The following is a 72,089-nucleotide window of genomic DNA, read 5'->3' on the forward strand; positions in this document are numbered from 1 at the left end:
CCTAAGCCCTCTTTCCAATTTTCACTACTTAGCAAATTTTGAGTTGTTCTGCCAGAGTCAGTCCAAGTCCTGATTATCTCTCTTTCCTTTTCTAACTCAGTTTTTAGAGATTCATTCATTTTTAGCACTTCATCCCTAACATAAAGAGCATCATCTCTATCCTTCTGAGTTTGATGGAACATAACTAACTCTTTTTCTAAGAAATCATTTCTTTTCTTAAAAGCAAGATTTTCAGAAGTTAATCTTTCACATGTTAAAGTTTGATCTCTATAACTAACAAACATGGTTTTAAGATATCTTCTCAACTCATTAATATCATTAGTATGAAAAGCATAAGTAGTCTGAGGTACCTTTGTTTCAGCAGCTTCAGAACTGCTCTCAGCACTTTCTTTATCAGCATTTGCCATCAACGTATAGTTCTCCTCACTTTCAGAGTCTGAGGTGTCTGTCCAGCTTTTCTGCTTTGTGACAAGAGCCTTGCCTTTGTCACCCTTTACCTTTTTGCAATCAGGAGATATGTGGCCTTTCTCACCACAGTTATAGCATTTGACATTGGTATAATCTCCTCTATCAGACTTTCCTCCTCTGCCTTCAGATCTTATGAAATTCTTCTTATCAGAACTTATGCCATTCCTGGAAAACTTCTTTCCCTTCCTGAACTTCCTGTATGCAATCTTTGTGATCCCTTTCACCATAAGAGCACACAGCTTCATCATCTCCTCATCAGCATCAGTCTCAGGCAAGCTTTCAGAATCTGAGTCATCATCACTTCCAGAACTTGATGACTCAGTATCAGACTTTGTGAAAAGAGCTTTACCCTTGTCTTTCCTTGAGGTAGCTGCCTTGGGGGATTCTTCTTCAGCCTTAAGAGCAACTGTCCTTGACTTTCCTCCTTTCCTCTTGCTTCTTTGTTCCATCTCAAGTTCATGAGTCTTGAGCATTCCATAAATTTCATCAAGAGTTGTTTCATCAAGATTGTAATTATCTCTTATTGTTGTTGCCTTCAAATCCCAACAATCAGGAAGAGCTAACAGGAATTTAAGGTTTGAATCTTCAAGATCATACTCCTTATTAACCAGTGACAGATCATTCAAGAGTTTGACAAATCTATCATATAAATCAGTCAATGATTCATTAGCCTTTGAGTCAAAGTGTTCATACTCTTGAGTGAGTATTGTCTTCTTGTTCTTTTTAATCGTATCAGTTCCCTGACACCTTGTTTCCAGAGCATCCCATATCTCTTTAGCAGTCTTGCAGTTAATTACCCTGTTTGAGATTACATTATCAATGGCACTATGCAGTAAGTGTCGTACCTTAGCATCCTTAGCAATTGATGCGATATCTTCAGCAGTATAATCACTCTTTTCCTTTGGTACGGTTTTTGCTGCTTCACCTGCAACTACAACAGCGAGCTTGGTTGGTTTGTGAGGTCCTTCCTTGATTCTATCAAGATATTCTAGATCTGTAGCTTCCAAAAACATGGTCATCCTCACCTTCCATATGGCATATTCAGATGGTCTCAGTATGGGAACTCTGATGGTTTCATACCGACTTTGGATTTGTGTCTTTGGAGGTTCTTCAGTTTTGGTAGGCTTAGTTGGAGTTTCTGTGTCATACATGATTGTGTTTGGATCTTTAACTGTATGTGTGTTAACAGATATGCTCTGATACCACTTGTTAGGTCACACACACCGTAGAGGGGGTGAATACAGTGTAAAATACAATCAAATCGAACTTTAATATCTTAAGTAACAGAAAACAAACTTTATTGAAATAATAAACTCTGTTACAGTATGGAACTGTTACCTCTCAGTGATGAACAAATATCACGAGAGCTGCTAGGGTTACAATAAATAATTTTCTCGAATATGATAAAACTTATAGTGTAAACCCTATGTCTGTGTTTATATACTACACAGTTACAAGATAATCGCTAATTGATATGGAATATAATTCTGCTTCCTAAAATATATCAATCAGATATCTTTTCTTCCAAGTATTCCATTCTTTACGGAACTCCTTCTTCATGCATATCTCTTCTTATGTTTATCTCGATCTTCTTTCCTTTAATCAGCTACTGTTCTTATCTGATCGTCCTTCAGCACTTAAGTTCTGATATCCAACTTCTGATGATTATCTCCCGATAATATAAGTATTGATATCCTTAAGTCCTGACTTCCAGTATAAATACTGATTCCCAGTTAAGTACTGATTTGACCTATTAAGTAAGATCTGAAAACTAAACATAAATCATATCAGCCATGACATTATCAAATATATCTGACATTTTTGGATGCAGAAAATTAATAAAAAACAAAGTGAAAGAGTTCGTAAGCGGAAGTATCCCCACAAACTGTCAAAAAAAGGATATATTGGTCTAGAAGAAGAAGAAGTAAGATTTTATTAGGCCCCCACTGAACTTCTATTTTTTTGCTTATTTTACAATTACCAGTGTACTTAACCTGAAAATTAAGTTAGTTATACTGATATTTAGGTTTCAAAATAAATAAATAAAATTTGCAAAACATCTCATTCATTTGTTTTTAATCAGGTGAAAGCAGGGCGGATGAAGCCGGGGAAAAAAACTAATCGGCCAATATTCTGGAAAAAAGCTCGTATGCCAAAGGACCCGTCGGTTGTGATTGATGAGTAGCTTGAGAAGAAATTTGAAAAAATTGTAAGGCCATCAATATTTCTTGTACTCTTTGGACTGTAGTCACAAATATACATGAAATTTTGCACATAATTTTTGCGTGTTAACAGGATTCTTTACTCGAGATGCAAGAAAAAGGTGAATTCAAACCATCCGGGAGCTGTGATGTTCTCTCTGCCGTACTAGAAACCCCTGAGCATTCGAGTAGGGTTCATGGAGTTGGAAGTTTTGTAATCCCGACAACGTATTTCAATTTTCTGAGAGGGGAAAAGAATCGAATCAGTAGATAAAACTGTAAAGTGCTGCAACTAACAAAATGTACAAAGATTTGCTCACAGTCATTTTCAAGGTGCTCCTCTAGCCTGAGCAGATTGATCTATTTCCTTAATGATTTGAATCTCTTTCCAAGCTTTCTGTTAATTTCTTCTATCTGATTTTGGAGCTGTCTGTGGAATTCCAGTTCATCAGATTCTGAGAGATTTAGCATTCCTTGCATTTCCAAAAGAGTCTCATTGCTAGAGATGTTCAACTGGTCTTCTAATCTGAAGAATCTTCTAACTCCCTTATCATCCATGAATTCCATCTGCCAGTAGGGCCTTAGATGCACTCTACTTCCAGTATAAAGAATAGTTAGAGTCTTTGGGAGTGCATCTTTGGCTCTAATATCATTAAATCCAAAGTTCTTCTTAAATGATGAATAAACCTTTATCAACACAGATTGGCTTTCTTGAAGGATCCTGTGAAGTGGCCATTGTATCTATTTTCCTCCCTTGTACTTGAATACTAACCTTTCAGGTAGATTCCTGTAAGCATCAATCCCCCTGATTTCTTCCATTTCATCTAGATAGAGGTTTAGATCTGAGAATTCCTTGATGTCACAGATGTACATGATGTTTCCCTTGTTGACTTTGGTTTGAGCTTTGATTAGGGACTTGGATCTGAGAGTTGAGGGCTTCACTTTCTTGACTGCTCTGGTCTTTGTCTTCTTTGGCTTCATGAAGTGGGGTAGATTGAGTTCAGGTATTGGTAGACTATCCCAGTCTATTGGCTCATCCTTTCGAATGATAGGTTCACCATGAAAATTCTTGGATGGATCTATCTTGAATTCTTCATGTGTCATAGAGGGCATGGATGTTTGAGTTGTTGTAGATGTAGACTTTTTGGGAAACTAATCTTCCAATTCCTTTTTTATCAAAGTCCACTTTTCTCTTTGCATAAAGTTTGTATCTAAAACATTTTCTCTGCTGTGATTCTTCTTGCATTTTCAGTTCCTTAGATTCAGTGGTTTCGGATGATTGTTCAGGAATTTGTTGTGTAGGTTTCACAGCTTGCAGCTTGGCCAAGATAGTAGCTTGCTCCTTCTTTTGTTTAACCTTTTTAGCATCTAGAGCAGCTTGCTTCTTTTCTTGCTTCAATCTTGCCTTTTCTTCTCTTTTTGCTTCAGCAAATTGAGGGTGTCCAGCCACCACACAAATTTCCTTACCATTCCTGAAAACTTTGGAAATTCTTCTTTTCAATGCTGAATCAGCTGGATCCTTGTAGAATGAAATAGATCTTGATAGCAGTTTCTTTTCATCAGGCTTTGGTGTCTCATACACTGTATCCAAAGGGTTCTTTAGAGAAGGTTTAGGATAGTTCACCTTTGGCTTCAAAATTAGCCCAGCCTTTGGAGATTTGATGCAGGATGGTTGTCCTCTTTCCAGATTATTCATGCTCATATCATTTACAGAGATTTTCCTGACTTGAGAGTGATGAATGGCTGATTTTTTTGGCTTCTTTGCTAGCCCAAACCTCTTTTAAATATCCTCATCAATTTTCTCCCAGTTGATTGGGCTCAACTGCTTCTCTTTAGCTGCTCTCAATGTGGTTTTGCTTCATTAATCAGATCAATGATGTCTTTAGTCGGTGGCTTAGTGAAAGCAATTGTAGGCATAATTACTTTGCTAACTTGAATGTTGAGTTGTTTCTCCCCCTCACTTGAGCCTTTCTCCCCCTTTTTATTATCATCAAGTTGTGTGGGAGGGAGTTGAGCAGCCACCAACTGTTGGAGTAGTGCAGTCTGAGCTTCTTGATTGTGAAGTATCTTGGCCATTGACCTCTCTACAGCAGATAATCTTGAGTCCATGGCCTCAACTTTTCTATTGAGATCAGCCTCCTTCCTTAGCTTTTGAACAATTTCAGTCATGGTGGTTGCAGGGAGTCTAGCATCCATCATTTCTATAACATCTTACTTGACTTCAGAAATTTCTTGCTTGATTGCATCCACACTCTGATTGTGTTGGAGGGCTTGAATTTTATGCAGCTGGAGTGCTTCAAGATGTGTTGTGAGTAGCTTCTTTGTGCTGGCATTGGAAGATGCCTGAATGGCTTCTTGGGTGTCATGAATTAGCTTGAATAGTGTTGATTGGAGATGTGAGTAGGAGCATTCTTTTGTTAGCATCTAGGCAGGAACATCTGCATCTCCCCCTATGTCCATGCTATCTTCCTCATCATCCCCATCAGCATCCCCAAAAGAAGTTTCATCCAGTTCAAAATCACTGCCAATGTTGGAAGGCATAGCAATGATTGCATCATTTGCTCTCTGTAAAGATTGTGTAGTATGCACCAAGTTCAGCAATCTTTCAGCCTCCTCAATGCCCTGTACAGCTAGGGTTTGGTAAGCTATCACAGGGTGAGTAAATGTCTCAATATCCAGGGAAATAGAATCTATAACAACTTGATATTCTTGCTGAAATAGCCTTTTCCTTTCTGCATCATTGACATTCATTGACTCACTTGTAATGGTTTCCATCCTTATCACTCCTGTACCTGCATTTCTCTCATGATCTCTCTTTTGTTGCATCAAGGTCTCACCTTGGCTCCCCACCCTCACACCTTCACCTTCACCATCTAAGGTGGGACTCCTCACACTCACTTTTTCCAGTCCTGAAGAAATGGACTGCATTGGTTCACTCTTTTCCTCTCCTTTTTCCTGGGAGCAACCCAGATTCTCACTCATTTCACTCCCTTCCCTCAGTCCTAGGAGTGATTGCACTACTACTAAGTCTTCTGCACTTGTAATAATTGATGAAATTTGAAGCTGTGCAGAGACACTCGACGGATAAGGAATATCCGTCGGGTTAGCAGTTTGACTATCCGACGGATAACTGCTGTTAAGCTTATCCATCGGGATACAATCACTACTCGACGGATGAACAATATCCATCAAGTGAATAGAAATGAATGAGTTTGGAGTGGAAACTATTGTGGACTCTGTGCAGATTGATGTAAATTTTGGCACAGATGTCTCAACAGTTTCAGAAAGAAATGGCAAGTGAGCCAACAAATCATCTAGAAGATGATGCTCACTTGCTTGGATTTTTGGCTTCTCCAAGAGAGTTAAAGATGGAGAATTTGGAAGTGATGTGTTTATCATGTCAACATCCAAAGAGTGTGTGGGAGAATTTGGTGTTTCAGGTGCTTCAATTATTAGAGATCTTGGCTGTGACTCCACATTTATTGGAGCCACATCAACCTGACTTTGAGAAGGTGTGGTGACTGTGTCTTTAGCACCGGTTTGCACAGTGTGTGAACCCAGTTGAATAGGCTGCCACATTCTTTTCGCAAACACTCGACGCATATGACTGTGTTGTCACTATCAACAGATGTTTGAATTGATCATCCATCGGGTACATGATCATCCGTCGGGTTTCCTTGTTGATCATCCATCGGGTAGCTTTGTTGATCATCCGTCGGGTAGCTATTTGGCATTTGACTTTATTTCATTTATGCAGAATTATAAGACATCATCTATTTACAATTAATCAACCTATTATGCATATCTAATTAAAGTCAACATGACTTATATTCTACTACAGAATCTATACAAAGGTGTTTGCAGAAAAGTGCTACATGACTTATTGTTACATAAGCTACTCACTCGATGTATGTCAAATCATCATCCGTCGGGACTATATTGAGTCATCCGTCGGGACTATATTTGATTATCCGTCGAGTGCTACATAATTCACTAAGTTGAATCTACTAAGGTATTTTGTTAATGAAATCATCAAGTTCACAACATATTCTTAACAGGAGCCTCTATTCAAATTCCTTGTGATTTTGAAGTATTTGGAGTAGAAAGAACCATATTCTTATTGCATGAAAATATAATTGCAATCTCGGAATTTGAAATGTTAGGACAAGCTGTTATATCAACATATATGGCGTAAGTTTCTTTTGTTTTTTATTTTCAATCTTGTCTCATTTTATATTTTTAAGGATAAATATATAAATTATAAATGTATAAAACTTTTTTAGCGGGTTCCTCTGTACCAAGGTTCATGACAGGAAGAGCGCGGACATGTACGCATTTGTTGATCCATCGCGATATAAGTTTAATGCTGAGTTTGAAACTTATATCAATAATAGACTGAATGATGGCGTTCTGCACTTCATGCCTTTTAATCCGAAGTATGTCAAGCGTTTCAATACATTTGTTTACTTTTTTTATATAAAATTTTAATCCTCATATTTACCTTGATCTAATGATAACATTATGCACTGGATGTTGGTTGTAATTTGGGAATCAGAAATTTATTTCCTAAATCCATTATCACATCCGACCCATTTTCCAGAACTAGAAAATGCATTAATGAGGTAATTAATTTTTTTATCATAGGTATTTGATATTATTCCATCTCTACATCTATTTAGTTTTTAGGTTTTACAATATTCTTATGTTCGGTCAACAGAGCCGTTAGATCTTACAATGCTCAAAAGGGAAGGGTGATAAAAAATCCCAAAATTGTAAATCTCGTTGTAAGTAATTATGAACTTTAATTTTAACAGGTTCTATGTATTTTAATTTTTTTACTTTGGTGATTGATTGTATATTTGGTTGTATCGGAATAGGGCTGCCCTAAACAGCCGGGAGGGACGGAGTGTGGATACTGTGTTATGCGGTATATGAAAGATATAATTGAAGACAAAGAAATGAATTTCTTTAAATTGGTAAGTACCTATTATTTTGGTTGATTTTACAAAATTGTTAAGTACCTGTTCATTTTTACTAGAACAATTTGTTTACTGTTGTTTTTTTTCTTTTTGTTAAATGCGCACAGTGGTCCAACAAGAATCGAAAATCCTACAGCTGGAAGGATCTTGATGTTGTTCGTATGGAGACTCTTGGCTACATCGAAGAGTTCATGTAGCGAGCCGCCTTTCTTTCTCTAACTTTCCTGATATGAACTTTTGCTTATTGATTGTCAAAAATTTATAAACTTACCATAACGTGGTCGTGGTACTTTAAGTTGTTGATATTTGATGATACTTTAAGTTGGTAATGAAACAGAATTGGATTAGTTCTTCTGTTGTTATTATTGTTTTTTTGTTTGTTATTATTGTTGGTTTCATTGGATTAGTTATGTTGGTTTGCTGGTTGCTTGTTGGCTGTATAATTGTTGGCATTTGGTATTTTTGCCATTTGTGGGTGCATAGGAAACAATTAGAACCTGTCTAGTTTTTAGTAATCTAGACATCAGTTTTTACACACCAATTCTAAAAAACTGTTGTTAAAAGGTTACCTAGACATCAGTTCTTAAAAAAATCTGCAAAGCAATCGATGTTAACTTCAAACAAATACATCGACCAAATATGAAAAACTGATGTAAAAGAAGGAAAACTTTCATTACCTTTGACATCGGCTAAAGCATGATGAGTCAGGTGAAGAGAGACTATAGTTTCTATAAAGAAACCAATGTTAAAACGAACAAACACATTGGTTCTAAAACTAAAACCGATGTCAAAAGAAGGCATTAACATCGGTTTCTTTCCAAAAGCGATGTTATAGATAGCTTTGACATCGGTTTGTGCTGATTTATACTTTGTTAATTACTAGTTTAGACTGATAATTACATCATATTTAAGCTATTAAAAAAGATTGTTCTGCAGTTTTTTGGTTAAAAAAAGACAATATACATCGGGTTTCATCCTGGAACCGATGTTAAAGTTAGTCTTAGACATCGAACTACAACCGATGTTAAATGGGGGTACCTTTCTCTACACCTGCATATATATCAGTCGGGAAAACCATTAACATCGGTTTTTATCCGATGTCTATTGAAGGTTTTCTAGTAGTGTTTTCACGTTTTTAATTACTGTTTCCGTTGCGTTTATGTGCTCGAAACTCTTCAATGGTATCAGAGCTACTTGCGAAAAGTGTTTAATTTGTTTATGTGTTTACTGGTTTTATGATGATAACATGTATACAATATTCCATGATAGTTATGTTAGATGTATTTATGATGTCATGTCTAATAATGATTTGTGTTTAGTTTTTTCAGATCTTAACTAACATGACAAATCAGGACTTAACTGGAAATCAGTACTTATACTGAAGTCAGGACTTAAGATATCAGAACTTAAGTTATAGGAAGATATTTATCAGGAGATAATATCAGGACTTAAGGAGACTTTCAGATAAGCAAGGCGGCTGATTGAAAGGAAAGAAGATTGAGACTAAAACAAGAAGAGATATGCATGAAGAAGAATTCTATGAAGAATAGAATACTTGGAAGAAAATATAACTAGTTGATATATTTTAGGATGCAGACTTATGTTCGATATCAATTAGAAGATTATCTTGTAACTGTTTGTCTAGATAAACACAACATAGTATAAACACAGCATAGGGTTTACACTATATGTGTTATCTTACTCGAGAATATTATTCATTGTAACCCTAGCAGCTCTCGTGATATTTGTTCATCACTGAGAGAGGATGGTTCCATTGTAATACTGTTTTATTAATAAGATTATTTTGTATTTCATACTTGTGTTCTTAATTCGATTTGATTGTGCTAGACAATGTATTCAACCCCCTTCTACAGTGTGTGTGACCTAACAAGTGGTATCAGAGCCATCTGTTAACATACATACAGTAAAGATCCAAAAACAATCATGTCTGAAGAAGCACAAATTCCAACCAAGCCCACCAAAACTGAATAAACTCCAAATACTCAAATCCATAATCGATATGAGACTATTAGGGTTCCCATACTGAAATCTTCTGAGTATCCCATATGGAAGGTGAGGATGTCTATGTTTCTGGAAGGTACAGATCCAGAATACCTTGACATAATTAATGAAGGACCACATAATCCAACCAAGCTCTCTGTTGTAGTTGCAGATCATCCAGCACAGACTGTACCAAAGAAGAAAAGTGAATATACAGCTGAAGTTATCTCATCTATTGCCAAGGATGCAAAGGTAAGACATTTACTGCATAGTGCCATTGATAATGTCATGTCAAACAGGGTAATTAACTGCAATACTGCAAAGGATATATGGGATGCCTTGGAGACTAGATGCAAAGGAACTGATTCAATTAAGAAGAACATGAGGACTATACTCACTCAAGAGTATGAGCACTTTGACTCAAAACCTGATGAGTCATTAACTGGTTTATATGATAGATTTTTCAAACTCTTGAATGATCTGTCACTGGTGGATAAGGAATATGATCTTGAAGATACTAATCTTAAATTCTTTTTAGCTCTTCCTGAAAGTTGGGATTTGAAGGAAACTACTATAAGAGACAACTATGCTCTTGATGAAACAACTCTTGATGAAATTTATGGTATGCTCAAAACTCATGAACTTGAGATGGATCAAAGAAGCAAAAGGCATGGGAGAAAGTCAAGGATAGTTGCTCTTAAGACTGAGGAGGAATCCCCTAAAGTGGTTGTCTCAAATAAAGGCAAAGGAAAGGCTCTCATCACAAAGTCTGATATTGAGTCATCAAGTTCTGATAGTGATGAGGATTCAGAAACTGAAAGTCTATCTGAGATGGATGCTGATGAAGAGATGATGAAATTGTGTGCTCTTATGGTGAACACTATTACAAAGATAGCTTACAGGAAATTCAGAAGGGGAAAGAAGTTTTCCAGGAAAAGTGGAAGTTCTGATAAGAAGAGATTCGGAAAATCTGAAGGCAAAGCTGGAAAGTCTGACAGAGGAGATTACTCAAATGTTAAATGCTACAATTGTGGTGAGAAAGGCCACATGTCTCCTGACTGCAAGAAAGGAAAAGGTGATAAAGGCAAGGCACTTGTCACAAAGAAGAAAAGCTGGACATACACTTCAGATTCTGAAAGTGAGGTGAACTATGCTTTGATAGCAAATGCTGATAGCAGTTCTGAAGCTGCTGAGTGAAAGGTACCTCAAAAAACTTATGCTTTTCATACTAATGATATTACTGAGTTGAGAAAATATCTTAAAACCATGTTCATTAGTTATAGAGATCAAACTTTAACATGTGAAAGGTTAACTTCTGAAAATTTGGCTTTTAAGAAAAGGAATGACTATTTAGAAAAGGAGTTAGTTATGTTCCATCAAACTCAGAAAGAAAGAGATGATGCTTTTTATGTTAGAGATGAAGTGTTAACATTGAATCAATCTCTAAAAACTGAGTTAGAAAAGGAAAGAGAGATTATCAGGACTTGGACTAACTCTGGAAGAACAACTCAGAATTTGTTAAGTAGTGGAAATTGGAAAGAGGGTTTAGGTTATGGAGATGATAAGAATAATAAAGGAACTGTAGAAATTGAGCCTATAGTTGTTAAACAAAAGCCAAAGGTAAATCATGTTAAGTTTGTAGCTGTAAAGTCTGATATTGATAAATCAGAAGTTAAAGAGAAATTAAATTCTGACAAACCAAAACAGGATAAGCCAACTGAAGTTAACTTACGCTTAATGACAAAGAAGCAGCTTACGCATAAGCTGAAAGATGTTAAGAATGCAAACAAGGTAAAGCCACCTAGAAAAAATAGGAATGGAAAGGAAGGTGTGAATAAAAGAAATGATTATAAGCCTGTTCCTAATGCTCCTAGAAAGAAATGTTATAACTGTGGAACTTCTAACCATCTGGCTTCTTTTTGCAGGAAGTATAAAAATATCAACTCCTTACCTTCAAAATCAGGAGTTAAGAGTCAGTCTGTTAGATATAGGCCACAAAATCCTTGTTTTCATTGTGGTAGTTTATGGCATTCCATTTATACTTGTAAGGAATATCATAGTTTGTACTATGATTATTATCAAATAAAACCTTCTTTAAAGAAAGTTAACATTATTCCTTCTAGTGCAAGTTCTGATGCAAAGTCTGATACTGTAAATTCTGATAAGAAAAATGTTAACATAAACTCTGATGTTAAATCCGCTGTAAATGTTAACAAACTTAATAAGGCCAAAGGATCCAAGCAAGTTTGGGTCCTTAAAACTAATCATTAGTGGTCTTTGTGATTGCAAGGCAACAGGAAAAACATCCTAGTTCTGGACAGTGGATGTTCAGGACATATGACTGGAAATAAAGCCCTGTTATCAGACTTTGTGGAGAAAGCTGGCCCAAGTGTTTCTTATGGAGATGGTAATATGGGAAAAACTCTGGGATATGGAAATATCAATCTTGGGAATGTCATCATTGAAAAAGTAGCTCTAGTCTCAGGACTTAAACACAATTTGCTGAGTGTTAGTCAAATCTGTGACAGAGGTTATCATGTGGATTTCTTTGAAGAACACTGTGAAGTTGTAAGCAAATCTACATGCAAAGTTGTTCTGAAAGGATACAGGCATGGTAACATTTATGAAGCCAAGTTTTCAACAAGTTCTGATGGTTCTACAATCTGTCTGTTAAGTAGAGCATCAATTGAAGAAAGCTGGGATTGGCACAAGAAACTCTCTCATTTAAATTTCAGTAATATAAATGAACTAGTCAAGAAAGATCTTGTGAGAGGACTGTCAAAATCAGTATTTGCTCCTAATGGCCTTTGTGATTCATGTCAAAAGGCAAAACAAATAAAATCTTCATTCAAGAGCAAGACTGAATCTTCAATTCTTGAGCCTTATCACCTATTACATGTTGATCTATTTGGTCCAGTGAATGTCATGTCTATTGCGAAGAAGAAATATGCTATGATCATAGTAGATGAGTTTACCAGATACATATGGGTGTATTTCTTGCACACAATAAGTGAAACTTCATCTATTTTGATTGATCATGTCAAACAACTGGATAAATTGGTTAAAGACTCTGTGAAAATCATAAGAAGTGATAATGGCACTGAGTTCAAGAATTTGATTATGGAAGAGTTCTGCAAATATAATGGAATCAAGTAGGAATTTTCTGCTCCTGGAACTCCACAGCAAAATGGAGTTGTTGAAAGAAAGAATAGAACTCTTATTGAAGCTACACGAACTATGCTTGATGAAGCAAAGTTACCAACCTATTTTTGGGCTGAAGCTGTGCAGACTGCTTGTTTTACTCAGAATGAAACACTTATCAACAAGCATGGAAAGAAACCATATGAGATGGTGAAGAAAAAAAAAGCCAAATCTGAAGTATTTTCATGTATTTGGATGCAAGTGTTTTGTTCTTAAGACTCATCCTGAACAACTATCCAAATTTGATCTAAAAGTTGATGAAGGAATTTTTGTTGGATATCCACTTTCCACAAAAGCCTTCAGAGTCTACAATTTAAGAACAAGGGTTGTCATGGAATCTATCAATGTCTCTTTTGATTAGAAGATTACTGGACTTGAAGATTTCAATGATCATGATCAGCTGAGATTTTAGAATGAAGATTTAAATTCTGATTCTGTAAATCCTGACAGTCTAAATCCTATGCAGGGGGAACATATTGAAGATACAACCACATCTCAAGAAGCATCAGAACCTAGAACAGGCTCTTCAAGTTCTCATTTATCAAGTTCTGATGGGCCAAGTTCTGATAATTCTGGAAACTCAAATTTTGAAGGATCCAACTCAGAGAGCATAATTTCAGGGGAATCATCAGAATATGTTGATGGAGACAACATGGATCATGGGGGAGCATCCAGTTCTAGAGATAATCTTTCATCTGCAAAAAAGTGGACTAAAGCACATACACCTGACTTGATTATTGGAGATCCTGAAGCAAGTATAAGAACTAGAACAACAATATCAAATGAATGTCTCTATCACTCTTTTCTTTCTCAGACTGAACCAAAAAAAATGGAAGTCAAGATGCTGATTGGGCGCAAGGAATGCAGGAAGAGTTAAATGAATTTGAAAGAAATAAAGTCTGGACCCTAGTGCCAAGACCAAAGAACAGATCTATTGTTGGTACAAAATAGGTGTTCAGAAACAAAACTGATAGTGATGGCATAATTACAAGGAATAAAGCGAGGCTGGTTGCAAAAGGATACTCTCAACATGAGGGAATTGATTATGATGAAACATTTGCACCAGTTGCTAGATTGGAAGCCATAAGGATATTTTTGGCTTATGCTGCTCACAAAAAGTTTAAAGTCTTTCAAATGGATGTGAAAAGTGATTTTCTTAATGGAGAATTGGAAGAAGAAGTATATGTTGAACAACCTCTATGTTTTGTAGATTCAAAATTTCCTCATCATGTCTACAGACTTGATAAAGCACTTTATGGCCTTAAGCAAGCTCCAAGAGCATGGTATGAGACATTAGCTCAGTTTCTTTTGGAAAGTGGATTTAACATAGGGACAATTGACAAAACTTTATTCTATCTCAACCATGGAAATGACTTACTTTTGGTGCAGATATATGTTGATGATATCATTTTTGGTTCTACAAATGACAGACTGTGTAAAAGGTTTGCCAAACTAATGCAGTCAAGATATCAAATGAGTATGATGGGAGAATTGAGCTATTTTCTGGGCCTTTAAGTCAAGCAGAATGAAGAAGGAACTTTTATTTGTCAATCTAAGTACACCAAAAATTTGTTGAAGAAATTTGGAATGCAAGACTGTTCAAGTGCATCCACTCCTATGGCCACTGCAACAAAATTGGATAAGGATACTGGTATATCAGTAGATATTACTGATTACAGAGGTATGATTGGCTCACTACTTTATCTAACTGCAAGTAGACCTGATATCATGTATGCTACCTGTCTTTGTGCAAGATTTCAAGTAGATCCAAGAGAACCTCAATTAACAGCTATGAAAAGAATTTTCAAGTACCTTAAGGGTACAGCTGATCTGGGATTGTGGTATCCTAGAGAATCAGACTTTAAGCTAATAGGTTACTCAGATGCAGATTTTGCAGGATGCAAAATTGACAGGAAAAGCACAAATGGAAGCTGCCAATTTCTTGGAGGCAGATTGGTTTCTTGGTTTAGCAAGAAACAAAAGTCAATTTCCACATCAACTGCAGAAGCAGAATATATTGCTGCAGGAAGCTGTTGTGCACAAATTCGGATGAAGAATCAGCTACTGGATTATGGGTTAGAATTTTCTAAAATCCCTATTTACTGTGATAACCAAAGTGCTATTGCTATGACAGGTAATCCAGTTCAACACTCAATGACAAAGCACATCAGCATAAGGTACCACTTCATAAGGGAACATGTGATGGAAGGTACAGTGGAATTTCATTTTGTTCCAACAGATCAACAACTAACAGATATCTTCACAAAACCACTATGTGAAGCTACTTTTACAAGATTGGTAAATGAACTTGGAATGGTTTCAGGTTCTTTCTCTAAATCTGCTTAGTTTATGTTTTGATACAGCAGACTTTATGATCAGTATTTACAGATATTACTATGTAATCTGTGCTTAAATTGAAATTTCCTTAAGTGCTGATTGTTGTCTGAAGTGAATTTCTAAACTCTGATAGTGATATGAATGTTTCTGTGACTATTCAATCCAATGAGGATAACTGTGCTAGATGCTGACCTAGTAGTCTTGAATATACTAAAGATCCCATGTTTGAAGTAATTATTTATGTGGAAATTTTTAACACAAGCAAATTCTGATATTGAGCTTGGTTAGGTTTAGTTTGTGTATCTTATTACTAAGTCAAAAACTAGAATAGTGCTTCTTATCTGTTAAGTTCTGATGTTGGTAAATCTTATGGATGCACTAAGTGCTGATAAACCTCATTTATCAAAAGAAAAAGAAAAGAAATAAAAATCAAGTACTCCTTTGAGATCTAGAGAAAAATACATGTGGAAGGGAAGATCCAAGTGCATTGCTGGTATTAAGTAATATGCATTAGAAAAGCAAAATAAAATTTTCTTGGTGACTTTTCACATTCTCTGATTACTAGAGAAATACTCTGATAATAGCATAAATTCTGATAAGCAGTTGTGACTCACTTACACTGATAATCCACTGTTAAAAGGAATTTCAAAAGATGCATAAAATGAGCACAAAATAGTTGAGGTGGACTCATGCATGAACTCATTCTGTAGTTGACTTCAGACTAATGATAGATTTTGAGTAAAGTTCTTAGTTATGCCTTATTTCTAAGATGTACTGAAGTGAATCAGACTTTACTCTTTGTCTGATATTTAGATTAATGCACACACTTACACTCCATATGAATGATGAAAATTACTGTGGTGATCAATGTTGTTTTAGATGAACATTTTAAGTGTCAGTTGCATAAATTCTGAGGACAAGTTCTGATGGAAGTTCTGATGATTAAGTTATGTTGTAACCATATCAGTATTTGTATGAAGAATTACAGAAATAAACATTCACCTTTTGATTTAAGGAGCCATATTCTGATGACTTTTAAATTCTGATAATAATCAAGTTCTGATGTTGACATGGCAGTATTTATTTACTTGGTTTACTTTTAAGTCAATACTTGAATGGTTATATTTTTCAGAATATTGGACTATGTGAGATAAAGCAGTAATAATCATTTGTTTAGTGGGAACAGTTTTTTTAAAAAATTGAACGTGCAAAGTAATCATTACTTATTTACCGTGCCCATTAACTCTTGTCTTAACTACTGCATGGCTGACAGGTGTAAGGTCTATTCCACTTCTCAATAACTGTTATCACGTGGGTTGTCTAAGTAAAAGAGATAAAGATTTTCAACTCTTTTATTCACATTTCTATTCTATTCACTCTCTCTCTTTTTCTTATTCTCTCACATTTTCTGACGGTTTTCTATACAGACATTTTCTCAAACACCTTTCAGGCACTCTAACTTATAACTTATTTTTAATGGCGCCCAAGGATTTAATTGTTGATGGAGCCAAGTTTGTACCAAATAATTATGCTGCAATCTTGAATAAGGCTGAAGCTCCATCAGATATGCACTTTGTGCAAGATTTATTAGCCAATAGTGAGATTGGGTATGCTTTGACCCAACCTCAAACTATTTTAAGCAAACAAGTGCTGACATTTTGGCGAACTGGGCTTTTTGATAATGGTGGTGTTGCTGGTTCACCAAGCATAATTTTCATATCAGGAGATGTCGAGCATGTGATTACTCCAGGAGCAGTTCGTAAAGCTCTCCACTTACCTGAAGGTTGTACATTCTCAACAGTGGAGGATCCTGTTTTACAACAGCTTATGGCCAGTCTGGGCTATGAGAAAAGTTTGGGAAAGCTGGGTCAACTGAAAAGATCAAATATCAGAAAGGAATGGAGCTTTTTCTTTGATTGTATCACCAAGGCATTCGCCAATAAATGCTCCAACTTTGATGTTATTCCCATCATGAGTCAGCAAATCGGGTATGCCCTTATCCATCAAACTCATTTTGATTTTGCAAGTGATGTGCTAGGTTTTATAGGGGATAGGATGACAGAGGATAGGATTGTAGTATACTTTGCTAGATTCTGTCAGCTTGTATATACTTATTGTTGTGCTGATGAACCCCAACCAGCCATCGATTTAATTTCACCCTTTAAGCTTGCAAAAAGGGCCTTTAATGATTTGTTAAATGCTGACAATAAGAAACAAGTGCTGAGACCCTTACAGATTCCTCGGTCAGTAAAACAAATCTTGGTAAATGCTGATCCACAAACTTATACATCTGTCTATCCTGATATCCAACCCACCAACTCATCACAGCCAACACAACAGCCATCAGAACATACCATCTCTCACCAATCTCAAACTCAACCACAACCTTCAGCACATCCAGTGAAGCCTTCTTCTTCAAGAGCAAAGAGGACTAAGATAGTACCTCAGTCACAACAGAAAAGAAGGAGGATAATTCTGAGAGATGAGTTAGATAATGAGGAACAGGTTCCAATATCAGAACCTGTTGTTGTAGAAGCTGAGAAGATCTCTTCTCAGAAAGATACTGAAACTGGGAGTTCTAAGCCCCTCAAAAGGTTTAGAAAACTAAATTCTGATGATGAAGCTCCCAAAGTCTCTACTTCAGCAAAGAGACTTAAAAAGCAAAGAGCCAGGAGGGCTGTAAGTGAATCATCACACTCTGAAGAAATCCTGGAAGCAGGAGCTAAGGAAGGGGGTCAGGAATCTCTGATCCCAACAGAACCGATTGTAATTGAATTACTTCCCACTGCTGAATAAGCTCACAAGTCTTCTATTCAAGAACAAGTGGATATTCCAGAGCAAGTGCCCACACCTCATGTGTCTCCTATTAATGATCCAGTACATGCCGAAGATCCAGGTATAAGTGATGAAATAGATATTCACAACTTGGTTGTACCTGATGTTCTGTACTTGGAAGCTCCACTCACTCAAGTTATTCCACCAACAACACCACTTCTAGATGCTGATTTCAATGCAGATATGCCAACAACACCAATTCTGAATCTAAATGCTGAAGATCAGATATTAGGTGGGCATCAAAATTTGGATGTTGATCAGAACTTAGTTACAGATCAGAATTTAGAGGATGATGTTGAAACCTCTATAGCCTCACATACTGTTATTCTATCAGAGGATGCTGATACTGCAGGCTCTGTAAGTTCTGATGCTGATAATGCTGAAATTACTGGAGAAGCTGCTACAACTGTAGATGCTGATGCAGCTGGTCCATCTGGACATGCACCTCAACAAGCTCCATGCAAAGCTGATCTAATCAAGAAGTTTGTTAGAGAGGATGCACCAGTACCTTGGAGTGAAATTCCTAGAGGAAAGGAGTGGACTAAGGAGTGGAACAAAGTTAATTTTGTTCCTACTGAAAAAATTATTGCTGAGCACCTGGCCAAAGCTGATGAAATGCTGATAAATGATGATTTCAAGGCACAACTGAGAGTTACTGCATTGAGTACTAGGCACCTTCAAGGTCAACACTCAATAATTCATGCCAAGGTGAACAAAATTCAAGAAACTTTAATTCAGCAAGATATGAATGTAAAATTGGAAAAGAACAGGTTTTTTAAGCCAGCCTTTGACCGAATTGGGTATATTGAAAAAACTCAGGAGAAGCAACAAGATCAGATTTCTGAAATTCTAAAGAATCAAGCTTCTCAGCAATCTCAACTCAATGAGATCCAATCCTCAGTGGAATTGCTTGTCTCTCTTCTTCTACCTGTTGATGCCAAAAAGGGGGAGAAAGTAATTAAGTCCAAATGCAAATCTATTCAACCACTGAAGGGTAAGGATGATGGAAATGATGACCAGGGAAACGCTGAAAAGGGTAGAGGTCATGGTCAAGGTCAAGGTTCTTCATCTAGGAAAGCTGAAACTTCTACACAGAGATCAAGCTCTGATGCTGATAGAAGAATAAGTTCCGATAAACAAGTTCTGACAAAGCCTGATGTTCCTATACAGGGTGAAAGTCAAGAATCATGGAAGTCTATGCAGATATTGAAGCTTAAGGGAAAGGAAACAACAATTTACTATGAAGACCCTAAGTTACAGAAGCTGGATGAAGAAATCTCAGAAAGACTATTTTTCAAAGAAAATCCAGGAATGGACTTTGAAAGTCTAAAGGAAGATGAAGCCAGACTTAAAGCAGAAAATGTCACATCCAAGTCTAAAGCTTCTATTGCTGAAAAGAAACTTCCAAAGCCCAAGGGTATTGTGATTAAGGAGAAGACAAATTCTGAGGCAACCAAAGCCAAATCACAAGTGGAGGTAGATCCAAGATCCAAGGGCAAAGCAAAAATTGATGAACCTGTAAAGGTATACATGCCAATCATGGATGAAGAAATAATTAATGATGAAGATACTAGTCTGATTTTGAAGAAAAAAGATATTCAAACAACCTCTGACAGAGCTCATGTTGTTCAAGATCAGTGTTAGGTCCCAATGTGTTTGTAGAAGGGGGGTTGAATACAAACTATACCGTTTAATCGAATTTAGTGCGAAATAAAAAATTGAAACAAAATTCAAGTTAAATAAAAATATTATTAAACTTGAAAGGTGTTACAACAACAATATCGATTACAAGGGATTAATCTCAAATTAATTATCACAAATCTAGAATAAATTCGACATAACTTTTTCTATTTTTGCAATAAAAAGAATCAAATGCTAAAAGCAATTTGAGATTAAGTTCTAGGGATTTTGATCCACTAGATATTTACACAAGAACAAGAGAATGATTTCTAGTGGTTTGGATTTAAATTTAAAAATAGAAATGTATAATCTTGAATTCAGCAGAGAGATAAAATATTTCTTCTGCGGCTGTTGTTCTTGAATTGGTTGATGGTAATTGTGTGTCTATATAAACACAACATAGGGTTTACACTATATGTGTTATCTTATTCGAGAATATTATTCATTGTAACCCTAGCAGCTCTCGTGATATTTGTTAATCACTGAGAGAGGACAGTTCCATTGTAATACTGTTTTATTAATAAGATTATTATGTATTTCATACTTGTGTTCTTAATTCGATTTGATTGTGCTAGACATTGTATTCAACCCCCTTCTACAGTGTGTGTGATCTAACAAGTTATGTATGTGATTTTGTATATTTTTACATGTTGTTATATTTATATATGCGTATGTATGTATATGTTTTGAGTATATGATATTCATGAGAGTTGTATAATCATATGATGATTATATAATATGTATATATATTGATATATACATATTTTGTGTTTGTTCTTATTATAAGAATCGTATTTGATACGATTCTGAATCGGATGAAGCGGATTTGCTGAAATCTGTGTCTGATATCCGATTTTGGCGAACGAATATGCTATTTCATATGGAATCGAGCATCTGAACGAAACTGATAGATAAAGCTATTATCGACTGATCTGTAAGGCGTTTGACGTCGTTTAGGCCCTGTAATCTGCGATTTAATGTTATCAGATTTAATTTCGAATTTTCTGATTTTTACCATATTTGGTTTTTATGATTAGATCATGATGGGTATGATATGTTAAGATTATATTATGTGTTTTAACATGTTCTTATTTGTTAATTGAGCATGGTGGATGGTTATGGCTTATGACCTTAGGTTAATGGTTTTGTTTTTTTTAAATACGGCTTGCATGTCGTTCGATCTTGTAATTATTAAATCTCGAATGAAACTCGAGTTCTTCTTGTAAGTTTATTAGATTAGTTTTATATTTCATTCGTGTAATATACATGAAGACATGAAGATTTGAAGATCAAGGAAGGGTAATCTCACATGGAGGCCATCCAAGGAAGCAATATAAGAAAGAAGACATGTAATAGTTAGCTTGTATTTATTTTTCACCTTAGATTGACCTAAATCTTTGTCATTAGCTTGATAAAGATCACATATGATGAAGCCATAATTAACCACATTTAATTTATCGCACTTTACATATATATGCGCATATGATGAATGTATGTGTAGAGTAGTTTATAAAGATGCATGCTTAATTAGATTAAGGATGTATGTATTAGATACGACACACATGCCATGCTTGCTAAACAAGATAAAATCTGTAACGACTCAAGATTTTAAAATGAACAAACGATTATGAGATTCTCGTGTTAATGAAATATGGAATAAAATATAAATTTTCTTTATTTCTGACATGGGGCGATTTTGTCAAAGTGAGTTCATTGAACTTGTAAGGTTGTGGGTTTTAAGCGAGACCGTTGTGACTCCCTCACTACCTGGAAATCAAACTGAAAGGATATCTTCGATATATTATTTATTTTGGTATTTGTACGATTAAACATAAATTTAAGAACACATAGATCCTCTATATTAGGACATGAATTTAATTGATCCAAATCAAAGTCAAAAAGGCAAACTAGCAAAATCATTTCTCTCAAGAATATAAAAGAGATATTCCAGTTTTGCAAAATATCAAAACATCTTTATGGAATATATCTCTAAGGCAATATGATCAAAGAAGAAACATCAAGATATGATATTTCTTAGATCTGTGTTGCAACAGGAATATGACAACAAGCTCGAATAAGATATATATCAGAAATATTCTTTAGAGATCTCGTGTTATATCAAAAATATTTCACTCTTCGCTCAAAAATATATTTTCACATCAATCAAAAATATTTTTATTCAAAGTTTATTAATATTCATGCTTGGAATATTAATATCCAGCTCTGCAACTCATTTATAAATACTTACAGTAATTTTCTCCCGTTTCGTAAAATCAGCACTTCTCGGAGAAAATTATTTAATAATACTCAAACACATTTTCTATCATCCAATTATATTTTATATATTGGTAAATATAATTTAAGTATTTATCCAAGTCAAAATTTTGGTCAAAAGATCTATCTCCTTCATTTCAAGACCAATATTATTTTTACTTGGAAGAAAAAGCTGACAAAACAGTTTCATTTTAAATAAAATACTTCCACATGCTAGAGTGACTTGAAATTTTGTATGGATCATTTAAATGGTATTTTATAAGTATTGTAAAAATTTCGTAATATTCAGAGAATTTTTATCCGGGCATAAAAATCGAGGCAGTTGGTCCCACGGTTGACCACGTTTGACCTAGCTACCATTGACCGGGGTTGAACAAAAATTGCAGGACATCATTTTATATTATTTAAGTATTTATCATAATTTTTATGGTATTTATTTAGGAGTTTTTAAGGTGGTCATAATTAATGGCGGTTAATCCTTAATTAAAGTGATTAAACAATAATTAAAAGAAAAGGAAAATATATATTTATTCAAATATATCAGTTGAGTTTTTGAACCCAAAAAGTTTTTTTTCTTATATGGCTATGGCAAAGAAACACAACCTACTTCTGATGATCTTCTGATGATCTTCATTATCACTTCTGATGATCTTCACTTTCTATGTTGATCATTTCTCCAACTCCCTTACATGATCAAGAAGAATGGATGGAGATTCATCCTTGGTGTGTAGAAAATACACTCATGTATATCTTGTACATTCATCAACAATTACAAGTGCATGCCTCTTCTTGGCAATTGACATAACATTCACTGGACCAAAGAGATCAACATGAAGTAGATGATATGGTTCAAGAATTGAGGATTCAATTTTACTCTTGAAAGATGTCTTCCTTTGTTTGGCTTTCTGGCATGAATCACATAAACCATCAGGAGTAAACACTGCATTGGGCAATCTTCTTACAAGATCTTTCCTCACAAGTTCATTGATATTGTTGGAGTTGAGGTGAGAAAGTCTTTTATGCCAGTTCCAGTTGTCTTCCACGGATGCTCTACTCAGTAGACAAACTTTTGAATTATCAATTCTTGTGGAGACCCTGACTTCATACAAACTACCATGTCTCACACCAGTCAATGAGATCTTGCCATCAGACTTACTGACAATTTCACAATGCTCCTTATAAAAGTTGACATGGTAACCTCTGTCATATATTTGACTCAACTGATCAGATTATGCTTGAGTCCTGCAACCAAAGCTATATTCTCAATGATGACATTTCCAACCTTGATTTTTCCATATCCCAAGATTTTTCCTAAGTTACCATCTCCATAAGAAACATTTGGGTCAACCTTCTCCTCAAATTCTGATAGCAGGGATTTATAACCAGTCATATGTCCTGAGCATCCACTGTCCAAGACAAGAGCATTCCTCTTGTCATCCTGCAATCAGTAATTTGAATCAGTTAGTATTTTTAAGGACCCAGACTTGCTTGGATCCTTTGGCCTTTTTAAGTTTGTTAACATATGCAGCAAAAGACTTTATATCAGAATTTATGTTAACATTATTACTAACAGTATTTATACATGCAGAGACAGATTTTGCTTTAACTAAAGAGGGTTTCAATTTATAAAAATTATAATACAAACTGTGATACTCTTTATATGTATAAATAGAGTGCCAAACACTGTCACAATGAAAACAAGGATTCTGTGGTTTATATCTAGCTGTTCTATTCCTAACCTCTGATTTAGAAGGAACAACTTTTATCTCTTTATTTTTCCTGCAAGAATTAGCAAGATGATTAGTGCTACCACATTTTAAACATGTCTTTATAGGTGCATTAGGTGGGGTTACATAATTTCCATTCTTATTAACACCTAGCTTGCCGTTACTATTTTTCCTAGACTTTTTCTCTTGTCTTTCATGTGTAGATCCTTCAGCTTTTACCTAAGCTGTTTCTGAGTCATTGAACCAATATTTACTAAATTTGTGTGAACTTGTTCACTCTTTTCAGTAATTAAGTTTGATCTAGGTGTTGAGGTAATACCTTCCTCATGAATTGACTTAACAGAATTAACACTAAGATTAAACTTAAAGATCTTTATTTGAACCTTGTTCAATTTGACCTGACTATCAGTTTTAATTTGGTTCTATTTTCTCAGTATCTTCTCCACTTTTCTTATCAGAATTAGATCTAGCTGAATATCCTAATCATGATCCCCAACAACCATTCTCTAAGATTTCCCGAGTTGTCTTTCCTGAGTTAGTCCAAAGTTTAATGACTTCTCTTTCTTTAGCTAACTCCTTTTCTAGATAAGCATGTTTTTCTAACAATTTTTCTTTAACATAAACAACATTATCTATTTTTTTTGAATTTCTAGCATGGAAATCAACTCAGTTTCTAGGTAATCATTCATTTTCTTAAGCACAGAGTTTTCACTCTTGATTCCATTGTTCTCTAAGGTTTTATCCCTAAAACTAACGTGCAGAATTTTAAGAAATAATCTTAATTCATATATATCATTAGTATCAAATGCAAGAGTAAACTGAGGTACATTTAATTCAGCATTGCCGGTCTCAGCTAGAGCTGCTCATTGGTTGTCCAACCCGTCCAAACCGAACCAATCCAACCCTTAATTTGACCGACCAAACCGACTCATTCGGGACCGTGGGTTAATTGGGTTATTTTTTAGTTGGGCCGTTTATTATGGGTTGGGTCAAAGTTTTGATAAATAAAACCTTAACCCAACCTAACCTGGTTCTACTATATAGGCCCAAACCATTTTAGTATTGGTTTCCTTTGCAGTCCAGCTATCTGTTTGTGTTATTATAATTCTTATTTATACTAAAATCATCCATTTGGAAGATAATTGATGATCAGTTGTAATAAGCAGGATTTTTAAATAATACTAGTCCCTTCTTCCTGTGTCTTTTTGATAATTTTATTTCCGAAAACAATTAAATAGCAGCACCTTATCATTTTACCACTGCAAATACATGATAATTTCATTAAATTAGGTTGTCTGGTGTTTGTCGTATGTATGCTGATTAGATTAATCAAATTAACCCAACCCAACCCGACCAAACCCATCGCATAATTAATAGGGTCGGGTTCATAATTTTTTTGAGTTTAACGGGTTCATATTTTTGTAACCCGTTTTGAAAATAGCCAAACCGACCCAACTCAGCCCATGTGCAACCCTAGTCTCAGCATTAACATTTGCCATGAGAGCATAGTTGATCCCATCATCTGAGTCTGATGAATCATCCCAGTTTCTCTTCTTTGAGATCAAAACTTATTTCTTCTCAGTTTTAGGTTTTCTGCAGTCAAGTGCAAAGTGTCCAAATCCATCACAATTGTAACATCTCTCTTTTGACTTGTTAGGTTTTTCAGATCTAGCTTCCTTCCAATCAGTATCTATTTTGTTGTTCCTCTTATCAGAGTTTGGGGAACTGGAACCTTTTCTGGAAAATCTTCTCCCTTTCTTGAAGTTTTTGTAAACCATCTTATTGAAGCTTTTAACCAGTAAGACAACCATTTGATCCATATCTTCATTGTTGTTGTGATCACTGTCAGTATCTGATTTAAAATCAGGATTTGATTCATCATCAGAATTTGATGATTCAGTATCTGACTTAACAATAATGGTTTTCCCTTTGGAGTATTTTTTCCTCCTAGCTTTCTCCTTTAGCTTCTCTTCAACTTTGAGTGCAAATGGTCTAATTTTTGATCCTTTTCTCTTGCTTCTTTGCTCCATCTCATAATGCAAGAATGTTGTATTTATCTTGGTAAAAAGTTAATTAGAAGGTGACGTGCTTCCGCAATGATTTATTGTGGAAGCTGACGTGATTTTCGTAATGAACTATTGCTGACAGCTTTGAACGGCCCAAATTTATTGGTTACAAGCACGTGGAACCGAACTGTAGAAATAAAATATACGTTTAAAATACACATTTGATTCTATTTTGTATACTAGATAGGTATTCATTTTTTTTATGATATGCACTAAACTGCAATACTGAACAAAACAGAACAGAAGAACAGATCTCCCTGTATTCAGTTACTGAAACCACACACAAGAAAGATGTCACAACAAACCACACACATTAAAATCCAAGGCGATATTGAAGATTACGAAGACGCTGAAGAAGAACAAGACGAAGAAGAACCCAGGCTCAAGTACCAACGAATGGGCGGTAGTGTGCCTTCGCTTCTATCAAACGACGCCGCTACTTGTCTCGCCGTCGCCCAACGCATGATCGCTCTCGGCACTCGCAATGGTTTCATACACATTCTCGATTTTCTCGGCAATCAGGTACTCATCAGTTTTTTCAATATATTTCAATTTCCATTGAATTTGATTGAATTTGTGTTTAATATTGAATATTTGTAGAATTGTGGAGTTGTTGGCTAGGTTTTGGTTTGGATTGCAATAGTCGGAGTAATTATTATAGGAGAAACTTGATAATCGAGAGGCGAAATTAAGTTTGTTTTGTTAGTAGTGGTTAGTCAGGCCAATTTTTATATAAATACCTTTTTCTATGTACAAATTACAATGTTACAACCTTAGTACAATTATAGAAAATTAAAATAATGCAGGAAAATATCCGACACAACTAAATAATTGCTGACCTGTACTTCGAAGTAGAGGTTATATTTATTTATTTTCTTATCCAATAGCTATGACTACTCTATAATCGGTCGGTGCAGGAGCTAGTTGGTACTTTGTAGTATGCGTCGTATGGAAATAAATTTCCACCAATTTTAGTTTCTACAGTATTTAGTTCACAAGTCTTCTTTTTTTCTTTTTAGTGTGTTTATAAGAATGCGGAAATACACGAGTTTGAAATAACCCTACGAAGTAATGAGAAGCTCAATAATGAGTTTGCTATTGTGGGTACTTGAAAAAATATTAGTAGATTGCTATGTTACCCGGACTCGGGTATGGGTGTCGGACACGGGTTCGTATCCAAGTGTCGGACTCGGCAATATTCTGAAAAATTTACATGTTTTTGGCCTAAAATAAGTGTCCAAATGTCCATACTCATGTCCGAGTGTCGAGTGTCCGACACGGGTACTCTAAGCAAAATGAAGAGTCCGGGTAACTAAGGTAGATTGTACTATTAATTTTAAGATGTTTGGAAAAACTGGATTCGATGACTAAGACCTAATTTGTTAATAGGTTACGATCACTCGTTTCCTAAACCGCGCTTCGCAGCGGCCATATAATATTTCTCTATATTTTTTAAAATATTTCACAAAACGAATTTTTAAATAAAATAAATAAATAAATTTCTATTATTACTTTATGATTTTTTTTCTGAATTTTCCAATTCGTCTTGGTCATTTTAAAATTCTGAATATGTAGAATTCTAAAATACCGTCCTCTCGTATGTTTACGACGAATGAGGTGTTATCTCATTATTTATGAATATAGAATATATCATATATTAATCAATAATCAATTTTATAATATCATGAAATTTGATTTATATATTTTTAAAGACTAACTTAATTTATGACTTATTATTACTATTATATTATTTATAATAACAAACATCTAAAACTAATATCTAACTTTTGTATAATTATTATTTATTCTTTAAATTAGAATTAAAACTGAAAATTTTCAAATCTTATTCTTTAAAATTTGAGAAAACCTAGGAAGATATCAAAATGGTAAATTTGACTTAAAAAGAAATGTTTAGGACAATGTTAAAATGATAATATGCCTTGAGAGAAATTACAGAACTTGCATTTTAGGATAATACGAAGATAATAACTTTGACTTGATAAGAAAATTTAAGAGAATATAAATATGGTAATTTGAAGAATTAAGTTAGAATAATAATAAGACGGTAACTTCAGTTAGGAAGAAAGTTTAGAAGAACATAAGGTAACTAAGATTTTTTTTATTTAATAACTCAAAAATTGAGAAATTCGAAAAAAAATTGTGATAATATGAGAGGTGCCATCTCCCCTCCCCGTCTTCTCCTTCTCTTTTATATAAGTATATTGATATAAGATTGTTTGATTGATGATTTGTCTAAATCATATATAGTTGGACGAAGCCGATATTTATTTGAATAGTTTCCCCTTAGGCCTTAATAAAAGTGAAGCTGGACCGTCCATAACATAATTGTGTGATGTGCACAGAATTTTTTCCTCCCGGTGCTTTTTTTTATTATCATTTTTCATGCATTTTTACCCTCTTTAGTTTCAACCATTAACATGATTATAAAAATATAAGTATAATTTTGCTCAAAAAAAATATTAGTATAATATATATATTTATATATTCTTTTGATAAGAAAGAAATATGAATACAATTTATTTCTAAATTACCTTTACGTATGACGAGTTTAAATTTTAACTTTTAAAATTTTAAATAATTCAATTTGTCATTATTTTTCCGAGTAGTTTTAATCAGATGAACGTCAAAAATAGGATTAGGCAGCGAAGTTAATCAATTTCATCTATTGTATTGCAAAAAAATTAGGGTGAATGCAAAAGACTCGTTAATTCGTCATTCAGATTTACTACTCATTCAGAAATTATAATCATTAAAAAATTTTGATTTAGATTTTTGAAATGAGCCCCCTAAGAGTTCTAGATTCGAATTGGTGTGAGTTTAGATATATTTTTATACAGTAAAGGAAAATTATCAAAAATATTTGGAAGAGTGTTAGCTACATATAGATCTCCGGCTTCAATGCTAACTAAGATTGAGCTTAAACTTAGAGTTAATTATTTTGTTTGAGTAACAGTTGAAACCATAATACTATATGTGTTAATATCAATAACCAAAAAAATTCAAGTGCAAATTTTAATTGATAAACATTATTAATACATAATATCTTGGAAAACTATGTTAACGAGTGAGGGCTATTCTCTCTTTTGTACTGTAGGATAGCATAACAATGTCTTGGGCTAGTGGGTGTTATAGACACCAACAGTGCACCGCTAGAATCACCATTGTCTGTGTGAACGTACAGTTCTGACTTGGCATTTGAGGTTTTCTCTGTTAAACAAAGTTTTGTACCTGGCCTTGTAGATAACAATAATGTTATTTATCTGGTTTTTCTAATCATATTAAGGGTCAATTGCAGATACATGAAACTTCAGAGAGTTTAAATGAGTAGTTTAGTACCTTGTATTCATTGTTTTTCAAATTGCTCGTTTCAATTATCAGGTGAAGGAGTTCCCTGCACATTCAGCTGCTGTCAATGATCTTTGTTTTGACATAGAGGGTGATTTTATTGGTAGCTGTTCAGATGATGGATCTGCAATAGTAACCAGTCTCTTTACGAAAGAGAAACTGAAGTTTGATTATTATCGCCCAATGAAGGCTATTGCTCTAGACCCATATTATGCAAAAAGATCATCTAGAAGATTTGTTGCGGGTGGTTTAGCTGGACATTTATATATCAATACAAAAAGGTGGATTGGCTACGGTGACCAGGTATTACCTGCTTATACAATTATTATATAATGGCTGTAAACATGTACCTCATTTCAATTGCTCTGTTTCCTGAAAACAGTGTTGTTTCTTCTCCAGGTTCTACACTCTGGTGAAGGTCCTATTCATGCAGTGAAATGGAGAACAAATCTGATTGCTTGGGCTAATGATGCAGGAGTTAAAGTGTATGATAGTGCTAACAATCAGCGTATAACTTTTATTGAAAGACCTCGCGGGAGCCCATTCCCTGAGATTCTACTCCCTCACTTAGTTTGGCAGGTGAGTTGAGAATTAATATGATGGTCTTATGGGTATATATTTGTTAAGAGAGTGCAACTGCTGTCGTAATACTGTAGTACAAAGTCATGTTTGTTAATTTTTGTTGCTCTATTTACATCACATGCAGGATGATAGCCTCCTGGTAATTGGTTGGGGGACGTCTGTCAAAATTGCATTGATAAGAACAAATCAAAACAAGAGCACCAATGGGCCATATAGGCATATAATGGCTAATATGAACAAGGTTGATATTGTCGCATCTTTTCAAACCAGCTATTACGTTTCAGGAATTGCACCTTTTGGTGACACTTTGGTTGTTCTAGCTTATATACCAGGAGAAGAAGACAGAGAAAAGGAATTTAGTAACTCTATTCCATTGCGCCAGGTATTCATATTTTGTTTGGATATAGCTTGAATTGCAAGTTTGCAACAAATTCTTCTTCCTATCTTATAACGACTTACTCGGTGGCTCATTGTGATGCTAGCAGACTAGGGGCTGAAGGATAAAACTAACTGTTCTTTTAAATCAGATAGCAAAAGTACAAATCTGGTGGGAGCCTGGTAAAAAACAATGATTAGGATACACATATGATGGTTGGGTATTGAACATATACAAGATACACACAAGATAATAGGGTACTGAACATGATAAACATAAGTGAGTAGGGTAATCCAATTAATTTTTAAAAAAGGATGCGCTATTTTGGAATGCGTATCAGAAATACACATAATACACTTGGGTATCGCTGAATATACATATATACAAATACATACACGCAACCATCCCTCCACCTTCTTCCACCTTCACGGACACCTCCTCCATTTCTTTCCCATCCCATTGTCTCAATCATCAGTCACCATCCTCCAACATTGATAGGCCTTCAAGAATCTTCTCCACATTTCACCTGGTGGATGATGGTGGATGAAAATGGAAAGAAAGAATACGCATTTGGAACCGGAATATTCAATCCGATAGAGATAGCCCATCAAATCAAAATTTGATATTCTTGTATTGTTGATGGAAAAATAGTTATTATTAGCATTTTTTTGAGACTAGGCTGTCTTGTTAATTTTGTCTTAAATAAAAGGGATATTCTCTAAGGTACCATTATAAAATTGGTTTTTCTAGTTTGTGCCATCACTTCATTGGCTTCTATCTGCGGTAACCCTGTACATTTGGTTTTTCCCGTGTAATGCCCCCGTTTTAAGTAAAATGCAATAGGATTTATTTTGGCCCGAAAATCAAATTGTATATTTGAAATCTTTGCGAACAAATACATGAAGTATGCCTTTGAATCATGTAAAATGGAGTTAAAATGAGTGAGATATATTTGAACTCCATGGCCAAACTTTGGCCATTAATATTTCACTCATTTGACTCCATTTTACATGATTTAAGGAACTATTTTATGTACCTTTTCACAAAGATTTCAAATATACAATTTTAGTTTTTAGTCCAAAATCAATTTTATTATTTTTACATAACACGGGGGTATTACGCGTGAAAAATCAAATGTACAAGTTCACAATAGATAGAAGCCAATAAAGTGATGGTACCATCATGAAAAGCTAATTTTACAATGGTACCATAGAGAATATCCCTAAATAAAAACTCTAGTTCAGTTTCCTGCTAAATGTTTTTATTTAGGCACTTTCCCAATCCCAACAATTTTCCCTCACTGAAGAAAATGATTTACTGCTAAATCTTTTCCCATGAATATTTTTAATCTAAAAAAGAATCTCCGTACAAGTGGATTTACTCAATTTTGACCGGTAATATCTTTTCAATCTATAGTTACTCTTAACCCATTGGTTTCGTTGTTTCTTCCTCCATTTCGCATTTTGCCATAAATTTCTAGTTCGCTATTTATAGGTTTCACTAAGGATGATAACAGTGTCTTGGAATGTACAACTAACAAAATTATATTATATGTAAGACTAATAATATCTAATTTCAATATATGATTGGAGATATCTGATTTTGTTATATACAGGCAAATGCTCAAAGACCAGAAGTGCGTGTAGTCACATGGAATAATGAAGAGCTTGCAACAGATGCACTACCTGTACATGGATTTGAGCATTATAAAACAAAAGACTACTCCCTTGTGCATTCCCCATTCTCAGGTATATTTAACAACTTCACACACATGTGAATTGTATTAAATCATCAATAACGACGCATTTAAATGCAGGGAGCAGTTTTGCAGGTGGTCAATGGACCGCTGGTGATGAACCATTATATTATATTGTTTCCCCAAAGGATGTGATTATTGCTAAGCCTCGGTAAATATATTTTTTCATCTTCAGCATTTGTACATTCTTTCATATTATGGCGGTGTTCGATCATATTGTATGATAAGTTCTAAATAATTAAGCACCTCTAGATAATTCAGTGCATCTATTATTTAACGCCTTTATATATGTTTGATATTAAAATATTGTTTGTTTGTATTTTTAATAAAAAAATTGACCAATTGGTTCTCTCCATATCCTTTCTTGTAGCAACAATTTAAAATATTAAAATTGCGTAGTCGACCATTTTACCACCCACGCAAGTTGCATGGGCGTCTTCCAAGTTAATCAAAATAGATTGGTGAACACAATGTTCTGAGTAGTGTATTATTTTCTGTTATAAAGAAGTTGGTGAGTGTAGATAGATTCAGACATAGGCAATCTTTTGGATAGTTTACATTTTTCTCGAGTAAAAGGTTATATGCGAAGTGTGACCTTGAAATCGCGACTTTGTCAATTCCTGTACCCCCAACATTAACAGGGTAAAAATGTATTCTTAGTCACTGGCCTCCCCCATTCCCTTCTTAACAAGATGGGTGCCTCATATGAGCCGAGTTAGGCATGAGTTACATACTTATGATGCCTCATTGAAAAGTCTAATTTTTTTAGTAAATTTTGCTAATTCCATCAAAAAATACTAAATTTTAAAACTAACTTAATATAAATAAAAATGTTAGTAATTTGTTTTTAAAATCAGACAAACGTAAGTATCTGTATTATTCCAAATATTTTATGTACATATATATAGTTCTGTATATATTATATTCGAGTTGGGCAGGTTTTTCTTCGCAGGGATTATGTAGATAGCATACCCGCCCCATATCCCAGGGCATGTTAGGGGCTAGTCTTATCCCATTAAGTAAATATACGTCTTTGGTAGCTTTTATGTTTTTCTCATTTGTAACTCCAGAAGGGCCTCCACTTTCGGTATGCCACGAATCTATCCATAATTCCTCAAAATTTAGGCACTTTCGATCCAAGAATTGACTTTTAGTTATTTAGGATACAAAAATCTTATTTACACTAACAACTCTCCTTAAATCCACTATATCAATTATATGTTTACAACATCTGTGATTATTCTCAAGCAACTTTTTATATTAATCTTATTTCCTGACATTATATAATATGTATCGTATCATTGTACATTAAGTTATAATAGTTTAGAATGGTATTCTTTAAAAGAAGCAATTTCAATCTAGAGGGTTTCTTTCGCATACTGTTGAATATTAACTGGAGTTTCATAGTAACAAACCTGGCTCATTACTACAGATCAGTTAATACCGATAACACAAATCAAGCTTCATACACAACAAAGATCACATAACAATGTTCAGTAGCTTTCGTTGAAAATGTCAAATTATAGACTTAAAAAATTTCAAAAGTTTTATTCATGAAAAATGTGGGAAATAATGGATTGATATGAGAGGGAAATTTATTGAATTATATCAAGTTGAATGAGGAAGGAAGATATACTCCTCTTTGTTCAACGGGATACATAGAGCTCTTAAATATATGTTGTACTCTTAAATATGTGCTGTAGACACTTTCTATTTTAACTCCTCAAAATTTAGGTTATGAGTCTATATAGAGAGTTTTTTGAAGTTGCTCTTGAGGTTTCCGTGAATATGAATTTCCTAGAATTTGTTTCCTTTTTTTTTTATTTAACTTGGGGAATTTATTTTCTTCCTTAACTTTCGACATTTTTTATTATAATCTGATTTATTTTTTATTTTTTTCTTTTTTAATTATGAATGGTAACCATTCATCTAACCGATGAACATGTTATTAATAATTAGGGACGCAGAAGATCACATATCTTGGCTTCTTGAACATGGATGTCATAAAAAGGCTTTGGAAGCTGTTGAAGCTGGGAAGGGACAGAGTGAACTTATTGACGAGGTATAGTTCATATGAGCTTGTGATGCAAAACCCGCTGTAATTGTATATAGTGAATCAGTAATATCTACATAGTGAAGACCTATTTTGAGACCGTAACTGTGATATGTGAAAACACATAAAAATTATCTTTCATTATTAAAATGGTATAGACAATTCAATATAAAAGTTTAAAAGCATTAAGGGATAGGGAACGTAAACCCTAACGCTAGAAGGAAAAAAAGTAAATCCATTTGTAATTTAAAATGTTTCTGGAAAAGCATACAATTTTCCCAATAGTATGCATACTATATGTCAATCATGTTTCAAAAAAGTTGAATAATAATATTTTGGTCTGTTGTGCCAACGTAAAATGAACTTTTAAGTTTAATTCTGAGTAGTAGGGATGATGTACTTAATTCATTTACACTTTTGAACATTGTATTTTTATTTGATTTAAATCAACATTATCCTTTTTGAATGTAAATTTCAATTTTTTTTTGTTATTTTTTACTTCTTATTGTTATGTGTTATTAATTATCTTACCCATACAGATATAATTTATAGATAAGAAAGCCGTTTACTTTTAAGTTGTGAAAATTTGAACTTTAACAATCAAAGCTAATGCCCTTCTTCAAGCTATTTTGAAATATTAGATAACTCAGATGAGCATAGTAATCTAATAAATAAAACTAACAGTGAGACGAAAAAACTTTTAAAAATGCTCTTTACTAGTATGCTTTGGTAAACTTTGGCCAAGAGTAACCTTTGAATTTGTACTTTTGTACATCTGTATCTATTTTTGTTTGATTATTCTTCAACGAGCCATCATAAACGATTTGCTTTGCAATTCAAGCCCCAGCCCCCACCCCCCCGAGTTGTTTATGTTGTGCGTAATTTTGGTAGAGTAGTTGGCACACTAAGTAAGATGAATATGATTTGTGTATTTCTGCAGTTCAAGTAGCATGCAGATTTCTTAGTTGCATTGCATTTATGTTGTACATAATAGTTATTTATTTAGTATCTATGTGGTGCTTTGTTTGCTGCTTAAACTGAACTAGATATAATTGAACTAGGCATTTTCTCAGTCTATTGAGAATTTTTTTTTGATACATCATGATATCTAATAGGTTGGTTCAAGATATCTTGACCATCTAGTTGTTGAAAGAAAATATGCTGAGGTCGCATCTTTATGTCCGAAATTATTAAGGGGTTCTACTTCTGCCTGGGAGAGGTACTTTATTGACTTTTCAATATAGAATATGTACTCTGATTGCAGTTGAATAAAATATTTGACACGGACTACCTATTGCAGATGGGTTTTCCACTTTGCTCATCTCAGACAGCTTCCTGTTCTAGTTCCATATATACCAACAGAAAATCCTAGACTTCGTGATACCGCTTATGAGGTTACTGACTTTAAGTCTTGATTTTGTTGTACTTCCGCCAATTCTTTTAACGCAAAATTAGCTAATATTATCCCCTATTGCCTGAATGTTGAGACGTTTGTCAAACCAATTATAGTGACACTGAACAATTATTTTTACACTCTATGATAATCCAAATACAATTTGTGAGTGAAAATTTTGTATTATTCCTTCAATGAAAAGGAAAGAGCCCTTCGATTAAAAGGGAAGAACAAAACTTGTGTACATACCAATTTCCTGTTGCTGTTTCATTGATAGGCCTGATCTTAGACCCTATTTCACCCTGTTTTATTTAGGGAAGTAAGCACGTGTATATAAAAAAGTACTATGTCTGCATTTTCACTCCAAACTGTGCTACGGAGTTTTTTTAGGAACCAAAGCGAGCTAAGATGGAGTAAAAGAATGTCTTTTTCATTCCAAAAAAAATCAGGATGAAAGGGGTGAAAATAATTTATAAAATCTCAAACATGTTTGTCAATTAACTATTATATTATAATATTCAACTGATTTTACACCTCTTTCGTACAATTAATCTTTGCATAGTATTAATTATCGTTAGCGTTTAAATATTAAGATTTGAGCATTAGCTAGAAGAAATGAAAAGAGGGAAAATAAAATAGTAAGGAGCTTTTAGAATACACACACACACACAGTTTGAATTATATTAAGAAGGGTAAATTGTAATTAACTGAGACATTACTTACGTTCAAACTCGGGAACATGAGAATGAAAGTATTTTCACTTTTTTCTCACAAGGGTTAGTAATTATTTTCTTTAATGGGGATTTGGGAGATATGGGCGAGTAAATTAAATTTGTGGGTTGCTAATCTATTGTATGCGTTATTCGCACTGAGGGTTTAAATGTCATTCGTTTTTGCATTATACAGAATAGGAAGGTCTGTAGTCGAGACGGAACTCTAAAACCAGACAGGCCTTAGTTGTTCTTTGATGTCATACAGGTTACTCTTGTAGCTCTTGCGACAACTCCAGCCTTTCATAAGGATCTACTGTCAACAATTAAATCTTGGCCTCCTGTAATATATTCTGTCATGCCTGTTATTGCAGTTATTGAACCACAGCTTAACTCTTCATCTATGACAGATGCGTTGAAAGAGGTGCATGTAATTGATGATGATACGTAATAATATATGTTGTTGTCACTCATTTCTTTTGATAATTTTATTCAGTTATTTTAACAGGCATTGGCAGAGTTATATGTTATAGACGCGCAGTATGAGAAAGCAGTTGCACTTTATGCTGAAGTAAGTGCTCATGTACTTCACTTTTGAAATTAATTGCATAATTCCAAGATTATATGAGATGCTGGGAAATTGCTGTTTATAATTAACTTTTTTACTTTTCCCATTGACATGCTTTTCTTTGCTGAAGTTCTTTTTCCTTTTTCTTCAGCTTATGAAGCCAAATGTATTTGACTTTATCGAAAAGCATAACTTGCATGATGTCATTCGTGAAAAGGTAATGTTTCCTACAGTACACAATAATGTCCTGGGTGAAAAACTATTTGACAATTGGGAAAGAGGCAAAAGAGAACTGGAATGTTCTTCTAGCATTATAATTTATAAATTGTTATCATATTGTTTTTCCAGATAGCATTAAATTTCTTTGCGACGTGATTTGGTAACTCTTTTATTTATCACTTGTGTACGCGGCAGGTTGTGCAACTGATGATGATTGATTGTAAGCTTGCAGTTGCATTGTTGGTCCAGCATAGACACTTTATTACACCTTCTGAAGTTGTTTCCCAAATTTTAGCTGCCAAGAACAATTGTGACTCCAGATATTTCTCACATATGTATCTGCATTTACTGTTTGAAGCTGATCCTCATGCTGGAAAGGAATTTCATGACATGCAGGTAAATAAAAAGAAAAATAAATGAGACATTTGTACCGGTTGGTACAAAAATTTCTTAAATTGGTTTAGAAAGCTGAATTAAGTTTTGTGCCGAGTTCATTTACTTATCAGCCAAAGCTTCTTTAGTGAAATGTTTATGTGGTGAAGTTATTTTCTTTCTGGGGTTAATTGGCTAAAAGATAACTGAACTGGGACTAAACTTGCAACTGGGTTATCAAACTTAAAAAGTTTGCAATTATCTTGTCAGGCTAATAAAACTTGCATCAAGTCATTGAACTTGGAAATTTATTGCAAAATCATTGCCTACACGCAGATCCATTAAATCTCAGCATTAGTTGACTGACCGGATGCTGCTTAAGAATCTGAGTTGGCCCGCTCTACCTTGAATATGACTTGACCCGCTTAAGCGCACACAACACACACACGTAGATATATACAAAATTCATTTATTTAAATCAATCAGCTCTCAGATAGTCAGATGTGGAGATCATGATGAAGTTGCACTGAGAGATGATTATAATTATGCATATACTAAAACTCCAGTACAAGACCATTAAAAATCCCTTTTTTCATAAAACACAACTCCTTCTCTATTGAAACACTAACACAAACCTTTTTCTAACATCTTCACGGGTTGGTGTTTCCACTTCTTATTGTACAACTCATCTCATTTCCTACAAAATATTTATAACTAATACTTGTTTCTCGGGGTTGTAAATTAATAATAAAAAATTATATTTTATAGTTAATCAATTTTTGGTTACATTTATGTTATATATATTTTAAATTAGTATAATATTATATTATAAACTTTTACTTCAAAATCTACTGCCAAAATGATAGTATTAAAATTATTGATGTAATTTGTACATTAACTGTTTTATTGAATGTAAGTAGAAATTAAATTGATTTTTAAAAGGTATTACGGCGTGCAAATATGAAAATTTAAAATGATTTGTATATGTGTATAAACTTTTTTTATTTTTTATAATATTTTTCGTTCGGATTTGATTAAAGTTGTTAGCAATTACTTAGTGTATTCTAGCACTAAGAACCTTGATCTAAAAATAATAAATTCTTTTTTATTTTATTTTTGAATATGTTTATAGTGTTAAAATTATTATTTTTACTATAAATTGTATATTAATAAGTAGTAAAATATTTAGAATCCAATTTACAATTTATTAAAGTAGTTGCGTACTAACTTGGTTCAAGTAACTATTTAAATTACAAAGTACTTATAGTTGTATTCCTTTTTTAAAAAAGCTTAAAGTTAGTGATTAGCAAATAAATTTAAAGTTTTAATAAAAAAGTTGGACAATTATTAAAAACATTAGATTGTATCAGGGTTTATTTAGCTAGTAATATTCATTCACCATTATGAAAAATCGTTTAAAATTTTGGGATATCCGTTCTAATTTAAAAAAAACTAAAGATATTCGGTTAAGGTTTTAAATACCCCTCTAAAATTTCATGGTACTAAAAAATTATAGATCATTCTGAATTTATAAAATGATGATTTTTAGTTTATAACATTATAGTTTTATATTTTGTTTGTACTAAAATATACTTTCCATCCATTATACACGTTTCTAATTTTTTTTAAAAGAAAGTTAGTAGTATTAATTAGTAAAATATGAATATTTTTTAGGTTAGGTCAAATACAAAGTTATAACTTATATCAGTAAAAACAAAATTCATATAAGATTGTTAAAAATAAAATGTTATATTACAAGTTATAAAATTTATTTTATATTTTACCATAATTATATATTAATTATTTTGATCATAGAAGATGTTAGAAAATCTAATAATGTGTGGAAAAAATATAATTTATTGAAGTATGTTAATATATTAAGTTTAGTTGGCCATGTATAGAGGTGGCTAAACAGGCGGGCCGTGCGTGCTGGGCCGGTTTTCCAACGGGCCGAGTTGCCTGTCTCCGGACTCGTGAACGGCACGTCTCAGTAAACGGGTTGTGCCAAACGGGTTGTGCCGGGTTCGTGCCGAGTCACCAAACTTGAGCTCGTGTCCAACTCGCGGGTTATACGAGTTAGACGAGTCAATAACAGAAGTGCAGAAATAGGCTTGCCAAGTTAGGGGGTTAACGAATTGGCAGGGGCGAATTAGCGGGTTGGTTAGCGGGTTAGCGCGCTAGGCGGGCTGGTTTAATTTTTTTAAACAATTATTTATGGCAAAGTAGTGAAGCAGATACAAGTTAAGTGTTAACATATGTTGTGCAGTTGTAGCCAATGATAACTATTAATAATTTAATTATAATAATAATAAAACAATCAATCAGTTGAATGCTTTACTTATTAATATATAAACAATCACGTGATGTGTGCCTGTGCTGAGCAGAATGGTTGAGCAGAATGGGTTGAACGGGTTGGCGGGCCGATGCGGTTTGCCAATCCGAGTCAGTGCTTTTCCGATTCAACGTGTCGTGTCGTGCCGGTTATCGAATCATGAATATTGAAACCGTACTCACCCCGTTATTTTCTACGGTCCGTGCCGAATTTGATTCGGTCCGATATGAGCTGACTTGATACGGTTAAATTGGCGAATCGGTGCGAGCCGGGGCGTGCCTAACCGCCCGTTTGGCCACCTCTAGCCATGTATAACAATTTTTGTTTATTTCTTTTTGTGTTTGGTTAAAAGTAGAAAAAGGGAATACATTTTATACTTCATAACAATACTAATTATTAATTTATTTTTTTATTGATTATGTTTCTTTTTCTTTGTTTAATTTGTCTTATTCAGGTAAGTATAAATTTGTAGAAATATAGACAGGTTTGTAGTTGGGCGTCTTTTTTGTGCATGTTAAAGTTTTCACTTTAGGTAACATAATAAATTTCTAGATATAAAGAAGACCTAGGTGTGCATGGTGTAGTTGTGTCTCTTTAAAACGTTTAAAACGTTTTGATGTTTATTGTATATTTGTAGATATATGAGCGTAAGTGTGTCTGTAAGTGTGTCTGTTTGTAGTTTTACGTGTCTCTTTGCAAGTATGTGTAGATGTTAAGTTTAAGTTTTTACCTATAAGTGTAGTTGTCTATGTTTAAAAAAGTTTTTACCTGTAAATGAGTTGTGTTTTGTGCCTGTTTAAAAATTTATGACGTCATTATTAGGTAGTAGAATTATATATATTAATGATTAGTTTAGAATCAGATTTCAGTTGATAAAAAATTTAGTGGTGAATATTTATTAACTTATATTTGATAAGTAGATTTATCAAGCATAAATATTTAAAATAAAATAACACAACAATAACAAAAAAATATACTCAAGTATATTATAATTTTATTTAGACAAATATATAATTATGAAAATCAAATAAGATGTGCTTTGCATGGGTTATATGCTACTATGTCATTGAAGTCAATGGAGATAGATAATTTGACACGTCAACTGCGCCAAGACAGGTGTCTGTCCAATAATGATGTTGCTGGCATTATGAGTGCAAGTTTTAATTAGTTTAGTGAGTTGATTGCAAGTTATTTGAGATTGATGACCCAATTGCGGTTGGGCCCGAGTTTTATTATGTTTCAGTTATTTAATCCTTTCTTTAGGATTGTTATAACTATCTATCATTAAAAACTGTAGATATTAGATTCCATTTCTATAAATACAATTAAATCAATTGCAATTTGTTATTACTATTTTTTTGGCAACTTTCACATATTGTATTTGAAATATATTAGAAGAAATTGTATGTTTACTCTGTGTGTGTGTGTTCACACAGACTCACACTTATCCCTTAATATAGAGACATATAAAGAGTTTCTATAAAGAAAATCAGAACTACTTATCATAGTTGGAGATTTGGGCATCACTGAGTTTTTATCTTTACGTAGCAGTCAAAAATCAATGATATGGAATAGTTGTTAGTTTATGTGTGTATAAGTTAAGCATGTCAAGCCTTTTTATATGTGTCTAGAATTCACAGATTTTTGTTCTTCATTTGAGGTTCCTTGTTAGCTTCTTTTGGTGCTATACAAGGACCTAAAAAATGTAATACTTTCTTAACTAGTTACAAATGAATAAAACATATTCATGAAGTCACAAGAGCCTACTCCGCTCTAAATATCCGCCCATATATTTTTCTATATTCTCCTATATGAAAGTGCCGGTCTCATTCAGTTCTACCCACCGTCAGGTTCACAACCTCGAGCACAGTTGTTGCTCACAAAACAGCAAAAACAAGAAGGGCACTCCTCCCGGTCTTCGTGGGCATGAAGCCATGAACCACAACTAGAACGTCAGCATTAGGATAATATAGTGGATGTTTTGATGTTGAATTAGTGGTAGATGATATCGCTATAACATTGTTAAGATTTGCACAGGCCTAAAAGGTTTTATTGTGACGACAATGCGACTGTAGACGTTGCTTAGCCAATCCAACATGATAGAACCAATCATGTCGAAATTTATACACATTAATATTAATATCCACTTTTTGGAAGTCCGGGGACACTGTTCCTAGTGAAGATCCAGGTCGGAAGATGTTGTACAGTTGCATATACGGGACATCTATACCCCAACTAGAAGGAGAGAAATAAAATGTTGCATGACAGAAATATACTATGTAATTATGAGCAATTATAGTCTATCCTTCCATGAGTTCTTCTACAATATGACTATAGAAGCACGGGAGAAAATGATTTTTATTTCTACTCTATGTAGGAACCAACTATCTGTTAATCTAAATTTCAAAATTTACTATTATATGATCAAATACACTAAAATATATGATGTACAAGTATGTACAGTAAAAACTGTAGAGGGCACAAAAATGAATATAGAGGAAGAGAGGTACTTGGTAAGTGCTGCATATTTTTTAAGTTTAGCACTCTGGCACTAAGTATTTGTTTTTGTTGTAAGCTTTGGCTGCCAACATAAATGAACTTTCCGTTTCTTGGCATGTATTCGTGCCTTTCAAGAGATCGGGTCAAATCAAATAGATAGAGATGTTGAGTAAGAAACGTACAGGAGTGGCATACTTAATCCATCTCAAACTCTGCGTTGGTAGGTGGGAGTGGTTTCTTGAGTTTAACCACTTTTATGGACAAACAGTCAAGGTCTATTTTTTGTATGTTTTTCACTGCTTAGGAGACGGGTCTTAAATGTGACTGAGACTCAGTTTTGTTCTCAATTTTACTAGAATAATCTATGTTTCTGGGTCTTGAACCAAAGAGAGGGGGATAGAAAAGAAAATAACCGTTGTTACTTTCCTTTTGTACTGTTTTCATATATTCTATTACGTTTTTGTCCAAGTTCCATGTCATGTATGTTTAATGAAGAGATACCGCACCCACTTGCATTTGAGTTGCATGTACGTCCTGCCTTACTACTTGTTTTTACTTTTCATGCTTGTCTAATATGTAAGGTACATTCATTGACTGTAATAGGTCGAGCTCTATGCGGACTATGATCCAAAGATGCTGATTCCTTTTTTTCGCAGTAGTCAGCATTATAAGCTTGAGAAGGTTTGCTTACTGTATGGCTAGAGTTATAATGTATTCTTGATGTTTATTATATTCATTGACATTATTGTTCATGATTGTTCATGAAATTAATCCCAGGCACACGAGATCTGTCTTAGTAGAGACCTGTTGAGGGAGCAAGTTTTCATTCTTGGAAGGATGGGATATGCCAAAAAAGCCCTCGCAGTTATTATTAATAAATTAGGAGATGTAGAAGAGGTATCTTCTTTGGGTTATTATCTGTTTTGTTTTTGAAGTTTTAGATACTGAGAAATGCATTCAAGTTGTGCAGGCAGTAGATTTTGTCACTATGCAACATGATGATGAACTTTGGGATGAATTGATCAGGCAATGCCTTCAGAAACCTGAAATGGTATTGTGTATACCTCTATTGTAATAAAATTGCATACGATAATAGCAGCGTACGTGACAACCCTGTCATTTTATTTTTCTTTATAATTATATATATTACGTAACTTGCAGGTCGGTATGTTGTTGGAGCATACAGTTGGGAACATCGATCCGCTCTATATTGTAAATTTGGTGCCAACTGGTCTAGAGATCCCTCGGTTAGTGTTTTCCAGTGAGTTTTTATAAATTCTTTTAATGTGCATTTGCATAATCTCCCATAAGCATCTCCAATGGGTGTTAGCTAAAATGGTTGGCTAAAATTAATAAAATAATGATTATGTAAAATTTGCTGAAAGGGTAAGCTGATTTACTCCGGTAGAGTTGGCTACAACGATTGGCTATTTTTTAAAAATAGTATGTTGCTATTCTTTCAAGTTATTATAAATAGAATATCTTATTTTATTATGGTAATAGATGATGTTTAATTTCACGAAAGATTGGCAAAAATAACTTAATTTTGAAGATTTTTTACAAAAATAGCTACTTTCAAAAAAATGGCCAACTATGGCCGATCTAATACATGAAGGGCGAATGCGTGTTACTTACATGCATTTGTATTCGCTGGTGTTGGTGCTGCTGCTGAGTGCAAAAAACAAAGACTGCAAATAAGTAATAACAAAAGCATAATAAAGTGAAAAATTGTGGGGACATGATGAGTCCTCGCATGGGATTGTACGATGATAAGAACAATACGCATTTGATAAATGCATATTAGGACTATATACTATCATACTAAATGCGTATCTTGTGTTATATATTTTGTAATACCTTTACATGAAATGCGTATTATCGATTACTCCAATCAAAGATGCGTATATCTAATTACTTCGTTGTCATATGCATATTTGATCTTCTAAAATTGGCCATATTTCACAAACAGGTTATTCTCGTCATATTTATTTAATAATCGGCTATATTTGTCCATTGGCCTAATTTCACTATATGTCTATATAGGTTCGACAAATATAGCCAACAGAGATAGGTTGGCTAAAATTATAGCTAATGGGAAAGCACCATTGGAGAGGATAATTTTTTACATAATATCTATAATAATTATTTTTGGTATGTTTGACACCTTTTTAGCTAAGGGTTCTTACACATTGGAGATGCTCTAAATGACCTTTAGTTTGTAAAACTTAGGTTTCTGGCAAGCAGTGTTTTTTACTCTCCGTCCCACAAAAGTTGGCTTGTTTCATTTTTTTCTCACCAATTGAGAGAAAATTCAATTTATTGTGGTTTTTACCAACTTTTTGGTTATATAAGTTGACCATCCGTTGTCAGTTTCGAGATCATAGTATACTCTTGACCAATAAGAAAAACAAAGGTAAAAATAACATTTATTGTTCTTTTGGAAAATATAATTTGGGTTACTGTAAGTGGTAACTTTCTATTACATTTATACTGAATTGGCTGAAGGAACGGAATATATATTTGTTGAAACTCAACCGTGTTGTTGAGAAAAAACTAAACGCCTAACCATTTTTTGTGGCACTTACAAGGTAGTTTTTATCTTGCATATTATTATGTGTTTAGAAGTTATCTATGTGGCTTAGCTTTCTTAGCAATGTTTTTCTGCTGGTCTCCAGCAAGTAGCTCCTAGCATTACAACTCAAGTCATCTTCCCAGTTTTTTAATTGATCTGTTCATTAGAAGTCGCATAATGTAGTAAGAGGCTAGTTTTTAAGATAGATGCATCCCATCAAGTTGATCACATGTGGTTCATCAGTTAATCTTCATAACAATAGTATGTAATGCAACACAATTGATTTTAAATAATTTTGATGCAGTTTTCATGGTACATTTGCTTCTCTCTTTTGAGTTTCCTAGCGAACTTTCAGTTTTGAGCATGTATTCGTTTTAAAAAGTTCTATCAAAATGTTTATCAAAATGTTTATCTTTGTTTGGAAGATGCCTACCTTTAACGGCATTGCTCCTGAACATTTTTGTCACTGTCACATAATTTGCAGGTTGTGCCATGGAAATGCGAACTAGATCACTCGTCCCGGATTGTTGTTTAATTTTGTCCTAAAATAATGTGAAAAACGATCCATTTCACCATATTTAGACCCTGAAAATCTTAAAAAGAAGAAAGAAAGGAACGTAAGAACACTGGAAATTTCAGTCTGAAAGTTGAAAAAAGTTCTAAGATTGAAGATTTGATCGAGGCCAACTTGAGATCAGTGATAATTATTTAAGAAGGTTTTATATTAAAAGGAAGAAGACATCACCAAGGCAATGATGTGTTATTATGTTTAAAAGTAAAAAGATAACTATTAAAAGGGTCCTTGTATTGACCATCGTATCCGATTAAACGGGTCCATGGATTTGTTTTATGGGAGATTACGTTCCACATGCCCGTACTTGTACCAACTACCACGTACCAAAGTGATTTATGTTCCGTGTAACACTGGTTTACCCTCATCTTTGTACAGGGATATCATTTTGGCTTTTTTTTAGAGTGTATACGTCATATTTGTCTGCAGATGCTTATCTTTTGCAAGTTTTAACCTCCAATGTGATATGTGCCTGCAGTTATATCATAGCTTTTTTTGTTTTTAGTAACAGTAGTAGACAACTTTTATAAGAATAATAAAAGTATATTTTAAATTATTCTTTATTATGCTTTTCAGTTTAAGGGATCACCTAGTCAAAATTATAACTGACTACAGGACAGAAACTTCTCTTAGACATGGCTGTAAAGATATACTTAAGGTACTGGTACTATCTGAGCAACTTCTTTTGCATTGCCCATCCCCCCCCCCCCCCCCCCCCCCCGCAAGGAAAGGAAAAAAAATCAACTTAATTCTGCTCAGCAAGTCAGTAATACCAGCACCTTGCAGGCTGATATCGTCAACCTGTTGATTAAATACTATAAAGAAGCTAGACATGCCATTTACTTGAGCAATGAAGAGGATGAAGTACGTGCTAAAAGGGATGACAGCAATGCATCCCAATTGACAGAAAGATCTCTCAGCATGAAAAATATGGAAGTCAAGTCAAAAGTTCGAGCAGGGGGAAGGTGTTGTGTGTGCTTTGATCCATTCTCTATACAGAATGTGTCCATCATAGTATTCTACTGTTGTCATGCATATCACCTGACTTGTCTTGTGGAGTCTGCAAATTCTGTAAATGACAATAAAAGATCGAAGGCCGCTTCTCAGGAGGTAGTATCCTATTATGAATATGACCATAGTGAGGATGAAAGTGACAATGACCATTCATCTTCGAGTGCTCCAAAAATGCGATGTATCTTGTGCACTACCGCTGCAGGTGGAGTTTGACCTCTGCGCGACATATTTTGTTGGGGTGATATCAGTAGATAATGAGTTACATAATTAATAAAGTGCTTATTTACTTTCAAGTATATACTTCAGTTGACATTTGCCCAGTTGATCTTTTTGTAAATATAGTACCTACTGCAGTTTTGGTCTAGCGTATTAGGTGAAGGTTCCTTTTAGAGTATGATCTCGTAGATTTTTAGTCCGACATTGAGTTTAAAAATAGAGAATATTGACTTTGTGAATGGGCTTTCTGCTCTTGTCCAGCTTCTTTTTTTTGAATCTATGCCTTCAAATAGATTTAGATTACAATTTTCAGCTATTATGTCCTGTTGCTAATATATTGTACTATCATTTAGAACGTTCAAGAGCTTTACTATACAGTTACTTCCTGTTTATCTGAAATTTTTTAGCCCCCTCAGATCTGCGAATACAGTGGACCGTGTGTGCCATTTATGGAAGGGTGATTTTGGTATGCCAACCCCTTATTATTCTCGATACCGAAGCAAGGTGAGTTTTCTTTTATCTGAATTTTAGAAAAAACAATAAAACCAGTTGGAGTTTCATTCTTGACACATTTGAACAAGAAAACTAGTTAGAGCTTCATTCTTGACTTGCTGACTCATTTTAATCTGAATTTAAAGTTGAGATGTACTGAATGTTAGTATGAACAAATCTAATAATGCATCACGCAGTCCTTTTGGCCAGGATTTGACGGCAACGTTTATATTCAAAAGCGGACAAAACTACTTATTTAACAAGTTACGATTTTTCACTCATTATTAGTCGTGAAATTGAAGTACAGGATTGTGGGAGAACCATCACCCAACAATTGGGTTGTACTTAAGTGTCTCAATACAGCTGCATATCTTCAGACATGTATGGCAAAGTAGGTTTTCCTCTATACATGTGTGTATATATAACATGTGTGCATGCGAATTTCTGCTTGAATGATCTTAATGTTTTACTGTTAATAGAACGACAGGTAAGAACTGGTATAATGTTTGGAAATACATAGTTTTGTTTCAAGCCCATCGACCTGGTAAATATTGGTTGTCAGCTTAGATAATATGGATAGAGAGATGTATGGGTATTGAGTGGAATGAAAACATGCAAACCAGATCAAAGGTGGAAAGAATTTGTAGTTAAGAAATAGTAGAGTGCAAATTTTCGGTGAAGGTTTGTGAAGAATACAAGTATGGAGGAAGAATGAGCATGTTTTATACAGTGAAACTGAGAATGGACTTATACCGGCAAATCATATAACCGGATCGATTTCGGATCAATTTCACTTTCGGATTATGATATAACTGCAGGCTATTCGGATCGATCGGATGTGATTCGGTTTGGGTCTAATTTGGATCAAAATTGGATGAAATTCGGATAAAAACGGACAAATTTTGGTTTGGATTAAATACGGTTCGAATATTTTCGGATCATAACTTATTTATTTTTTTATTTTGTGATACTTAAAAAAATATTGTTTTATTAAATATAGTAGTTTTAATATAATATAATTTACTTTTACAATTATGATTAAATAGTTATATTATCACGAACATAAAATACTTCAAGTATGAATTTTGCTTATTTCGGATCATATTCGGTTCAAATAATATATGATTCAATTTTGTTCGGTTCCAATTTATAATCGAATCTAGTATTTCGGTTAACTTTTAGGATCAGCTAATTTTCGGATCAATTTAATTTTATTTTCGGATAATTATCGAATTATATGATTCGGATCTCGGATCGAATCTTGTTTCCGTTCTTCGGATACAAACACATTTTGCAAGGTCTTAGTTTATAGTAATATAAATAGTAAGAATTTCATTTTGTTTACACAAAATTTAACCGAATGAGCGTTAGAAGAGAATTGTGCATATACTAAAAGCAGGTAATTACTAATTTACATGATCGTAGATTAGCACTTGGCAGTGACAGGAAAACTTTCAAGCTGCATAGAAACTGATACAATGGCCATATTTAACCGCCATATTTGACCATATGATAATAGCACAAATTACAAGCTACGAACTGCTCAAAATCTACTGAATATGATTCACCGTCATTATTCAACAAAGAGATCACAATAGTTCTACCAACCAACATAGACTTATAGAACAAAGATACTATACTTGGGTACGTAGTACAAAAAATATAAATATTACAACAAAGGCGAAAGCTAACCGATAAGTGCAATGCCACTGGCAAGCAAGTTATCGGCTAAAATCTTGTTTGCAGCTTCAGAAGGATGAAATCCGTCCCAAAACACATATTGTGATGCATTTGCACATGTTCCCACTGATTTAGCATTGCATAATATTGATGTTTCCAGCAATCCAGTTCCACAACATGCTCTTCTTGCCTCAGAGAACCCTGCAATATAGTTTTGTTTATGTTTACTTCCATATAAACCTAAAAATTCTAAGAAGAATCACTTTTAGACATACCAAAATCAGCTGGTTTAGTCACAAGATCATAGAGTGACTGGTAGATATCTAAGATAACAAGATTGAGGCCAGTCAGCTTGTTCTGCAACCTCAGGGATGTCATATTTAGTTTGTTGTTAAATGATAGTGCCACAGCATTCATATTGGGTAAACACTGGTTACTACCATCCCCAAAGAGTGTGATAGATGCTGGTAGGCATCCTAGTGGCGGCAGTGTTGTGACGCCGATTTTCCTTGCTCCCAGACTGTATAGTTGCTGAACAATTAGCAAACTACATTAATAGACAAGTATGTGTATGTGATGAAGAACCTCTAAAATTGCATGTTAGTGTATTTTAAAATTCTATGCAATTGCATTAGAACTTTTGGTGTAAACAAATATGCAAAGATGAAAGTACCTGCACAACAGTAGCATAGTATTGCATAAGGATGTCCGAAAACTGATCAGGTGTATAGTTCTTGTAAAGGGTTGGATTGACATAGTAGTTCTGCACAAAGTCACTAGCACCAGAGCTAAGTAGGTGGATCGAACCGGATATTATTGATGTGGCATTAGAAATCCCGGCAATCCTAACTAATTTGGTCTGGTAATCCTTGTAATACATCACCTGCTTGCTCAATGGAATTGTGTGCTGCACATGCATCAAAAAATGCTTAAACTACATTTTTCTAGGATAAAATCATCACCGTGTAATTGACAAAGAGCAACATAAACATATGTTTTTGAACGGAAAATCTAGCCTGGAAAGTGGAAACTACAAACGGGTAAATTGTACTACCAAGACTTGTGATTTATAGTACTGTGACTGAGAATTTCAGTAGTTGTGAGTGACTGGTTACTTGTAGCTAGTTTTAGTGTAACATGGCCTGTTTACCTACAAAGTGTGTTTTTGCTTACATATAATTTAGCTGTATTTTCATAGTAACCAGAAGAACCGGAGGCAAAGTTCGCTCCAAGTAAGAGATTTTTCCCTCTAGCTTGCTTGCTCAAATACGCAGGTGGGTACGTAGTAAAGCCCAGGTTTTCAGCTGATCAGAAAAATTGACAATTCACATTAGAGTATTAGACATTCATGACAAGAACATGGTATAAATATATGAATGTTTGTGAAACGTACCAGTGAAATCGGTGGCAAGCTTTCCATTACAGAACCTCCCAGTCGGTGTGTGACTGATAAAATCTCTTCCATAAGGTGGAAAGTTTGATTTTATAATAGTGTAAATTTCATTGTTGTTCCCCACATCAACAACAGAGTCACCAAATATGAATAATGCAGGAACAAGTGCTTGACCGTTGCTCACTTGCAGGTCTCCAAGAACACTGAGTAGGCAAATTAAACAACTGATTTGCTTCAAATAACTTGAATATTTCTGCATGTTTACAAGTTTAGAAATGGTCTGTGGAATACAAGGTGGTCAGAGGTGAGATTTATAGGGAAAGAGTACAAGTTATGTAAAGCCCACAGGTTCTCCTAAATAGTTGAAATGGCACATCACAAGGCAGTGCTGTCTTTTGCAACTAGGGTTTTGAGCATATCTGTTTTTAGAAAATATTATGGTGTATTCTAACCAACAGAACAGATATACTGTATAATACTCCTTCCGTCCCAAATCTTTTGTCTTGTTTAATTTTTACGGTCAAATTTACCGAACTTTGTTTAACATTTACGCATCTTCTTTTTATAATTTAGAAAATTGGAAAAGTATTAAAGTTGAATAAATAAACTTTCTAATGATATGATTTTATAGTATATGCGTAATATTTGGTTAAATTTTGGTAAATTGGACCACTAAAAATTAAACAAGATAAAAGATTAGGACGGGGTGTAGAATTGATAGTAATACATGATAAATGTGTATATAGTGATTCTTCATGGGTTTTGTTATATAATAAAAGAGTAAACAAGAAGGTTAATAAATTTATAAGTAAGGTTAGTGTTTAGTATTATTAATAGTATGGTAGTTCTAACTACTAAAATAAAACCTGCTTCATTTTTGTTTTATGTTAAAAAAAAGTTGTGTTTGAGCTGTAGTGGCTTGTAGCACACTTAAGAATGCAGAAGGGAGATAATCAAGAATTGAAGTTAAGTTGGTGGGCACATGTATTTAGACAATGCCAAGTACCCAGGTAAATGCAGTGATGCTGCAGAAATTAGATGGTCAGGGACCTCAACTAATTTTCATATTGTACTGTGTGCCCTTGTATAAATGCCCTGTATCCTTTTTTATCAACACCTTACAACTTAACCATCTCATATTCCAATATACATTTATATACATATAGTAGTATGTTGTGACTTGTGAGGCTTCATTGTTTTGTTTGTTGCTGGCTTGGGCTTGCTGCTGTACTAAACTGCTGGAGTATTTTATTTCCCAAGTCATGTTAATGTACTCTGTTATATCCAAAATTTGGCATTAAATTGACTCGGGTCAAATACGGGCTAGTTACAGTCAGACTCGGCATTGCGTTGTGGGAGTTAGGACGCGTCCAAGCCTACAGGACGCGCCTACTTGAGAAGGGATATGTTACGAGGCGGGGAGAGTGCATGGTCAAGGAAGGACGCGCCCAGGCGTTATGGACGCGTCAATGTTTATGAAAGTGCTTGGCAGATAAAATCTTATGGTGATGGACGCTCTAGGACGCGCCTACTTTAGCAAGGATGTGTCGTTGAAAGTGAAATGTTGTGCATGATGGTTTAGAGGAGACGGTGCAAGTCTAATAAGGTTAAGGACGCGCCCTATATTCTAGGACATGTCCTGTGACTTTACATGTTATAAGGAACGATTAAAGCAGGGTTGGATTTGTGGAGGTTAGGACGCGCCCAATTGGTTAGGACGCGTCCTATGTTTGATCTATATACTTTTGATGTTGAATTCAGGAAAAAGCTTGCATGGAGAGGAGCAATGGAGGATTATTTTTACTAATGTATTTGTTGCAGGTACTCTTTGAAGAATTCCTTCCTTGAGACGGTCAAGGAGGGGGATGTCCGTGAAAAGCTTGAAGGCCTCCAGGGGTATGCCTGATGATTGAAGGCCTCCTCCTGTATTCAACGGATGTCCTCGTTGGGGATGTGGGGTTTACTTTGGTGTGTGCTTTGGGAGCTCTGTTCTTGTATTCAACGGGTGTCCTCGTTGGAGAACTTTGGAGTCATCCTGCACTTTGCACCCAAGAGCTTGGGATCACCTGTCCTGCTATCTGGTGGGTTATCCTCATTCGGGGGACAGGGACGCGTCTGACATTTGGGGTGAACCGTGGCTATACCTGCGTTCGTAAATCAAGGGAGATAGCTGTAGCGGAGTGTTATCCTTGCGCAGGGAGATGCACTATCTGTGAAGTCCTACGATTACGGACGAGCCTTGGGCCTTTGCGGTTGGGCCTCATAGTTGGACATTCCTAAAGCTAGCGGAAGATGGATATTGGATGGGCTTCTACTGGGCTTAGGAGTCTGAAGTCTAAATTCATTAGACTTCCTGTTCTACGAGAACTACGTCAGGCTTGATCCCTATATAAAGGGTACGTAGGCACATTGAGAGGGTAAGAAGTTGAGAGCTGAAAAGGGAGCCACCACTTACTCTGATCAATCTCAGCTTAAAACAACCACAATCAACCACACACCACTTAAGTTTCCGGCAAAGAACCACCGTCACAGATCTTAGTTCCGGCGAGAAACCTCAATCTTTGTTGTTACCAAATTCCTCCGTCAACAAATTGGCGCTAGAAGGAAGGGTGCTAATTAAGGTCGCAATCTTAGGAGGAAAAGATGTCTTACAATCGTGATGGAAGTTCTTATGATGGAAGTGACAGCAGGTCTGAAGGAGAAGGCGGGGGGCACTATACTCGCCACGAACCTTACGTTCCCAGAAACATGGCGGATCCACCGAGGGCTCCAGATGTGGGGGGGACACCTCCAGTTCTCATCAGCAACGCTGATATATTGGGGCAATTGTATCGCATGGGGGATACTCTTAACAGTTTTAACTCAAGACTGAACACGGTGGAGCGCCGAAAGACGAGGAGAGGTCGTCGTTTCCCCCGTCATGGTCATGCCTTGGGGAAAGCCCCTGTAGTTGAGGGAGATACCCAGGGGAGCGGGGATAACCCGCGAATCACTCCACGGCGTTTGCAGTATTCTGATGATGTAGAACCTATTGTGAAGCTTGCGGATGAGGACACTGAAGGCAGAGAAAGGCCTCGCCTGGGCAACCAGGTAGTGTCACACCCGCATAGGTCCGGGCGTACGATGGACGAGCGTCGTCGTGCGGAGAACGCTCAAAACCAAGACGAGGGAGGAAGGGATCTTTCAGCCTTGAAAAGGAGGCTTGACATAAGGTTGGAGGACGACGATTTGACGATGTTGCTGGTAGAATGGCAAAAGGAAGGAAACGCCGGAGAAGTGAGGCTCCGTGATACGACGCGTGTGCCCCCCGCATTCCAAAGGGATGACGGGGTGCAGCACCGCAAGCACGAGCGTGCCCCTCCGCGAGGAAGGCCCGGGAATCACTACCGGGGATATCATAGGAATGGACGAGGAAGAATGGGGTATCAATACGGAAGAGTCCCTTACAATGGTAGGAGAGGTGGAGCACATTCCGCTGGAGAAGCCCCCGCCATTATTCCCGTAGCTTCCCACAGCGTTATTGGTAATGGGTTTGGGGCGCGTCCTCATGACCAGGACGGCGGGCGAATTCAAGTAAGAATGCAGAACAATGATGAAATTCCGCAACGCGGTCAAGATGAACCTCGCGTACGGGAAAATATACAAGACCAAAATGGTAACATGCCACCGCTGCAGCCTCAGGGCGAGGGGCGGCGAGATCCTCCGCCACACCCGGGGGGTAATCAAGGGGAATTTCAGCAAGTCGCAGAGCAACCCCAACAGCCTAACGTTCAAACCATTCCTGGGGTAGGGACGTTTAATGTGAACGACCTCAAGAGGTTGCTCAACCATCTTGAGGGAGGAAGAGTAACGACGACTGCGCAAGCTCCTTCTCCTTTTGCTGCTGTTGTGAGGGAGGCGCAATTGCCCGCGGGATACAGGAACACAACCAATGACTTGCGTTTCCACGGGAACTCTGATCCTGTGGAGTTCTTGGGGCATTTTAACATTGAAATGGATGTATATCAAGTACCTGATTTGGCTCGATGCCGTCTCCTGGCAGCTACTTTTAGAGAGGGCGCTCAGCAGTGGTTCCAAAAACTTGGTCCGGGTGTGATTTCATCCTGGGAACAGATGAAAACTTTGTTTTTGACACAATTCCAAGCCGCGGTGAAGTATACACCACCTGTTACCACGCTGGCTAATGTGAAACAAAAGGAAGGAGAAAGTTTGACTTCGTATTTCAAGAGGTTTAATGCAAAATCTACTTTGGTGAGGGGTGCCACTGATGAAACATTGAAAATATTGCTTATAGCTGGGTTGCGTGTGGGGACGGATTTCTGGAAGCACCTGCAAGGGAAGGACCCAGTGTCGCTAGCTGATGTGCTTGCGCAGGCGGAGTCGTTCAAAGCGATCGAGCAGTCGCTTACAGAAACAAAAAAGAATGACAATACCCATAACTCCAAGTGGCGATCCAAGAGAAGGGACAGATCCTTGAGCCCAGATTATCGGCGAAACGCCAGAAGCCCTAACAGGGTAAATACTGTGAGCTCGCGGAGAGAATGGAGCCCACCATCGAATTACGAGAGAAGAGTTAGCAATTATACACCGCTGGCGGCGTCCATTGATCATATCTTCGAGGTAAATAAGGATAGAGGAATCTTCAAGAAGCCCGACCATTTAACTTCATGGCAGAGCAGAGATAAGAAGAAGTATTGTGACTACCATGAGTCTACTGGCCATGACACCCATGAGTGTCGCCACTTACGGGATGAGATTGAGGAATTAATCAAGGCAGGATACCTAGGAGAATGGATTGACAAGGTGAAACGACGCAGGGGACTTGACGACAAAGGTAAGGATGAAAAACTGACCCCGCGGGCGGAGGATGTCGAAAAAACGGCAGAGGTCAAGTTTCAGAGGGCTGGCAGTATCAGGGCAATTTTTGGAGGACACCCTTTTGTTGGTGATAGTAATCGAGCACTGGAGAAAAACGCGAGAGAAGCGCGATATCCACCGCTCACCAACATCCACAGCTTGGAAGATAGACCCCCGAAGGTCTTTAAGGGGGAGTCCGCTGATATTACGTTCAAGGAAAAAGAATCTAGGTGGGTGCATCATCCCCACAACGATGCGCTGGTAATTACCATGCTCATTGGGGCGATGAACGTACATCGAGTCTTCTTGGATAATGGGAGTTCTACAAACATCTTGTACTATAGCACCTACAAAAAGCTGGGTTTTCCAGATAGTGACATGTATTTCGAAGATGCGCACGTCTATGGCTTTACTGGGGAAGCAGTGAGAGTCATGGGTTCTGTCAGGATTCCCGTCACACTCGGGGAAGGGGCCTTGTCGGTTACCCCAATGATAGATTTCAAGGTGCTAGATCAGGATTCCGCGCACAATGTGCTAGTCGGCAGACCTTGGTTGCGAGCATTCAGGGTGATAACCTCGATACACCACCTGATGATAAAGTTCCCAACGCTAAACGGGGTTGGCAGTATGAGTCACGCAACTGCTATCATAAGGCTGTCAAGGAATCTCGTAGAAGAAGGTATGAAGGGAAAGGTCTCCCATTTGAGGATGCAGAAGATATTCATGTCAAACCAAGTGGAGAGGTTCATGCCCACTATTTCGTTGAAAGCCCCGGGATGGAAGAAACCAATGTCTCTGGTAATTCTTTTTTGACGCGGGGGCGTATTTCGAGGATCCGTAGCGTAGAGGAAGTGGTGGTAAACCATATCGAGGCAATCATACAGAAAGAGGTTAACGGGGAAAAGTTGGAAGGAAGAAGTGAGATTTTGCAAGGTCTCGGGAATAACCTCAAGGTGGATGCTCCTCAAAATAAGGACGCACCCTTGAATGAAATTGAGGTTGATGCTCCTCCAAACGAGGACGCGCCCTCAGATGAAAAAGTGGAAGTCGAAGACCCCCGAGACTTTGATTTTGATTTGGATCCCAGGATCCCTATGCCCACCGAAAAAACGGGACCGGCCGAAGACACAATATCTATTCCAGTTGATAAAAATGACCCGAGCAAGGTTTTGAAAGTGGGATCTCAGTTGGATGATGAGATGAGAGGAAGTCTTACCCGCTTTCTAATTACAAATCTTGATGTCTTCGCATGGAGTCATTCAGATATGATAGGAATCGACCCGGGAGTAATGTGTCACCGTTTGAATATCCTCCCGAATTGCAAGGGCATACGTCAGAAACGCCGCCCAGTAAGTGGAGAAAGGGCGATAGCATTAAAAGAAGAAGTAGACCGGTTGTTGGAGGTGGGGTTGATCAAAGAATCGTTCTACCCCGAATGGCTTGCAAATCCAGTACTGGTGAAGAAACCGAATGGGAAGTGGAGGACATGTGTGGATTTCACGGATCTCAATAAGGCCTGTCCAAAGGATAGCTTCCCGCTGCCAAGAATCGATCAGTTGGTTGACGCGATGGCGGGGCATGCGTTGTTGAGTTTTATGGATGCATACTTTGGTTACAATCAAATTCTGATGTATGGCCCCGATCAAGAACATACATCATTTATTACGGACAAGGGGTTATACTGTTACATAGGAATGCCGTTTGATTTGATTAATGCTGGCGCAACCTACCAGCGGTTGGTAAACATGATGTTCAAAGATCAAATCGGGAGAACTATGGAAGTGTATGTGGACGATATGCTGGTGAAATATGAGGTGACGAGTGACCACATCAAGAACCTGATGGAGATGTTTAATATTCTGAGGAGGTTTCGTATGAAATTAAATCCGCAAAAATGTGTGTTCGGCGTGGAGTCGGACAAGTTTCTCGGGTTCATTGTCAACCACAGGGGAATTGAGGCCAACCCCGCAAAGATCAAGGCATTATTGGATATGAAGTCACCCACCAATGTGAAACAGGTGCAGAGTTTGACTGGGAGAATCGCCGTGTTAAATCGATTTGTTTCCAAGTTGTCTGATAGATGCAAGGAGTTTTTCAAGGCGATTAAATTAGCTGGGAAAGACTTTGTATGGACGTCGGAATGTGAAGAGGCTTTCAAAAGAATCAAGGAGCAACTGGGACATCCTCCCATGTTGTCAAAGCCGTTGGATGGGGAAAATCTAATACTGTACCTCGCAGTGTCTGAATATTCGATCAGTGCAGTTCTGGTAAGAGAGGAAGATGGGCAGCAATCACCAGTGTACTACGTGAGCAAGCGGTTACACGACGCTGAAACTCGTTACACAAATATGGAGAAACTGGTTTACGCCCTGATTCTTGCGTCAAGAAAATTACGGCCGTATTTTCAAGCCCATAGAGTTGAAGTTCGTACAGCGTACCCGCTGCGACAGGTCCTGCACAAACCAGAGTCATCAGGCAGAATGCTGAAATGGGCTGTGGAGTTGGGACAGTTTGATTTGGAATATGTGCCTCGAACAGCGATAAAAGGGCAAGCCCTAGCCGATTTCTTGTTGGAATTTGATTCTGAAATTGATGATAAAGCTTTGGTAATGCTACATCCACCTCATGCCGAGGAGTCTTTGGAGGAGTTTCCGCATTCTTGGTGGATCTTGCATGTGGATGGGGCGATTAACAATGGAGGAGTAGGTGCGGGTATAGTACTTGTGTCTCCGGAAGGCCACCACCTGATGAGCGCAATTCATTTCAAGTTTTATGCAACTAATAATGATGCGGAGTATGAGGCGCTGATTAATGGCCTGAAAATCGCTTTGGAAATGGGGGTGCGAAACTTAATTGCAAGAAGTGACTTAGAGTTGGTAGTGAATCAGGTGAATGGGGGATTTCAAGCACGAGGCCCGCGAACAGAATTATACTTGAGATGTACACAGCGCCTGATTGGAATGTTCAAAGAAGTTAGATTGGAATGCGTTCCGCGGGAGAAAAACAGTAATGCGGATGCTCTGGCAAAAATGAGGTCGCAACAAGAGGCTGTATTGTTAGGATCCATCCCTCTTGAAATCCAGGAGGTTCCTAGTATCCCAGAGATAGAAACTATGCAAGTGGATGAGGCTCCCAAGGAAACATGGATGACGCCCATTCTAGCTTACATTCGCAAGGGAACACTCCCTGAGGATAAGTTTATGGCTCGTCGACTCCGTTATCAAGCCGCAAGATATGTGATATACGATGAAGTCCTATACAAGAGAGGGTTCAACCAACCTCTGCTCAGGTGTGTTGAAGAAGAAGAAGGAAATTACATCCTAAGAGAGGTGCATGAAGGAATCTGTGGCAATCACTCGGGGGGTAGCTCGTTGGCAATGAAAGTTTTGCGCCAAGGGTATTATTGGCCCACAATGAGAGAAGATGCTACAAATTTCATCAAGGCATGTGATCGCTGCCAGCGCTTTGCAAACTACTCGTCTATGCCGGCTACACTCTTGACGCCTATGGCAAGCCCATGGCCGTTCGCCATGTGGGGAATTGATCTTATCGTAGAATTTCCGAAAGCTAAAGGAGACGTCAAGTATGCAGTGGTTGCGGTCGATTACTTTACTAAATGGGCGGAAGCTATGCCACTGGTTACTATCACCGCAAAGAAAATCAGGGATTTCATTTTCAACTCAATCGTATGCAGGTTTGGAATCCCTTACAAGCTTGTTTCCGACAATAGAAAGCAGTTTGATAGCAAGGAGTTGCGACAATTATGTGAGGAATTGAAAATCAAGAAGAAGTTTGTAGCGGTTTATCATCCTCAAAGTAATGGACAAACAGAAGCTGTTAACAAGATAATAAAGCATACCCTCAAAACCAAGCTGGAGGAACGTAAAGGGAATTGGCCTGAAGAACTCCCGAAGGTGATGTGGTCATACAACACTACGCCACGATCTACTACGGGAGAAACGCCGTTTATGCTGACTTACGGCTATGAAGCTATGGTCCCCGTGGAAGTTGGATCGGGATCACTTCGCAGAGATTGTTACAGGAAAGAAGATGCTGAGGTTAATCAAAGGCTTCATTTAGATCTCTTAGAGGAGACGAGGGAAAATTCTCAGCTAAGGCTAGGGGCGTATCAGCAACGCGCCGCAAGGTATTATAACAAGAAGGTAAAGGGACAATTGCTGAAGGTGGGAGATTTGGTGCTTTGGAAAGTGATGCCCAACACAAAGAACCCCCAACATGGAGTGTTTGGAGCTAATTGGGAAGGACCGTACAGAATAAAGTCCATTATATGGAAGGGGACTTATCACCTTGAAGATATGGAAGGAAAACTGGTTCCGCGAGCTTGGAATGCGGAACATCTCCGAAAGTATTACCAGTAAGGCGCGGTTTTGGCCCCTTACGTATTTCTTTTATTATTTTAGGTTATGCCCGGATTATAGGCTAGAATTAAATAAATTCCTCCTAGCCTAGGGGGGTAGTGCATGTACTACTTACCTTGAAACTAGTTGAAGGATCATTTTTAGAAATAATTTTCCCACAGAGCATAGTAGCCGTGAGACTGGTGCACTTTTGACACCAGAGCGCATTATGAATAAAATTTTGAAAATTTCCAAAAGGATATTTGCTCAGTTTGTTTGGTTTCATAAAGCGTCCTAAACGTAGGGCGCGCCCTAAGCTAGGGTTTTATATGAACGATAACTGTAGTGGTTGTCAAAAAGGAACAATGAAACTCAAGTAAAATGTACTATTTTCAAGGATGCGCCCAAGTTATCTTGGTTGATGCTCCTTTAGACTGAATGTTACTGTAATATTGACAACATAATTGAAAAAAGAAAAAGTCCTTGTTAAGGACACGTCCTGCTTGAAGAATGATGTAAGGCGCGTCAAAACCATATGACGCGCCCACTTGTGCCTGGTGCCTTGGTTAAACACATAAGATGCGTCTAGCTGGAGAGGACGCGCCCACAGTGGAATTTGCTTAATGGAGTGAAAAATAATAACGATAAGTCAAAGGTGACGCGCCCTTAACACAAGGCGCGCCCATATAATTGACCAATTGAGTAAAAAAAATGCAAGTGAATGTTCAAAAATAGTCTTTACAACTTGCAAGGCTTCAAGGGGCCCGCACCCTTAAATAGTTCAAGTACATAAAAGATAAAGGACGCGTCCTAAGTAGGAGGCGCGTCCTGTGGCTTGTCTTGGCTTTCTGCAGTGGGAGGCTGAGTCTGAAGTGGAGCAGGATCAGGGGACGCGTCCTCTGCCTCTAAGCCAAGAAAAATCCTCTTGTTCTTGATGGATTCTGCGGCCCTGACCCTGAAATCATTTACCCATATATGGGTATCTGCATCAAACTTTGAGAATGTATACTCTGGGTCGTTGGCAATGAACCCAGAGCACCATTCTTCAAATCCAGCCTGGAAGCCGTGCTGATAAACCAGTTTTTTCTCCTCTGTCCATCCATGCAGCCTATCATCATTCAGGGTGTCAAGCTCCAGCTGCATGGTGGAATTCAGGGCGATGACGCTGTCCATTTGCTTCTCTATTGCGGAGACATTGCCTTCCAACACAGCTTTTTCTGTTTCTAGACGCGTCCTCTCCCCCTCCAGGCGTCTGATTTCAGCATCTTTTTCTTGGGTAAGCAGGGCAATGTGTTTTTCCAGAGATTTGACCTTGTCTTCGGCCTGGCTCTTTGCAGTGTCAGTAACGGCAAGACGCGCCCTAAGCCTTGCAGCCATATTGGCACTCTGCCTGGCATGAAGGTGAAGCTCGGCTGCAGCCCTGACCATAGCCTCCTCTGTTTGTTGCTTAGTCCTGAAGGTCCAACCTCTCACTTCGTCCTCAGAAAAGTCACCCACTGAGGACGCGCCCAGATATCTGAGGACAAAGGACCGGTCATCAGGGACAATTTTTTGACGCTTTGAGGGCGCGTCCTGATAAGTGGCATTTTATACCACTTAGAACGTCTTAAAATGGCTTAAATTGGTGTCTTGAAATCAAGTATTTTGTGTATTTGATGCATTTTTCTAGTGTTTATGCATTTCAGGGTATTAGTTGCATTTCGGGGGAGGAATCATCAAGAATAAGCCTTGACATGTGTTCACCATTGCGAGAGGAAAGGAACGGGCAGATTACGGTGAAGAAACGGAGCAAACTTGGATTTTTTCCAGTGGAGGCCTGCGCGCCCGCGCAGCTATGCTGAGCGGCCGCGCAGTAACCTGCGCGCCCGCGCAGCTATGCTGAGCGGCCGCGCAGGGTCGGGAATTTTGCTGAATTATTTTAGACTTCTACTTCTGTTTGGCTTCCAACTTCTATGTAATCTGAGTTTTATGGGACTATTATATGATTAAGAAGAAGAAGATTGTGTTTTACGCAAGAAGCGAAGGAGATAAGGAAGAAGACCGATTTAGCACACCGCAACGAAGAGGAAGCATATTTTCTTGTGATTCTTGTTTCGTTGTAACGTTGGATGCTAGTTTTCTTGCTTTGACTTATTTACTCTTGTGACGTACTCTGTTTTAATATAATTAGTTTAGTTATTATTTTCTTGTGTTGGTTTGTCGTGATTTCATATGAACCCATGATGGCGATAAGTTCTATTATGGGATAATCGTGATCATGGGGTTGCAACGGATTTATTATGGAATTCTTTAGTTAATTGTTTAATACTTTAGTGTGTGATGATTGCTTGATATCTAGTATTGGTTGTGCGTATTCGTCTTATGTGCGTCGCGAACATATAAGATAGGGTGTTAATCTCTTGTGAAGCGACGGTGGATCTTGAGATTTAGAACTTGCCATGCTAGCATAGGTTCATGTACGTTGTGCATGATTAGTGGGTAACTCTAACAGTTTATTTGCCCTATATAATCAAAAAGGAATAACTTGTGCTTAAATCGTTGTGTTGTCAATTTCTGTAGACATATAGGAACTCAACATAATTGATGACTATTCAACTTCTATCTTAATTGTGGATGCTTGGTAGAATGGTATTAGTATAATGAAAGTTGGCTTTTATCAGTTTTGTGTTATTCGATTAATATCATCACTGTCACATGCTAAAGGTAATAACAATGGCTATAGAAGGAAGTAATAATGAAGTTGTGATCTCATGAGTGTTTTATTATTGATAAATTGAAGTGTTAGTTAAGTGGTTAATTAAGTAGTTAATTATAGTTAATATTTAATCAACAATTTTAAGTGTTATTATCTTAACATTGAGAAGTAATCATACATTGGTGAGTGAGTTTAATTAGACAATAATTTAGTCTGAGTCTCTGAGGGAACGAACTAGAAAGTATTCTATATTACTTGCGAACGCGTATACTTGCGTGAATATTAGCGCGTGTTTTCGCCCTAACAAGTTTTTGGTGCCGCTGCCGGGGACTCGGCGTATTTGTTTAGTTTATGTACTTACCATCATTGGTCATTAGGACTCAGTGATTAGGACGTAGTAGTTACTTATTTTTCTGGTTGTGTTTCAGGTACTTTAGCAAGCGTTTATGCAAACTCGTTCTCGTGCTCGCAAGAGGACTTTAGATACAGCTGAGGAGACAGACGAAGTTCTTGATATTCCGGAGAAGTTAGATTTTGAGGATTCGGATTCAGGAACTGAGCAGAAAGAACCAGTAAACATGGGAGATCGTATTGTTCAAGCTGATCCAGCTCTTATGGATTTTTCTCGGCCTAAAATTGATGACATTCAGTCAAGCATCCTTCATCCGGCTATTCAAGCTAACACCTTTGGAATCAAGCCGGGCACTATTCAGATGGTGCAGAATTCTGTTTCTTTTGGAGGAGCGGCAACTGAAGACCCCAACATGCACATAAGGAATTTTGTCGAGATCTGCAGCACTTTTAAGTATAATGGCGTGACTGATGAGGCTATCAAGTTGAGGCTTTTCCCATTCTCACTAAGGGATAAGGCTAAAGACTGGTTACATTCTGAACCAGCTGAGTCCATCACTACGTGGCAAGATCTTGCACAAAAGTTTCTGGTGAAGTTTTATCCGATGGCAAAGACTGCTGCTATGAGGAGTGCTCTTACTCAGTTTGCGCAGCAACCTACAGAATCTATGTGCGAGGCTTGGGAACGCTACAAGGAAATGTTGAGAAAATGTCCACATCATGGAATGCCGGATTGGATGGTGATCACTGGTTTCTATAATGGTTTGGGGGCCCAATCTCGGCCCATGCTCGATGTAGCAGCTGGAGGCGCCTTATGGGCTAAAAGCTATACTGAGGCATATAATCTTATCGAGACGATGGCTGCAAATGAGCATCAAAACCCAACTCAGAGGATGACGTCAGGCAAGGTAGCAGGTATTCTGAAAGTTGATGCAGCCATCGCTATTGCAGCCCAGCTCCAAGCGCTATCAATGAAGGTTGATTCTCTGGCTACGTATGGAGTTAATCAAATAGCTATGGTTTGTGAGCTTTGTGCAGGTTCTCATGCTACGGATCAGTGTTCTCTTGTAAACGAATCTGTTCAGTATGTGAATAATTATCAATGACAACAGCAGCCTGTGCCAGCGACCTATCATCCTAACAACAGAAATCATCCAAATTTCAGCTGGGGGAATAATCAGAATGCTATTTAGCCACCATATCAGCAAGGAGTGAGTAAACAGTTTAATCCACCTGGATTCTAGCAACCACAGCAGTATGCTACAAGGCAATCATATCCTCAACAGGGAAGTGCAGCTGTACCTACTAGTGCTGATTTTGAGGAACTTAAGCTGTTGTGCAAGAGTCAGGCGGTTTCTATCAAGACCTTGGAAAATCAAATTGGTCAATTAGCCAATGCAGTGCTCAATCGTCAACCTGGCACTCTTCCCAGTGACACGGAAGTACCAGGCAGGAAGGAAGCTAAAGAGCAAGTCAAGGCTATTACCTTAAGGTCTGGAAAAGTAGCTGATGCTGAAAAGGCAAAAGAAGTAGAAGCTGAAATTAGAGGTGAAGAATCTAAGCAAAAGGAGAAAGCGGCGGAACCAAGGAAGACTACTGTTGAACACACTCTGCCTGAGGCTAATACAGGGGAGAAACAGCTCTATCCTCCACCACCTTTTCCTAAGAGATTGCAGCAACAAAAGCTGGATAGACAGTTCGGGAAGTTTCTGGAGGTGTTCAAGAAACTTCACATCAATATACCTTTCGCTGAGGCTCTGGAACAAATACCTAGTTATGCGAAGTTTATGAAGACTATTCTTTCAAGGAAGGTGAAACTGGATGACCTTGAAACCGTTGCTCTCACGGAAGAATGCAGCGCTGTTCAGCAACAAAAGTTACCACCAAAACTGAAAGATCTAGGAAGCTTCACCATTTCTTGCACAATTGGCAATTTGACGTTTGACAAGTGCCTTTGTGATTTGGGAGCAAGCATTAATCTGATGCCGTTGTCGATCTTTAAAAAACTGGATCTGCCTGATCCAAAACCCACGTACATGTCACTACAATTGGCTAACCGTTCCATTACTTACCCAAGGGGCATAGTTGAGGATGTGCTCGTCAAAGTGGATAAGCTCTTCTTTCCAGCAGATTTTGTTATTCTGGATTTTGAGGAAGATAAGAAGATTCTCATAATCTTGGGGAGGCCTTTCTTGGCTACTGGCCGTACCTTGATAGATGTGCAAAAAGGTGAACTTACTATGCGGGTCCAAGATCAGGATGTGACCTTCAACGTATTCAAGGCAATGAAATTCCCTATAGAAGATGAGGAGTGCTTAAAAGTGGATGTGATTGATTCTGCGGTTGCTTCGGAACTCGATCACATGCTAATGTCTGATGCATTGGAAAAGGCCTTAGTGGGGGATTTTGACAGCGATGATGAAGATAGCAACGAGCAATTACAATATCTGAACGCTTCTCCCTGGAAGCGAAAGCTGGACATACCATTTGAATCTCTTGGTACTTCTGACCTCAAGAACGCTGAAGGGAAGCTCAAACCATCAATAGAGGAAGCACCTACCTTGGAGCTCAAGCCATTACCTGAACACTTGAGGTATGCTTTTTTAGGTGATTCATCTACGTTACCTGTTATTATTTCATCTGACCTTTCAGGTAGTGAGGAAGACAAGCTCTTAAGGATTTTGAGAGAATTCAAATCGGCTATAGAATGGACCATAGCAGACATCAAGGGGATAAGTCCTTCATATTGTATGCATAAAATTCTGCTAGAGGAAGGTAGTAAGCCAACTGTGGAACAGCAGCGAAGACTGAATCCCATCATGAAGGAGGTGGTGAAGAAAGAAATTCTGAAATGGCTAGATGCAGGCATCATTTATCCTATTTCTGACAGCTCGTGGGTGAGCCCCGTTCAATGTGTACCTAAGAAGGGAGGTATCACTGTGGTCGCAAATGAAAAGAATGAGCTCATCCCTACTCGAACAGTTACAGGATGGAGAGTATGCATGGATTATAGAAAATTGAACAAAGCCACAAGGAAGGATCACTTCCCTCTTCCATTTATTGATCAGATGCTTGACAGATTGGCGGGACATGAGTATTTTTGTCTTCTGGATGGTTATTCCGGGTATAATCAGATTTGTATTGCACCAGAGGATCAGGAAAATACTACCTTCACTTGTCCATTTGGCACATTTGCTTTTCGCAGAGTTTCGTTTGGGTTATGTGGCGCACCGGCCACCTTTCAGAGATGTATGATGGCTATATTCTCTGACATGATTGGAAATAACGTCGAAGTGTTCATGGATGACTTCTCCGTCTTTGGACACTCATATGATGAATGTTTGAATAATCTGCGCGCCGTACTCAAAAGATGTATGGAAACTAATTTGGTGCTTAATTGGGAGAAATGTCATTTTATGGTGCGTGAAGGCATTATCCTTGGGCATAAGGTCTCTAGCAAGGGTCTGGAGGTGGACAAGGCCAAGGTGGGAGTCATTGAAAATCTTCCCCCACCTAATTCTGTGAAAGGAATCCGTAGTTTTCTTGGTCATGCGGGTTTTTATCGGCGATTCATCAAGGACTTTTCAAAGATATCTAAGCCGTTGTGCAATTTGCTTGAGAAAGATGTGCCTTTCAAATTTGATGATGAATGTTTGGCAGCATTCGAGACTCTCAAGGAGAGTTTGATCACGGCACCAGTCATTACAGCACCAGATTGGACAGAATCATTTGAGATGATGTGTGATGCGAGTGATTATGCGGTAGGTGCAGTTCTGGGACAGCGCAAGAAAAATCTCTTCCATGTGGTCTACTATGCGAGTAAGACTTTAAATGGTGCCCAATTGAACTACGCCACTACTGAGAAGGAGCTTTTGGCTATAGTCTTTGGCTTTGAGAAATTTCGATCTTATCTGCTTGGTACGAAAGTAACAGTATTCACTGATCATGCAGCTATTCGCTATCTGGTTTCTAAGAAGGATTCGAAGCCGAGACTCATTCGTTGGGTGCTTTTACTTCAGGAATTTGAGTTAGAGATCAAAGATAGAAAAGGTAATGAGAATCAAGTAGCTGACCATCTCTCTAGGTTGGAGAATCCCGATTCTACTTCACAAGATAGGACGTTAATCAATGAATCTTTTCCGGATGAGCAGTTGTTTGCAATTCAGGAGGAAGAACCATGGTTTGCAGATATTGTAAACTATCTCGTCAGCAATATAATGCCTCTTAATTTGACATCCGCTCAAAAGAAGAAGTTTCTGCATGAGGTGAAGTGGTATATGTGGGATGAACCATATTTGTTTAGACAGGGAGCTGACCAGATCATCAGGAGATGTATCCCGTTCTGTGAGATGAAGGGGATATTACGAGACTGCCATTCCACGGTTTATGGGGGACACTATGGAGGTGAGAAGACGGCAGCTCGTATTCTGCAAGCAGGTTTTTTCTGGCCTACTTTGTTCAAGGATGCTCATCAGTTTGTTTTAAGGTGTGATCGTTGCCAAAGAGTGGGAAATTTGTCAAGGAAGGATGAAATGCCATTAAATGTGATGCTTGAAGTCGAGGTCTTTGATGTATGGGGAATCGATTTCATGGGGCCTTTTATCTCGTCTTGCAATAATCAGTACATCTTGCTGGCAGTCGATTATGTCTCAAAATGGGTCGAAGTTAAAGCTTTACCGACAAATGATGCAAAGGCAGTACTAAATTTTCTTCATAAGCAAATTTTCACAAGGTTTGGAACACCTCGGGTAATCATAAGTGATGAAGGATCGCATTTTTGCAACCGTAAGTTCACTTCTATGATGCAGCGTTATAATGTGAATTATCGAGTAGCTACTGCCTATCATCCGCAAACAAATGGTCAAGCGGAAGTGTCTAACAGAGAGATAAAGCGCATTCTAGAGAAGGTTGTTTGTCCGTCAAGGAAGGATTGGTCTTTAAAGCTCGATGAAGCTGTTTGGGCTTACAGAACAGCATACAAAACTCCACTTGGGATGTCACCGTTCCAGTTGGTGTACGGTAAGGGATGTCATCTACCTGCGGAGCTTGAGCATAAGGCCTACTGGGCATTGAAGAAGTTGAACCTGGATTTAGATGCAGCTGGTAAGAAAAGAATGCTTCAGCTTAATGAACTGGATGAATTTCGACTTTAAGCGTACGAAAATAATAAAATGTATAAGGAAAAGGTGAAGAGGTGGCACGATAGGAAGCTACATCCAAAGTTATTTGTGCCAGGGCAACAAGTTCTCTTATTCAACTCTCGGCTCCGACTTTTTCCTGGGAAGTTGAAATCAAGGTGGTCTGGACCTTTTATTGTCAAAACTGTGTTTCCACATGGAGCGGTGGAAATTTTTGAGAATGATCCGGACCAAGCATTCAAGGTTAACGGTCAGCGGTTGAAGCACTACTATGGGGACATGGCAAACCGAGAAGTGGTTAGTGCCATTTTGTTGACTACTTGAGCAGGGTACGAAACGTCAAGCTAATGATGAAAAAGAAGCGCTGCGTGGGAGGCAACCCATGAATTATTGTTACAGGAACCCTTAGAAGTTAATAACCTATCCAAAAACACAAAAAAATCAGAAAACAGGGGCTGAAAAAAAAAATTCCAATGACCCCCTGCGCGCCCGCGCAGCTAAGCTGAGCGGCCGCGCAGCAAGCTGAGCGCCCGCGCAGCTATGCTGAGCGGCCGCGCAGGGGTCGAGGACCAGAAATTTTTTTTACAGTTCAAAAAAAAAAAAAAAAAACCAAACAAAAACAAACACAAAAACAGTTTTAGCCCATAAACCCACGATTTGTTCCCACTACCCCATCATTTTATCCCTTAAATCCCAAACCCTAATCTAATCCACACCCTATATATACATACACCTATCCTACATATCTCCCATAAAACTTCCTACACTTAAACCCTCTCACAAACATCAAATATCAGTTCTTACACGCTTTTATTCACGAATCAATGGCACCCAAGAGAGCACGCACTATTGACAGCAACAGCACAGTTCCTACTGCTGATTCATCGAGGGGGTACTGCTGCAAGGCCTCGGTTAACTAACAGAGCCGCGGAGGAGGAGTACACTAGGCTGTTGGGTAAGCCGATTCTAAAGGAGAGGGGGTTTTTACCATCGGCGAGGGATGGTGAGTTGTTGCCCATGATTGCAGAGAAGGGGTGGATAGCTTTTTGTGAGTCACCCGAAGCAGTACCGATGAGCGTTGTTCGCGAGTTCTACGCGAACGCGAAGGCTAAAAAGAATGGGTTTTCTGTGGTCCGTGGGCTGACGGTTGATTATCATCCTGCGGCGATTCGCCGTGTGATTGGACAGCGAGAGAGGAAGCCCGAGGAGGAGAACTGGAATGAAAAGACTGCTGAGGATTTTGACTTGAATTTGATTTGTGCGACTCTCTGTCGACCGGGCACAGTTTGGACCCGCAGTACAGGCAATAATGAGTATCGTCACTTTCCGGCGATCGCCATGAACAGGTATGCCCGTGCATGGAATGCATTTATTTGTGTTAATATTTTGCCTTCTTCGCATGCACACGAGGTCACAGTTGAGAGAGCACAGCTGTTGTGGGGAATTCTGAATGAGGAGTACTATGTGGACCTTGGTGAGTTTATCTACCAAGGAATTCTGAAGTTTTTGAGGGGAGCAAAGCATATGAACATCCTTTATGCATCTACGGTTACGAAGCTATGCCGAGCAGTGGGAGTGAACTGGCCGGCTCATGAGCAGTTGCAGTTGCCAGCCGCTCTGATTGATTCTGGCACTCTGAATGGGATGCAGGAGTGGACCGGTGGTGAGCCTGAGGAGCATGGGCTGGATTATCGTCTTCCAGGCGGGCGTCCAGCACGAGGTGCTACTATGGCTAGGCCAGGGCGTGATGAGGCTGGTTCTTCAAGAGCTCAGGAGGGTGCTGGGATGGTGATGTCCAGTATAGGAGGCTTTCACGGCGGATGGATGCCATGTATGAGACACAGAGCAGGTTTGCTCAGGAACTCACCCTTGCGTTAGGGACTGCTTTCGAGGCCTTGGAGCTGATATCCAGTGGCCAGTTTTGGTGAGGACTCTGCATACCCGCCGCCTGATACTCCACCCACTGAGGGTGATGATCATGATGACTCCGAGTAGGTATACCCTGTGTTCCTTTCTACTACTTTCACTGAGGACAGTGAAGATTTTTAGTTGGGGGTGGTAGTTAAGGAATTTTGTGTGTGTGTCATTTAGTTGCATATTCATGATAGTTTAGTTCATATAGTTGCATAATTTATGCCATATAGTTTTTTTTTATGAATGTCATGTAGTTCATGCATTTACCATGATCCCTTTTGCAATGATTATCGACTGAATTGTGATATTGATGTGAGTGTAGTGATAGCATTAAAGTGATATTAAGTTGTGTAGGTTGATATGCATGCTAGAAACAATTGAAAGTCCACTAAGTCTTAGAGAATGCGAAAGGGCTAGATTGTGTTATGATTTGGTTGGTTTTCAAGGTCAATCTACTTATTATGCTTAGAATTCGATTATAGGTTCTTAGTGATAAAGACATGAAAAAGAAAAATTTTGGAGAAAAAAAAATATGGAAGTTGTTGCTAGTTGTGGCTAGGCGTCAAATGGCTAGTAGCCGGCTCGCGTATGTTGCGAGTAGTCTAGGGTTGAGCAAGATGGAGCGAAACGCACTTGCTCAGAAATTAAAAAAAAAAATTTGGCATAATTGATCAAGAGTGGGCTCTTTGGTAGTTCGAGTTATTAAGTTCTTAGGGGACTTTGTGCCTAGCGATCTAAGGCTTTTAGAGTCTGGGATCCGCTAACCTAACGCTCGTTACATGGATATCATTGTATAAGTCTTTTGTGGACCTCACTCATTGCACGGTCAAATAAGCATTTGAGTTGTAAATAAAAAGCACGATTCCGTAGTAAGCTCCAGAGTTCTTGTAGTGTTGTATATCACTTTGTGCTGGAATTTTTATTCTTTGTATAATCGTAGGATTGCCTTGAGGATAGTCTAGTCATGGTAATTGTCTAGTTCCGAAGCATATCTGTTAAGCATTTGCACACACTACGTTTCTGGCTGTATGTCCGTTTGCATGAGTTTATTGATCTTTAGTTGTCTAACTGCACTTCGTTGAGATGTGGCAATTTGGTTGATTAATTATAGTAAGGGGGATCGCTGCATTTTCATATAGATTGTATTCATGCATATTTTTATTTGTTTTTGAGTCTGTGACGCTTTGAGGGAAGCATCGATTTAAGTTTGGGGGTGTGATAAGTGCATTTTATACCACTTAGAACGTCTTAAAATGGCTTAAATTGGTGTCTTGAAATCAAGTATTTTGTGTATTTGATGCGTTTTTCTAGTGTTTATGCATTTCAGGGTATTAGTTGCATTTCGGGGGAGAAATCATCAAGAATAAGCCTTGGCATGTGTTCACCATTGCGAGAGGAAAGGACAAGGGCCAGATTACGGCGAAGAAACAGAGCAAACTTGGATTTTTTCCAGTGGAGGCCTGCGCGCCCGCGCAGCTATGCTGAGCGGCCTACCGCGCAGCAACCTGCGCGCCCGCGCAGCTATGCTGAGCGGCCGCGCAGGGTCGGGAATTTTGCTGAATTATTTTAGACTTCTACTTCTGTTTGGCTTCCAACTTCTATGTAATCTGAGTTTTATGGGACTATTATATAAGTAGATTTGAGACGTTTTCACATAGAGGATTAAGAAGAAGAAGATTGTGTTTTACGCAAGAAGCGAAGGAGATAAGGAAGAAGACCGATTTAGCACACCGCAACGAAGAGAGAAGCATATTTTCTTGTGATTCTTGTTTCGTTGTAACGTTGGATGCTAGTTTTCTTGCTTTGACTTATTTACTCTTGTGACGTACTCTGTTTTTAATATAATTAGTTTAGTTATTATTTTCTTGTGTTGGTTTGTCATGATTTCATATGAACCCATGATGGCGATAAGTTCTATTATGGGCTAATCGTGATCATGGGGTTGCAACGGATTTATTATGGAATTCTTTAGTTAATTGTTTAATACTTTAGTGTGTGATGATTGCTTGATATCTAGTATTGGTTGTGCGTATTCGTCTTATGTGCGTCGCGAACATATAAGATAGGGTGTTAATCTCTTGTGAAGCGACGGTGGATCTTGAGATTTAGAACTTGCCATGCTAGCATAGGTTCATGTACGTTGTGCATGATTAGTGGGTAACTCTAACAGTTTATTTGCCCTATGTAATCAAAAAGGAATAACTTGTGCTTAAATTGTTGTGTTGTCAATTTCTGTAGACATATAGGAACTCAACATAATTGATGACTATTCAACTTCTATCTTAATTGTGGATGCTTGGTAGAATGGTATTAGTACAATGAAAGTTGGCTTTTATCAGTTTCGTGTTATTCGATTAATATCATCACTGTCACATGCTAAAGGTAATAACAATGGCTATAGAAGGAAGTAATAATGAAGTTGTGATCTCATGAGTGTTTTATTATTGATAAATTGAAGTGTTAGTTAAGTGGTTTAATTAAGTAGTTAATTATAGTTAATATTAATCAACAATTTTAAGTGTTATTATCTTAACATTGAGAAGTAATCATACATGGTGAGGGAGTTTAATTAGACAATAATTTAGTCTGAGTCTCTGAGGGAACGAACTAGAAAGTATTCTATTATTACTTGCGAACGCGTATACTTGCGTGAATATTAGCGCGTGTTTTCGCCCTAACACGTCCTCTACCTCCTCAGGAATGTCAAACACGGTAGTGTCTATTATCTTTGGTGGAGGAGAAGGAGTTGCAACAGGAGGTGGGGTTTTTGCCTTTGGATCAACTTTTGTAGGAGCCTGTTTCCCTTGCCCTTAGTTTTTGGAAGCCCCAATTGCGAATCCTTT

The 72,089-nt window shown here is 37.1% G+C and overlaps 2 protein-coding genes, 1 long non-coding RNA gene and 1 other non-coding gene across 6 annotated transcripts; 2 read left to right on the forward strand and 2 right to left on the reverse strand.

The window, feature by feature from the left end:
• The first annotated feature begins 7,157 nt into the window (after positions 1 to 7,157).
• On the forward strand, positions 7,158 to 7,645 carry LOC141697482 (uncharacterized). Its single transcript, XR_012564738.1, has 3 exons — positions 7,158 to 7,291; positions 7,387 to 7,453; positions 7,547 to 7,645. It is a non-coding gene; the product is annotated as an uncharacterized LOC141697482 (long non-coding RNA).
• An 18,304-nt stretch (positions 7,646 to 25,949) lies between these two features.
• Positions 25,950 to 46,640, forward strand: LOC141697634 (vacuolar protein sorting-associated protein 41 homolog). 3 transcript variants are annotated; one of them, XR_012564791.1, is made up of 19 exons: positions 25,950 to 26,291; positions 29,169 to 29,438; positions 29,535 to 29,714; positions 29,842 to 30,099; positions 31,709 to 31,841; positions 31,910 to 32,000; positions 33,809 to 33,911; positions 35,018 to 35,121; positions 35,203 to 35,296; positions 36,274 to 36,429; positions 36,514 to 36,576; positions 36,725 to 36,790; positions 36,988 to 37,188; positions 42,599 to 42,676; positions 42,773 to 42,892; positions 42,966 to 43,046; positions 43,157 to 43,256; positions 45,715 to 45,796; positions 45,925 to 45,953. XR_012564791.1 is itself a non-coding variant. In XM_074502122.1 (19 exons), exons 1-19 carry the CDS (start codon positions 26,061 to 26,063, stop codon positions 46,363 to 46,365), a joined length of 2,838 nt encoding a protein of 945 aa, XP_074358223.1. In that variant the 5' UTR covers positions 25,954 to 26,060; the 3' UTR covers positions 46,366 to 46,640. The 3 variants fall into 3 exon arrangements, 2 of the variants coding, with proteins under 2 accessions (XP_074358224.1, XP_074358223.1); XM_074502122.1 differs by having other exon boundaries at positions 25,954 to 26,291; positions 43,157 to 43,242; positions 45,925 to 46,640; XM_074502123.1 differs by lacking the exons at positions 45,715 to 45,796; positions 45,925 to 45,953 and adding an exon at positions 45,052 to 45,480 and having other exon boundaries at positions 43,157 to 43,242.
• A 1,661-nt stretch (positions 46,641 to 48,301) lies between these two features.
• On the reverse strand, positions 48,302 to 50,317 carry LOC141697921 (GDSL esterase/lipase At5g22810-like). The gene is made up of 5 exons (XM_074502484.1): positions 49,934 to 50,317; positions 49,714 to 49,844; positions 49,214 to 49,447; positions 48,816 to 49,071; positions 48,302 to 48,741 (listed from the first exon to the last, which is right to left on the reverse strand). The coding sequence occupies exons 1-5, from the start codon at positions 50,190 to 50,192 to the stop codon at positions 48,548 to 48,550; spliced, it is 1,074 nt and encodes a 357-aa protein (XP_074358585.1). The 5' UTR covers positions 50,193 to 50,317; the 3' UTR covers positions 48,302 to 48,547.
• Positions 50,318 to 62,814: 12,497 nt separating this feature from the next.
• On the reverse strand, positions 62,815 to 62,921 carry LOC141698894 (small nucleolar RNA R71). Its single transcript, XR_012565391.1, has one exon. It is a non-coding gene; the product is annotated as a small nucleolar RNA R71 (small nucleolar RNA).
• Positions 62,922 to 72,089: the final 9,168 nt, after the last annotated feature.

The sequence above is a fragment of the Apium graveolens genome, chromosome 11 (genome assembly GCF_009905375.1).
Source record: "Apium graveolens cultivar Ventura chromosome 11, ASM990537v1, whole genome shotgun sequence".
NCBI classification, from domain to species: Eukaryota; Viridiplantae; Streptophyta; class Magnoliopsida; order Apiales; family Apiaceae; genus Apium; species Apium graveolens.

Excerpts from the sequence above, each read along its gene's own strand:
- LOC141697634 (XM_074502122.1), top strand. The coding sequence starts at position 26,061 with ATGTCACAACAAACCACACACATTAAAATCCAAGGCGATATTGAAGAT. Across the intron at positions 36,577-36,724 it reads CAGTTGCACTTTATGCTGAA|CTTATGAAGCCAAATGTATT; the intron begins GTAAGTGCTCAT and ends CTTTTTCTTCAG. Across the intron at positions 43,243-45,714 it reads ACTGGTCTAGAGATCCCTCG|TTTAAGGGATCACCTAGTCA; the intron begins GTTAGTGTTTTC and ends TATGCTTTTCAG.
- LOC141697921 (XM_074502484.1), bottom strand. The coding sequence starts at position 50,192 with ATGCAGAAATATTCAAGTTATTTGAAGCAAATCAGTTGTTTAATTTGC. Across the intron at positions 49,448-49,713 it reads AAAATACAGCTAAATTATAT|CACACAATTCCATTGAGCAA; the intron begins GTAAGCAAAAAC and ends ATGCATGTGCAG. Across the intron at positions 48,742-48,815 it reads GACTAAACCAGCTGATTTTG|GGTTCTCTGAGGCAAGAAGA; the intron begins GTATGTCTAAAA and ends ACTATATTGCAG.